At 46.8% G+C, this 67505-nt stretch overlaps 1 long non-coding RNA gene and 1 pseudogene across 2 annotated transcripts; both read right to left on the reverse strand.

The window, feature by feature from the left end:
- Window positions 1-17859: 17859 nt before the first annotated feature.
- Window positions 17860-23686, reverse strand: LOC148220392 (uncharacterized). Its single transcript, XR_015798982.1, has 2 exons — window positions 23457-23686; window positions 17860-19039 (listed from the first exon to the last, which is right to left on the reverse strand). It is a non-coding gene; the product is annotated as an uncharacterized LOC148220392 (long non-coding RNA).
- A 4838-nt stretch (window positions 23687-28524) lies between these two features.
- On the reverse strand, window positions 28525-51481 carry LOC148220393 (uncharacterized; annotated as a pseudogene). The gene is made up of 2 exons (XR_015798858.1): window positions 51423-51481; window positions 28525-30136 (listed from the first exon to the last, which is right to left on the reverse strand). The product of XR_015798858.1 is annotated as an uncharacterized LOC148220393 (transcript).
- Between the last annotated feature and the right edge of the window lie 16024 nt (window positions 51482-67505).

Raw genomic sequence — 67505 nt, forward strand, 5'->3', positions numbered from 1 at the left:
GCCCCACCATCTGTCATGGATTGATCCAGACTACACTGGAGAAGGGTGGAGCTCCAGAACATCTGCAGTACATCGATGACATCATTGTGTGGGGGGACACGTCAATGGAGGTATTTCAGAAAGGAGAAAAGATCATTGAGATTCTGGCGGGAGCCGGCTTCGCCATTCAAAAGAGCAAAGTCAAAGGGCCTGCCCAAGAGATCCAGTTCCTGGGAGTAAAGTGGCAAGATGGACAGCACCAGATTCCCAGTGAGGTCATCAATAAGATCACTGCAATGTCTCCACCAACCAGCAAGAAGGAAACACAAGCCTTCGTAGGTGCCATAGGCTTTTGGAGAATGCACATTCCTGAGTACAGCCAGATTGTGAGCCTTCTTTACCTGGTCACCCGCAAGAAGAACGATTTCCACTGGGGCCCTGAGCAGCAGCAAACCTTTGCCCAGATTAAGCAGGAGATCGCTCATGCAGTAGCCCTTGGCCCAGTCAGAACCAGACCAGATGTGAAGAATGTGCTCTACTCTGCAGCCAGGAACCATGGTCTGTCCTGGAGCCTGTGGCAGAAGGTGCCTGGTGAGACGCGAGGCCAACCATTGGGATTCTGGATTTGAAGCTACAGAGGGTCCGAGGACAACTATACTCCAACGGAGAGGGAGATCTTGGATGCCTATGAAGGGGTTCAAGCTGCCTCAGAGGTGGTTGGCACGGAAACACAACTCCTCCTGGCACCTCGACTGCCAGTGCTGGGGTGGATGTTTAAAGGAAACGTTCCCTCAACCCACCATGCCACTGACGCCACATGGAGCAAATGGATTGCCATCATCACACAACGCGCCCGTATTGGAAACCCGAATCGCCCTGGGATTTTGGAGATAATTACCAACTGGCCGGAAGGGGAAGACTTTGGTCTTGCTGACGAAGAGGAACAGGAACAAGTGACCTGGGCCAAAGAAGCCCCACTGTATAACCAACTGCCAGCAGATGAAACATGCTATGCTCTTTTCACTGATGGTTCCTGCCGCATCGTGGGGATGAACCGGAAGTGGAAAGCAGCTGTATGGAGCCCCACACGACAGGTCGCACAAGCTACCAAAGGAGAAGGTGGATTGAGTTAACTTGCTGAACTCAAAGCTGTTCAGCTGGCCCTGGACATTGCTGAAAGAGAGAAGTGGCCAAAACTCTACCTTTACACTGATTCATGGATGGTAGCCAATGCTCTGTGGGGTTGGCTGGAAAGGTGGAAAAAGCCTGACTGGCAACGTAGGGGAAAACCAGTCTGGGCTTCCGATGAATGGAAAGACATTGTCACCCGGGTAGAGAAGCTGCCTGTGAAAGTCCGTCACGTAGATGCCCATGTCCCCAAGAGTCGGGCTAATGAGGAACACCGACACAGTGAGCAGGTAGATCAGGCTGCAAAGATGGAGGTGTCGAAGATAGATTTAGATTGGCAGCACAAGAGAGAGTTGTTCCTGGCTCGATGGGCCCATGATGCCTCAGGTCAATAGGGCAGAGATGCCACCTATAAGTGGGCACGAGACCGAGGGATGGATCTAACCATGGACAGTATTTCTCAAGTTATCCATGACTGTGAGACGTGCGCTGCCATCAAGCAGGCTGTGTTGGTTTGAAAGTAAAACCAGTTCGAGACTCCAAGTCAGTAATACAATTTAATAGGAGAAAAGAGAAAAAGTAAAATACATGCAACAATCTAAAAGAAACAACCACCGACAAAGTCAGAAATACAACCCGACACCCTGTCAGTCAGGGTGTTGGTAGCAGTCCGTATAAATGGTGGCTGCAGTCCTCCTGGATGACAGATGTGGTTCAGTTGAAGCAGTGCTCCTGTAGAAGGTCCAGTTTTCCTCCAAAGATCCAGCGATGACATGGAAAAGGTCCGACTTCCCTCTGGGATCCAGTAGAAAGGTCTGCCTTCGCGTTCCAAACCCCAGTATTTTATCTAGGTAGGAAAGGCTTGGCTCCTGCCCCTGCCTAGGGCATCTCCCAATGGCATGATGTAATCTTATCAGTCACACAATAGGACTTAATGGCCCATTAATGGAATATATCTCCTGGCGGAAAGATGGGTTGTGAAAAGATAACGTTGATCATCCCCCCCTGATTTTATCAGATGGCACATCAGCAGAGGATATCTCCCACAGAGATAAGGAACACCACCCCTCCTACATTTTAACAGATGGTGATAGAATACACATTTTTACATTGCACCCCAGGACACAGGCCAAGCGGGTGATGCCCCTCTGGTATGGGGGGCGATGGGCTAAATGTAAGTATGGAGAGGCCTGGCAGATTGACTACATCACCCTGCCTCAAACCCGCCAGGGCAAGCCCTATGTACTGACCATGGTGGAAGCCACCACTGGATGGTTAGAGACCTACCCTGTGCCTCATGCCACTGCTCGGAACACCATCTTGGGCCTGGAAAAACAAGTTCTTTGGAGGCATGGTACCCCTGAGAGGATTGAGTCAGACAATGGGACTCATTTCAAGAACAGCCTTATAAACACCTGGGCTAGAGAACATGGCGTTGAGTGGGTGTACCATATCCCCTACCACGCACCAGCTGCAGGGAAAGTTGAACGATGCAATGGCCTGCTTAAAACCACCTTGAAGGCACCGGGTGGGGGAACTTTCAAGAGCTGGGAGATTAATCTACCAAAGGCCACATGGTTAGTGAACACCCGAGGTTCCACTAACCAAGCAGGCCCTGCCCAATCTGAGCCCTTGGGAATATCAGATGGAGATAAGGTTCCAGTTGTACCCATGAGAGGTATGCTAGGAAAAACTGTTTGGGTGAATCCTGCCTCCAGCAAAGACAATCCCATCCGTGGAGTTGCATTCACTCAATGACCGGGCTGCACCAGGTGGGTGATTCAAAAGAGTGGAGAGACCCGATGCATACCCCAAGGAGACCTTGTTTTAGGGTGAAATACCTATAGTACTGTGCCTAGGTCTCTAACTGCATGTATGTATATATAATGAAACGGTTTAATTTGATATAGCATATTAGTATGGGAGAAATTCAGGGGTGGATAATGTTGGGGGTTGAATGCTTCCCTTTTCTTTCTGTGGAATTTCTCCCATTGTTATGCTAAGTGGCTACACCTTAAGGTAATGTTCTCTCTAAGGGAGGTGGGTGGGTGGATGGAGGGGGGGGGGGGGGAAACTGGAAAAAGGAAAGGGGGGAAGGGGGTCGGGAGCAGGCTGGAACTCTCTCTCGTTTGGCTCGTGGAGGGAGAGGACGCCCCATGCTCGGATCTGGCATCTCCCCTGCCATCCCAGCGCTGAGATTCATGTTCCCTGCCGTTGGGCATTGCTCTGCTGCTCTCCCACGGCATCCTACTACCTCCGGACACTCTGCTGAGCACCACGACCGACATCGTGAGGGGTAGTCGCTTCCCCATCCCTCTCACCCCTGGGCCGCTGCCACCATCACCCAGCCCTCTTCAACTGCGCGGGACCTGCCCTGCCCACAGCACCGGTAACTGAGCGCAGGGAGACGGCCTGCGGCCAAAAGGGACTGGAACTGAGCTATACTGTTCTGCTCTGTTGTCAATTTTTATAGCTGTTGTTGTTTCCTGCCTTGTTAGATATCAGTAAAGAACTGTTATCCTTATCCCCACATCTCCTGCCTGAAGGCCTCTGATTTGAAACTAAAATAATTAAAAGGGAGGGGGTTGCATTCTGCATCTCAGGAAGGGGGCTTGTAAGGGTCGGTCCGAAGTTCCCCTCGATTTTGCCTCCCGACCGTCGCAAGGAAACCTCGAGGACCCCCACCCAGGCTGATTCCAAACAATGGTTTACTGGCCAGGCCAGGTGAATGCTCATGATTGTGTGCTGGTGTATTGTGTTCACTGGACTGTGCTGTCATGGCACCAACCAGAGGTTGTCTTGTATCAAGTGAGGACTGCTTGACCGTACCTGTCTCCTGCAGCACCACACAATGGTCCATAAATCTTCCCACCTCTTGGCCAGAGGCCACTCGCTTTGGAGAAGGACTATAAAAGAGCGACCCTCTGGAAAAGACCCTTTGAGATCTCTCCACTGATGAAGACCCCCTGGAGAAGACCCCTGAGATCTCCCCACGGACAAAGACTCGTCTATCAGATGACCCGTGAGGACGCCCATCTCGTCTGTTGGTAGCTATTTTCCCATCCCTTCCTTTCCTTCCCCTTTCCCTATACTTTGTTTCCTATACCTCTCCCCTTTACCGTAACTGAGTTGTTGGCATTTGATGAAATGCATTGCTGTTGTTGAATAAACTGGTTTTCTGCTGTTGAATAAACTGATTTTGTCCCCTGCATTTTGCCTGTTTGCACCTTTAAGATCAAAAGAACCATCACGACCCCCGCTCTGCATTAATAGCGGATCATGACATTAAATTGGCGTCACGGACAGGATTTTCTGGCAGACAGAAGGGATGCAAGGTTGTCTGTAGTCTGTATCAGGGGAAGGAAGTCTTACTCCAGCCACACCTAGCTGGCCACCTTGAAAGGGTGAGCCTGTCTAGAAAGCAAGGGGGGTTTTTCCGATTTCCCGCAGACTGCAGACACCTTGGTGTGGAGCATCCCCAGACTCACTTGAGGGTTCTGTCGTCAGAATTTCACAAAAGATGTACTGGTGCAAAAGGCGGGACACTGTTGTTGTTGTTGTTGTTGTTGTTTTTTATGATATTTGACTACTTGGTGTAGTGAAGAGACAACCTGGTGTTTCGTAACTAAGAAGTGCCTCCCAATAGTTTGGTCTCTTCACCCGCACAGGGAAGCGAAGGGGGGCACACACCGGAAGCTGTTTCGTTGTGTGTGGTAACTTAAGCAATAGACCTCCCCGTTGTGGTTTTTACTTATCCCTTCACAAAATGACTGAGAATTCCACCGTAACAGATAAAGCTGCATTTTATGCCCTATTAGTTAAGTATAGAGCCAGGCCGTCCCAAGGTGGGGAGGAATGGGTGAGCAATAATTGGTTCAATCTGGAGAATGTGATTGATAGAATATGTTCTTTGCAACATGAGTCAAAGTTTAAACTGGGCAAAAATAAAACCATACTCTGCTCAGTTTTGGGAGCTTGTCTTACTGCAGCCATAGAAACTCGCTCCAAGCGAGTGAGTGAAGAAAGCACAGTTATAGATTCTTTACAAAATCTTGTTCAAATTTTGCAAAAACAATTAGATCAAGAAAGGAATGAGAACCATTTGTTGCTAGATGAAAATAATTTGTTAAAAGCTGCCTTAAGAGAAGAATGGGACAAAAATTCAACGCAGGGTGTAACACCAAAAGAAACAAAGGCATAAGAGCAAAACCCATATTTCCTTTAAACTATTACAAAATTAAATTCTACATTACTTCTGTTTCCCCCTCTTTTTTTTCAAAACAAACAACCCAAAGTTCACAATCTTCTAACACAAGACATGAGGTGCAAGTAGAAATCTTTGATAGTTCATGTCTGTGTGCCCGCTTATTCACTCTGGCGTGGTCAGCACTTTTTTGCACTTAATAAGGTTTCACATTCTTTGCTGGAATCCACTTGGGTCCTCTATGAATACAAGCAAACTCTTCGCTCCAAATTATTAGAAGAGATGGACCTTCAACAATATATGTAGTAAAACTAGAAACTTATAATCAGGGATAATTTAGGTACAACAATCAACAATATTTTAAATTATAGACATTAATTTATAAAATTAGATAATCAAAATCCTTAAAACACTATGTCATCATCCCAGAGTCTGCAAGCAGCTGATGAGCCTTGATTCAATGAGGAATTAGATAATCATCTCCCGATAATGAACACCGAATTCACCCCAAAATCAGCTTCAGCTGTCATATTAAGAGGGACAAATTGCCAAGTCAAAACGACTGGAGTATTATTTTGATGCAGAAAACTTCTGGGTTTACACAGTTTCTCTTCCAGGTAGAATTAAGGCCTGGCCACTACGGAAATTCTAATTGGAAGAGAACTCCCTAACTTTTTTTTTTTTAAGCAAGACTCTTAAGAACAAGGGTTACAATGAAACATTTTAGGATGAAAGAGAAACCAAATCCTTTCAGCAGCTCAGCTTGTTATCTCCCAAAGTTTTCCCTCAGGATAGAGATGCTTCGAACAGGACAGGCTGCTCGAATACTTTTCTAATAACACCTGGAGAAAACCATAAGACTAGCACTTTAGAAAAGACTTTCAATGAGGCTCACGTAATTTTCTTGGAACTCTGAAAAAAACTTGAAACTATGAGATAACACAGGGTCAGGTCATAGGAGACCTGCTGAAACAAGAGAGAGAATTAATAAAAATGAAAACAAAGGAAAACATAAAATGCATCTTTTTTACAACAATGCAAAAAACACCTTTAACTTAACATACAAAAACTGAGAAGGGAGCTGAATCTGATGTCATGCTCATGTCCCCTCGCTCCGTTTACCCCCAGCAATGTGGTTAGAAGCAGTTCTTGCCGTCCCCCCACCCCCCTCTCCCCCTTCTCTCTGCAGCACTGGATTCGTGCATGGATGCCGCGGGGGGGGGGGGGGGGGGGGGGGGCGGCGCGGGGGGCGATGGAGCCGCTGGGAGTGAGGCGGAGCGGCGGGGGCCGGGCGCGACCGACCCGCTGCGGTTGCTGGGTGCCGCTGTCCCTCGGCAATGGGCACGGAGGAGGGCGCGGAGGAGGGCACGGGCCGGGCGGGCGGGACGAGGAGACGGAGAGAGAGAGCGGAGCAGCGGCGCTCCCCCCTCCCCCGGCGCGGCCCGGGCTGGTGACATCGCGCTGCTGCGCCCGTGTCTGCTCCGGATCGGCTGGATTCACGCGGCCGCCCTGTAATTGCTTAAGATTTGTTAAAAGTTTTTCCAATCGCGATCCCGCGGTGCAATCCGCGGTCTGGGGTGAGAAAACCAACCTGGCTGAGCGTGACTGAGAGAAAGACTCAATAACTAAATCAAAATCTTTTTCTTTAATTGCCCAGTCTACTGAAAAATACTGTGGTGTTTTTGACAGAGAATATTTTGACTTTAAAAGAAAGGAACTTCTCTCCCCATTTGAATCTGCCAGCTTTGATGTTGATATCTCAGATTTCCCCAAAACAGGACAATCATCTCCTCTCATATTTTCAACAGCCTGCTGCTCAGTTTGTTCCCTCCTGCCCTCAACTGCATCGTCCTGACCTCCCTCCCCCCAGTTCCCCCTCCTCTTTCCCAACGCGGTCTCATGCAGGGGATGGGGGGTAGGAATTTCTCGAGCAGACACAGAAGCTGCGGCGAGGCTGCAGCGTGGAGCAGGGACAGGCGGGACTGTCCCTGAGGGTGGGCCGGAGACCCGACGAGGAGCGGGGACCGGCGCTGTGGCTGCAGAGCGCGGGGGCTGGTGACGGGGCCCCTGTACTCGCAAAACAAGGCTCGAGCAGCATCAATGACGGTGCTGCCGGCCGGTCCCCGGAGCCGTTCTCCCTGCCTACAGGGGACGACGGTGGTGGGGTCCCCGTGGTTCGTGCTTGAAAAAAACCGCGACATCTGTAATTTGCAATAAATTGTGACATCAATCGAGAAGCCAGCGAAGAACTCTCTGTCTTTTTAGAATTAGTAAATGGCTCACTTAAAGATTCTGCGACTAACCTCCAGGAGGGTAGTAACAAAGGTGCTTCTTCATCTTCCCGAACAGTATCATCTAAAAGCTTAAGTCCTATCTGATCCCATAGAAAAGAGCTTAAAGCAGAATCGGGATCTATATTTGGAAAATTCTTCTGAACATATATTAAAAGGCCTCTTAACTCATCATCTGAAACATTAAAGTCATTTTTCCTTAATAAAGATTTTAAGTAATCAAAGATATATTTCTGCTCTTCATATATATTTTTCCCATCTCTACAGATTTCCCCAAAGCTTAACTCATCTCAGTATAAAATATATTCCTGCTCTTTTGGCATATTATTTCCCAAGCTCTAACTCTCACTACCCTTCACCCCAAAGCTCACCTCAATATAAGACAGGCGATGAGAAGGTCCAGACCCAGCCCCCTTCGTCCACCTCTTATGGGTGCTTGCTCCTCTCAGCAATTGGTGGGGTGTCCAACCTTCTTCTTGCCACACTCAAATGAGGGTTCCGGGGAGGCCCGACAGTAGCTAAAAAGCCTTGAAAAACGAAGCGAAAGCACGGCACCAAACACGGGGCACCAAATGTGAGGTTTCAGGGGACCTCCGGGTGCCTCCTGTGCACCCACACTGTCGGGCTACTTCTTTTGTGTAAAAAGCAAAGCGGCTAATAATTGCTATGAAGTTATTTATTGCAGAAGCACATCAGTCTCAAAAGCAAATACAAAGCAATGGCTAAAGCAATGGCTAAAGCAATGGCAAAGCTGCAGTGGCAAAATGCAATGGCAAAATGCACATGGCATAAAGCCATGGCATAGAGCCCCAGCTCTCCCTGATGCATGTTCTTTTATAGAAACTTTCCAACTAGCTAAGACACAAACTCGGACCACTACTCTTTAACCTATTAGAATTCTGGTTTCTTAGCACGCCAGGCTATGTATAGACTACGTACATGGCCTGTCTTGTTCTAAATGAAAAATGTAAGCAATATTCTTAACTCTAACTCTATTATGTCTAAAGCTAAGTTCTTGGAGCCACTAAGGAAACACTAGCATGTTTTCTAACTTTCACTAGAACATGTACTACTTCTTAGGCATCTAAGACCTTTTGCTCACTAAAAGCACTTTAAACTTATTCCATTTACTTATTTTCTTTCTCTTATGTTACAACCTAAGTCTACACTTCTACCTTATATGTAAGAGGCCTAATATACTTCAATCCATCTAAAGGTTTCAACTCAATCCCTGCATTCTGATCTCTCCCTGGAGGATTCAGAGAAACTCCTGACTTACTGACTCCAACAGCCTGTTCCTTCCGATAATAGTCTTTGCTACTGGAAGAATTGAGGGAAACACTACCTGTGCACCTGATCTTTCAACCAATAGTCCCAAGGTTCTGAAATCCCCTTTGATTGCACTCAGACTTCTCTTTGTTATCCCATTATTGCTGACTTGAAGAACCAATAATGGATAATAATCAGGCCTTACTAGACTGGAGACTTCCAATAATGTCTCATACCCAAGCCCCTGAGAGACAGCAGACTTCTTTGTGGGTTTGTTCTGGTCTGCATATCGGGCCCTCCACTCCTCTTAGAAGGGAGTCACCTAAGACAACTACCCTTCTTTTCCTGTTAACAGAGGTCATGATGTGAGGGTCCAAGACCTGACAGGTCATCCTTGAGTCTCCCCGGGTACCTTCTGCCAGAGGCTTCAGGATGGACCATTCTCTCTGGTTGTGGTATAGAGCACGTTCCTCACATCCTGTCCTGTCCTGAGTGGCCCAAGGGCTACTGCCTGGGCAATCTCATGCTTTATCTGCTCAAAGGCTTGCTGTTGTTCAGGGTCCCACTTTAATTTGTTCTTTTTTCATGCCATGAAGTAGAGAGGATGAACAATCTGGATATATTCTGGGATGTGCATTCTCCAAAAGCCCATTGTGCCTAGGAAAGCCTGGGTTTCCTTCTTGCTGGTTGATGAGGACATAGCAGGTCTCTTATTAATCACCTCTGTTGGAATTTGTCTATGTCCATTTTGCCACTTCATCCCTAGGAACGTAACTTCCTGGGCAGGCCCCTTGACTTCATTTGATGGCAAAACCTATTTGCAAGAGAATCTGTATTATTTTCTCTCTTTTCTCAAAAACATTCCCTGCCATGTTCCTTCATACAATGATGTCATAGATTTACTGCAGATATTCTGGAGCATCACCCTTTTCTAGTGCAGTCTGGATCAGTTCATGGCAAATGGTGAGACTGCTTCCACCCCTGGGACAGTTGTTTCCAAGTATACTGCAAGCCCTGCCAGGTAAAAGCAAACTGTGGCCTGCACTCTGTTGCTAGAAGAATGGAGAAAAACATGTTAGCAATATCAATAGTGGCATCACTGCTGCCTTGGACTCCAGTTCATACTGAAGTTACAGCATGTGCGGCACAGCAGCAGTCAGTGATGGTGTAACTTCATTTAGGCCACAATAGTCCACTGTCAGTCTCTATTCCCCATCAGACTTACACACAGGCCATATGGGGCTATTAAAGACTCACTGGGTCTTACTGACCACCCTCTGGCTCTCCAGTTCATGGATCATCTTATGTATGAGAATCACAGAGCCTCAGTTTGTGTGGTATTGCCGACGATGTACTGTGGTGGTGGCTATCAGTACCTGCTGTTTTTCTACCCTCAGGAGTCCTCCTGCCGAGGGGTGTTATAAGAGACCAGGCAAGGTGTTCAACTGTCTAATGCTCTGTCATGGTTTGACACTGGCCAAATGCCAGGCACCCACGAAAGTCGCTCACTCACTCTCCCCTGCCACAGCTTGGAAGAAGATAGAAAAAAAATGCAACAAAGGGTTCATGAGTTGAGATAAGGACCGGGACAAAACACTCCAAGGGCAAAACAGGCTCAGTTTAAAGGCACAAAGTGAATTTATAACTAACAGAGTCAGAGGAGGATAATGAGAAGTAAAATAAGCCCTTAAAACACCTTTTTTCCCCCAACCCCTCCCTCCTTCCCATTGAAAGCACAGGGGACAGGGCATGGGGTTTTTGGTTAGTTCACAACCTGAGGTTTTCTTCCACTGCACAGGGAGAGGAGTCCTTCCCGTGAGACTGTGGGGTCCCTCTGATGCCTTGGAGTGGCTACCTAGAACAGAGGCTAGACAGAGTTAAGAGAATAAAGTAGGTATTTATTAAAGGCCTTCAATAGATATACCGTGGGCAGTGCAAAAGTCTCACAGAAACTGTCACAGTGCAAGCTGGCTTGTACTGGGCAGTTAATCTGACCACTGATTGGAGAAGCAGCCTGGCTTAAAAGGCAAGTCCCCAAAGAACAGAGATAGGACAGAATTGGAGACAGACAAAGATTTAATCCAATGAGTTCCAGCCCTGGCTGCAGAGAGCTATTGGTCAGAGGGCTGGGCAGCCTGACCTGTGAACCAATCACAGACGCTTGCCCGGGAACATTGAAAGAGGTATATAAAGCGAGGTCAGAACTGAATAAAGGCTTTTGTCACATGGATTATAGAGTGTAGCATCTTCTGTCTCAGATTCTGCTCCATCGCACCTAACAAGAAACTACACCCAAGATGGACAAGAGTCACGAGTTTCTTAGACAGATATAAGTTTTGTCTATTTGCATATCAGAGGTTTATTGTCCAATTATAGCTTCAGGTAATGAAGTCATATTCCCTCGGTTTGCTTCCCCCCAAATTCACTTTTGTTTATACTTTTCAGGGCCTGAGGCAGAGGGTGCCCCTGGTTTTCAGGCCTGGAAGGATTGTTTTGTCTGACCAAAATGAGAAGAGAGCTTACTGACACTCTATATGGAGTTCAGAGTTATACACTAATGCCGTACAGGATCTGAAAAAAATATAAAAGCTAAAACTTAAGGCATCATTTACCCCCTCAATAGGGGAATGATCCATACTAGGGGATCATTACATATTCTGCTTTCTGCATATCAGGGATTCACATGGATATAGTTTACCACTGTGCTCTGATCTTTCCCACAAAAGGGAAGGAATCTCAGTCATGTTCAATGGGGTGCCTTGAAGTCTATCGCAGGCCTATGTTAGCTAAACAGAGATGTTTGACTTGACAGACACACAAGGCTAAGCAACAATTAATATATGTATTTTTCTATACTCCACCTGCAAGTCAGTTGACAGTGTTTGCAATCCTTGCTAAACTTTTTTTTTTTTTTTTTCCCAGAAAGCACCTATTTTTCTATGGAAACCTTTGTGTAATATAACGTCTATAGGCTCTTTTCAATATCCCTCAGCACCAGACAAGACCTATGGGAACTGAGCCAAGTGTATGTTTAGAATATGCTTTACCATAGTAAACAGTCTTACTCTAGAGTATTTGATACTACTGCTTTTAAAAGTGTTACCTGATTAGGTGTCCTGGTTTAAGAGACAGGTGTCTGCCAAGGAAGACGGGAACCTTCCTGAATGGAAAGAGATGGCTCCTCCCTCCAAATTATAACTTTGAAATTACAGGGCTTTCAGGCAAAGATGTGGGAAAAGGAATAACAGTTCTTTACTAGTATATATGGAGAAACAAGCAACAATAATAGCAACAAGAAAACCCCCCCAGAAAACCCAATAACAGAATTCTCCTGCTTGTCAAGTACTTTCTCTTTTGGTGTAGTTACGACCACAACTGGCAGGGGGTGCTCTTGGGTCCTGGTGAGGCAGAGGGGCTGTGGTGATTCCCCCACAGCTGCAGATGGTGCTGTTGTTTCATGCTGATTCAGAGGGTGACCAAAACAGACTTTGAGCCTCCCCAGGGGGTAATGGAAGCCCCAGGAAGAGAGACAATGTGGAGAGGGGATATTTTGGTTTTCCCCTGTGTAGTAGTTTTGATTTGCTAATTTGAGATTTCCCGGCCAATGCACCAATTTATGTGGTGGTTTTAGTGCTGGCCAAATTGCCAGTGCACCCACTAGAATTATTTACTCATTTCCTGCTGAGAGATAGGGTTAGGAGGAAGATAAAGCAGGCTCAAACTTTGAAGGGTATAAAGAAAAACTTTATTAGCAGAAACTAAAAGAAAAAAATCAGAACCAGAAGAAAATCTTTAGAACACTTCTCCCCCTACACCTTCTTTTCTTTCACACTGACAACATACAGAAACAAATCAGTCAGTCTACCATCTCTAAAATAGTTTTTCTTTAATTTACTTAGGGAGAGGAGTGTCTCTCACCAGTCTATGGGGACTTGTCCACAAGAAAACAGTTCTCTCTTGGAGTCAATGTCACAGTGAATCAGCTGCCTGGGAGAATGGAAATCTGATCACTGTGTAAAAGTCACCCCCCTCGACTTACAGCTTTCCCCACAACTGTTTTCGAGGGCCATGTCAACTTATGGGGTACACTTTTAAGGAATAACTGTTCAAAAAAAAAAGGTTCTCTCTATCTATCTCTGAGATCATCTCTGGGAACAGAGATCTTCCTCTTCTGGGGGCAAAGGGTCTTCATCACTCTTCTCTCTGTTCCAGATTCTCATGGGATCACAGGTACTTAAACATCTGTTTGTTCAGTATTAATGCCTTTGCTCATATCTACAGTTTGAACACTTAAATCTCCCCATACTTCTCAATGATTTACAGGGAAAAAGAGTCTGATGTATCAATCATATCTTCTCCATAGCCTTACAAGAGGATTTCAGCCCAAGAGTGAGGCATCTCCATCAATCTGTCCCATCTGGGACCTTCTACTTCACTGACCTTGATGCCTTCATGTTGTTTCTGTGTGTCTTCACTCTGTCACTTTTCTTTCACTTGAGAGAGAACTGAAGGTCTGCAAGTCTCATCTGTGCACTGAAAGAGTTAATATTTTTGCCCGAGGCCTGCAGAGGGTCATGTGATCCCTGCTGGGTAGCTGCCGGAGCTGTTTATGGTGGAGAATTTTTCGGCGGCCGTGCTGGGGGAAAGGTCAGGATCGTAGCAGCCAGGCTAGAGCACAGCGGCAGCATCTGTGGGTCATGGCTCCCCCTCCCCCTGCCTGGCAGTTTTTGGTGAAACTCAGCAGAGGTAGCATTTCAGCTGAGCCGAGGGCCAGTCTGGCTGCATTGGAGGGAGGGGGAAGCAGCCAGGATCTCAGCGGCCGAAGGCCTCCCTTCCCCCTGCCTAGCAACTGCTGGAGCCCGGCCTGGCCCTGCCGAGACTAGAGGTGGGACAGGCTGTTACTTGTACTGAGGCCGGAAGGAAAAGAGAGTTTCTCAGGGTTTTTTAATCTTAAAATGTGAATCTCACAGAGACATGTTAATCTATTCTTGGCTTATTACTATGCCTATTTTCAAAGTCAGCTAGCAATTGATTTTGCTAGGCATAAAGGAAGTTGTTAGTAGCTTCTCTGAGAACACCACTTCTTTGGTTGGGCTCATTCCCTTTTCACCAAAACTCAATTAATACAAAACCAGTACAATAATAGACATAATCAGCTGTCCTGGGGTGACTGTATGGTCTGGTACCCCATCGTCTGCTTTTTTGCCCAGATATAAGTCCTTTGCCTTTAAGCAAGCTCGAAGAGGGGCAGGGGGGAGCAGTGGAAATGCCTTTTGCCTCTTCTTTTTAAAACAGAGATAAGGCTTTCAGTTCTCTCCCATTTCTCGACTCTGCAGAGAGAGAGACGGGGAGATTTCCTTTGCTTTTTTCGCTGGTTTTCCTCGTTAGCTGAGGCAAGAAAAGTTTTCCTGGGACTTTGGCTTCTTCTGGAACTGTTCAGCTTTTCTCCGGTCAGAAAACACCAGACCAAACAGGTGTGATAATTGATAAAAGGTTTGTGTTAATCATAAAAGTATTGGGGTTTGTATAAACCAGAATACTAAGGTCTGAAGTTGTAATAATTGATAAAAGATTCGGGTTAATCACAAAAGCATTAGGGTTTGTATAATATTAAGCTCTGAAGTGAAGCATGGACACTAGATAAATGAAATTATATGATAAAATAATTCTGTTTAAAATCACCTTATTATATTATGTTATATTATGTTATGTTTCCAAATAAGTTGTATTGGCTACCAGCTTGCAAAATCAGACTTCCCAATAGCCCTTCCTGCCTTTGTCTGATCAATACTGCTTATCTCAAGGATCAGACTTCCAGAACTTCTCTGGTTTTTATCTACAAGGACCAGATGGTTATCTGTGAGACTGACTATCACCCAGAGACTTTGTGAATTTGAATACGGATGTTTATTCAACCACCACTGCTTACCTGGCAAAATTATGACAGCAAAAATCAAAAATTATTGATTACAACGAGAAACCACAGTATAAGAAGAGGCTGAAAACCAAGGTTGGATGGAGCGTGGAGTGGGCAGTGACCCCTCATGTTCCCCAGAGCGCTGCTTGCTCTGTCTGTATCGAATAAATCAATCTAAATTTTGCTGAATATCGAGACTTTTGTCTCTCATTTATAACAATTTGGTGCCGAAACCCGGGACGTCCTTGGAGCCCTGAGAGGCACTGCGATTTCGGGGAGGCGCCCCACTACTGTGGCCCCAGTTCTCCAGTGATTCTCAGGACTCAACAACGTACCTCACAATATAGACTGAGCAAGGAAAAAGCTCCCCGGAAGACTGCGGCAATATCACCTGTAATTCTCGTGCACGAAGACCCAGACAGGAGCAACGGACTGTGACTATCTGTCTGGTTTGGTGGGGATGACTGTGTGTTTGTCTGAATGAGACGTGGCCTTTGCTGCGAAGCGAGAGCGGAGTCCTTCTATCCGCGTTTCCAGCATCCTGCGAGGGACCTGGCCGGTGACCGGACGAAGCGAGAGAGCACAAAGGGAGAGGCTGCTTTTCTTGTCCTAGCACAGGTAGAGGCGGGTTCCAGTCCATCCTGACCCAAGGAGAGGCAGGGGTTCGGGCGGAACACATCGGGGAGTACAAACACCTCAAGACAGTCCCTTGAGGTAAAAATGTGACAAAGAGGGAGTAAGATTCTGAGTCCCAGGGACCCACAAAGAAGTTCAAGTTCATTTGGTCCACAAAGAGACCAGGAAAATAAAGACAAGACAAGTAGGTTGCCAGAAATACCACCAGGCAGCCCATTGGGAGTAATATTAAGACATTGAGACACAGGGGCGGTTTACAGAGGAAAAAGCAAAGAAAAATTGATTCAATATTGCATGGTGGAATGGACCAGAGAAATGATCCATAAAGATAACCTATACTGGCCCATGTTCGGATCATTTGAGGGTTGGATTTGTCGAGTATTAAACACATATGTGGCTTGTAAAAAAATATTTAACAGAGCCCTGTGGGCAAAACAGTCCAAGCCATCCTCGATATATACTTTAAAGGAAAAAGAGGATGAGGATAAAAAAAGGTTACCTGGGAACCCCTTGATAATCTCTCACCTCCGTATAATACAGAAAATACAGGAGACCCCCCCAAGCACCCACTTCTCCTCCTGGTACTCCCATAGCTCTAAGAACTTGCTCCAGTCAAAGAAATACCAGGAGAGATAGTATCACCAGAGAGGAGGGAGATAACCACACAAAGGCTCGCCTTTACCCCCTGAGGGAAGTCCCATTAGCAGGACAACAGGCTGGATTAATTGGATTTGTAAATATTCCCTTGAACACAGGGGAGGTGAGGAACTTTAAAAAAGAAATGGAAAAAATATTAGAAAATCCCATAGGGGTATCGGAGAGACTAAATCAATTCCTCTGACCAAGTATGTGTACTTAGATGGAATTACAATCTATATTAAGTATCCTATTCACCACGGAAGAACAGGAAATGATCAGACAGGCTGGAATGAGGGTATGGGACCGGGAGCATCAGATTGGACCTAGGGGAGACCAGAAATGGCCATTAAATAATCCTAACTGGGATAATCAAAAAGATGTCCATCGCCAGAATATGATGGACTTAAGATGGATACTCGTTAAAGGTATCCGAGAATCAGTTCCTAAAGGACAAAATATTAATAAAGCCTTTAGTGAACAACAAAAAAGAGACGAATCCCCAACTGACTGGTTGGAGTGCCTGAGGAAAGATCTCCAAATGTACTCCGGGATAGACCCTGACACACAAGTGGGTCAGGCACTCCTCAAAACCCAATTTGTTGCTCGATCATGGGGAGATATTAGAAAGAAATTAGAAAAGTTAAATGATTGACAAGATCGGGGGTTACAAGAATTACTAAGAGAAGCCCAAAACGTTTATGAAAGAGGGATGAAGGGAAGCAGAAAGCAAAAGCTAAAATCTTTATAGCTACAGTTTGTGAAACACAGAAAGAAACCCAGCAGAAAGGGGGAGGGAAACCATGAAAACCTCCACCGAAACAAGAAAATGAAGCAGGAAATAATTCACCAAGGCGAACCTGCTTTTACTGTAACAAGAAAGGTCATATAAAGAAAAATTGTAAAGAACGGATACGGGATGAAAAAATGTTCCAGGATGATGAATAAGGGTGTCAGGGGCTGTATGTACTGGGGACCATACCATCCAAAGAGCCCTTGACAAAATTAAGAATCAGTCCCCAGGGAGAGGAGGTGGAATTTTTAGTACATACAGGAGCTGAAAAATCCACAATTAAACACCTACCAAAAGGGTGTAAACCTAGTTGAGAAACAGCACTCGTGGTTGGAGCAAAAGGTGAACCATTTCGGGTCCCTGTTATTAAAAATGTGCAAATTGAGACCCAAAGCAAAATTGGATTATACGATCTGCTGTTACTGCCAGAGGCAGAAAATAATTTATTGGGGAGGGATTTAATAATAGCATTGGATTTGAAAATTGAAGTATCCCAAGGGCAACTTAAAATTTATGCCTTAACCCAAAAGGATGAGGAACAAATATTTCCTGAGGTGTGGCATACCCCTGGGGAAATAGGGAAGTTAAAAATCACAGACCCCGATTTGCCTATCCGAGTTCAAGATCAAATATCATTCGAAGGGAGACGGGGCCTTAAGCCTGTCATAGAAAACCTTTTGCAACAAGGGGCTTTAAAACCATGTATGTCCCCACATAATACTCCTATTCTGCCTGTCAAAAAGACAGATGGGAATTACAGATTGGTACGGGATTTGAGGGCTATAAATCAACGAACTCTTACCAAATTTCCCGTAGTAGGAAACCCTTACACCCTCTTAAGCCAGCTGTCCCCTGACTACACTTGGTATACTATAATAGATCTAAAAGATGCCTTCTGGGCATGCCCATTAGAGGAAAGTAGTAGAGATTACTTTGCCTTTGAATGGGAAGATCCTGATAAGGGCAGTGTGTTGGTTTGAAAGTAAAACCAGTTCGAGACTCCAAGTCAGTAATACAATTTAATAGGAGAAAAGAGAAAAAGTAAAATACATGCAACAATCTAAAAGAAACAACCACCGACAAAGTCAGAAATACAACCTGACACCCTGTCAGTCAGGGTGTTGGTAGCAGTCCGTATAAATGGTGGCTGCAGTCCTCCTGGATGACAGATGTGGTTCAGTTGAAGCAGTGCTCCTGTAGAAGGTCCAGTTTTCCTCCAAAGATCCAGCGATGACGTGGAAAAGGTCCGACTTCCCTCCAGGATCCAGTGGAAAGGACTGCCTTTGTGTCCCAAACCCCAGTTTTTTTATCTAGGTAGGAAAGGCTTGGCTCCTCCCCCTGGCTGGAGCATCTCCCAATGGGATGATGTAATCTTATCAGTCACACAATAGGACTTAATGGCCCATTAACAGAATATATCTTCTGGAGGAAGGATGGGTTGTGAAAAGATAACGATGATCATCCCCCGATCTTATCAGATGGCACATCAGCATGTTGTCCGATGCCCCAAACAGAACACAAACTAACAGAGTTAGTTTATGCGGTGCTTTATTCAGGGCCCGGGGAACCTGCGGACTAGTGTCCAAAGTCAGGATCCCACAGTTCCCTTTTTCGTCAGGTTTTTATACCTTTTTACAAAGTAGTCTATGTGCAGAGGTACACATTTTTCAAGACAATACAGATACATAAATCTTGTAGGTATTATTCCTAAAAGTTATAAATTCTGCATGCTTGTCTTATTCAAAACTATAGGCTACCCCCCTTTAATCGCCCTTGCATGTTTTCCCATCACCAGAACCCTTTATTTATTATTATACTTTAGCCTTATCTTGAAAGTTTCTAAATGTTCTATATGCTCTACTAAATTCTTTAATTATCTTTAATTATTGTTTTCACAGTCCCCAGCTCATTCCCAGGGCTGGTTCCCAGGGCCTGTCCGAGAACTGCAGTTTTCTAAGCCTTAGCATGACTACTACTATATCTACATTAGTCCTTTTTCTCATTATTTCGGTATCAACTCCCCCCTTTTGAGCATTCTTCAGATTTTCTGCAAGGATGCTCAATTCTTCAAGTTATGGTTTCTTAGTAGGATGGTGAGTCTTCTTTTCGAGTTGGCAGGATTACTTCTTTCCGGGTCAGTGCTCTCATAACACGTCGAGTATGAGTTCCTTCTCTGGCAATCATTCCTAAAAGACATCTATACATAATCATGCATACTACAATAATCAATACAATCATTATTACATATTGTACAATTGATGATATCCAACCAGAGACTTGGATTCCTAGGGAGCTAAACAGTGCTCCTACCCAGTTATGTTCAGCTTCCTCCTGGACTTCATGCACTTTTGTTTCAATTTGTTCTAATTGACTTATGTCTTTTTCTACTTCTTCTGTGACATTTGGGATATGTACGCAGCAATGGTCAACCTTTCCTTGGAGGTACCCACAGACTCCATGTTCTTTTAATAAAAGCAAATCTAATGCCATTCTATTTTGAATTGTCATTCTTGTCGTTGCCTGCAACTGTAAGTTTAGATCCCTAAATCCTTTCTTTGTAACTGCGGCTAGCCTCTCAGTTTGTCCTACTAATTTGTACAGCATCTCCCGGTTTCTATATGTAGAAATTGGTGCAAACAAGGATTCCAATACCCATCCAAATTTAACTCCTGATGAGGGTTCATGCCATTCATCTTCATCTCCCAATCCTAGTTCTTCTGCCACTTCATTTGTTTCTCTCTTTGTTCGTGACTGCATCTCTTTCTGCGTTAATTTAGACTGTTTCCAAAAAGGGCAAAGTGTAGGGTCTCCTAAAGTAATCTGTGTGACCGGGCCATTAATAGGCATATGAGTAGTCCACTGTCCGTGCCCCATTACCCACACTGAATGCCCTGGACTCCTGATGGTAGTCGCCTGACAATCTTTCCATGCCCCTTTTATTTCACCTGTTATTGTATGATTATACCTTTGACATTCACAGCCCCATTTTAATAGTATCCGTACTGGCACTAAACCAATTTGGGATTCAGGGGTATCACAGGTGATGATTTTGCTACAATTCCAGCTAGGTGTGAGGGTCACTCGATCCCGTCTTACTGTTTCAGTTCCTAACACTCCTAGATGTTCTTGCTCTCTCTGGCCTGACCATTCGACACACCAATGTACTGGTCCTATGTAACTGTAAGGTTCTAACAAACTAGGACCCCAAATCGTTTTCCAATGTTCCCATTCTTCCTTCCCTTCTTGACATACTATCTCATAAGAAAATTCTGTGACTGGTTTTTGTCTTTTTTGTCTTATGTCATAAGTACACCATCCTACATTCTTGAACCGTCCAATTCTTGTAAAAACTGGATTTAGTAATTTTAGGCACTCACTCTTTTGTCCTGGTGTTGACCATTTCCCTCGAACTGTATAGGTTTCCTCTATCATCTTAGTATGATTCCGTACTTCTTTATTACATCTTTTTGTCCCATTTATAGTTACTGGAGGCATTTCCCCAACGGGAATGATGCCCCATGGTATTGGATCTCCCGCCGCTTTAGGTAAAGGTAAACATGCAGTGATGGACGTAGTATTTTGTACTTGTCCAAAATCTCTAACTAATCCCACTATTAAATTTTCTTGTCCCAATTCTTGTTATGTTTTTCCAGCTTCTGTCACCTGCCATGTTCTCCCATTCTCTTTTAGAATACCTACATTTATGTTCCCATAATCAAAACTTTCTCTAATCCGCACAATGCATGAGAATTGTCCTACCTGATCAGCTTGCATATGAGATATTGTCAATGTGGTGTTACCTCTTTGCTGTTCCATATCCCAAAGTGTCACAATTCCTTCTGTAAATACCTCGTCTGTGGTGATTTGTCTCCAGGCTGCATGTACTTCTTTTAATCCAGTTCTCTGGTTGTCAGAAAACAAACAGGTTAAATTTACTCCCACACCCTCAGGCACCATTACATCTGGCTCCGGAACTGTAATTTTAACAAACGCTTCTCCCACCTGCATTATACAGACTAATGTTAAAAGAACTAAGGCCTTGCCCTGAACACCAGCTTTGTTGCTGACAGAGGCTGTACTTCCCATCTTGACGGGACCTTCTTGATTCGAGTGTAGTGAATCCAGTTTTCGATCCCTTGGACTTTCACTGCCGTGTAGGTAGTCATGATCACCTGGTGAGGACCGTCCCATACTTCTTTCAAGGGTTCCGTATTCCAGTTTTTCACATATACTTGATCTCCTGGCTGTATGTCATGGACAGGATTCTCCAAGGGCAGAGGCCAGTTCCACTGCAATGCTCCTCGCAGCGCTGTAAGGACTTTATTTAAAGACAAAATGTAACTGAACAATACTTGATCTCCTACTAAGTGAGGGTCCCCTTTGTAGGTTGTAGCATGATATGGTTTGCCATACAAAATTTCGTATGGACTTACTCCTATCCTTTCTCTGGGTTTAATCCTGATTCTTAGCAAGGCTAGAGGTAGTGCCTGAGGCCACTGTATCTTCGCTTCTTGACAAATTTTCTTAATCTGCCCTTTTAATGTCTGATTCATCCGTTCCACTTGGCCACTAGATTGTGGTCTCCAGGGCGTATGGAGATTCCAAACTATCCCTAACACTCTGGCTACCTCTTGGACTACTCTAGCTACAAAGTGAGGTCCTCTATCTGAGGACATTCCTAATGGGATTCCAAATCTAGGGATGATTTCCCGTAGTAAAGTTTTAATTACTTCCTTTGCTTGGTTAGTCCTGCATGGGAAGGCTTCTGGCCACCCTGAAAAGGTACACACATACACCAGTAAATAACGGTACCCTTGTGCTTTTGGTAGCTCTGAGAAATCTATTTGCCAATAGTCTCCTGGTTGCGGCCCCACTTGTAACTTTCCTAGTTGTATTTGCCTTCGTGTCACTGGGTTATTTTTAATACAGACTGGACACATGGCGTTAATCCGTTTTGCCATTGTTAACATCTGATTGGAAATCATCTCACGTTTTAAAAAATTGTACCAATGCGTCTGCTCCCCAATGGCACTTGTTATGTTCGATTTCTAAAATTGTTTTCATTACTTTTGTCAGCAGTACAACCTGACCTTCAGCTGTGACATACCATCCTTTTTCGTTCTTCTGGGCCTGAACAAATTGAGCAAGCTTCTCATCTTCATGTGTATACCATGGTTTCTGCTCAAGAAAAGAAGTGGCAGGGTTAATTCGCACTGGCAATAAAGCTAATTGTGTCCATACCTCTCGAGCAACCTGTTTGGCAACTCTGTCAGCCAGCTGGTTTCCTTGGAACGCTTTTCCCTCTTCCTTTTGATGTCCTTTTACATGCATCACTGCTACTGCCTGAGGTTTATGCACTGCTTCCAATAGTGCTAATATTTGTTCTTTGTGCTTAATTTCTGATCCTTGAGAATTCAACAGTCCTCTTTCTTTCCACAGTGCTCCATGTACAATACTCCAAAGGCATATTTTGAATCAGTCCAAATGTTTACTCTTTTCCCCTGACTCAATTCTAAGGCTCTTACCAGAGCTTGTATCTCGGCTTTCTGGGCTGAAGTTCCCGGGGTTAAAGCTCGAGCTTCTATTATTTGTGTCAGTCACTACTGCGTATCCCGCATACCTGGTTCCGTTTCCCACAAAGCTGGATCCATCTGTAAACAGTTCCCATTCCGGATTTTCCAAAGGCTCATCTTTCAGGTCCTTCCGGCTGGCATACACCTGTTCAATGATTTCTACGCAATCATGTGTCAATTCGCCTCCTTCTTCCTGGCTGCTGCTCCTAAGAAATTCTGCTGGATTGAGATGATTGGTTATTTTTAATTCAATGTCATCCTGTTCTCGGAGGAGTGCCTGATATTGTAACATGCGACTCGACGAGAGCCAATGCCCCCCTTTTTGTTCCAAAACTGCAATGACCATATGGGGAACAAATACTTCCATCCTTTTTCCCAAAGTCAATTTTCTGGCTTCTCGAATTAGGAGCACTGTTGCTGCCACAGCCCTAAGACAACTGGGCCATCCGGCACTTACAGAGTCTAGCTGCTTTGAGAAGTACGCCACCGGGCGCTTCCATGAGCCCAATTTTTGGGTGAGAACCCCTATTGCCAGTCTCTGTCTCTCATTTACGTATAGTTGAAAAGGTTTTGTGAGATCTGGCAATCCTAGTGCTGGGGCTTCCTTTAAAGCTTGTTTCAGACTCTGAAATGCCTTTTCTTGTGTTTGTCCCCACTGAAACACAGGGCTTTTGGCTGCTTCATACAAGGGTTTTGCTTTCAGTCCAAATTCCGGAATCCACAAGCGGCACCACCCTATCATGCCCAAAAAGGATCTTAACTCTTGCGGATTTCGTGGTGTGGGTATGGTGCAAATTGCTTGTACTCGATTGATTCCTAACTTTCGCACCCCTTGTGAAATTTTGCAGCCTAAGTAAATCACTTGGGTTCTTACCAGCTGAGCTTTTTCTCTCGATACTCGGTATCCAGCTTGTCCCAGCATATTAAGTAATTCAATGGTGAGTCTAAGGCAAACATCCTTTTCTGCGGAGGCTATAAAGATATCATCAACATATTGTAGGAGAACATATAAAAAAGGTGATTCTTTTACCTGAGTCATCTTCCATTCTTCTAACTCTCGAGCCAATTGATTTCCAAAGATAGTTGGTGAGTTTTTGAATCCTTGTGGTAGACGCGTCCAGGTGAGCTGCTTCTTGCGTCCCGTCTCTGGGTTCTCCCACTCAAAGGCAAAGTATTTCCTACTTTCAAGTGCCAAGGGGATACAGAAAAATGCATCTTTCAAATCAATCACTGTAAACCACTTAAACCTTTCCGACACAGCTGTCAACAATGTATACGGATTAGCTACTACTGGGTGTATATCTTTAGTGATATTATTAATTGCTCTTAAATCTTGAACTAATCTATACTTACCATTTGGCTTTCTAACTGGGAATATCGGAGTATTGAATTCTGACTCACATTCCTGTAAAATTCCTAAGCTAAGAAATTGTTCAATCATAGGTGCTATTCCTATTCGTGCTTCCAATTTCAAAGGATATTGTTTTACCCTTACTGGGGAGGCTCCTTCTTTTAGTTCTATTACAACCGGTTGTGCCGCTTTTGATTTTCCAGGTACTCCTGTTTCCCATACCCATGGTACTACAGCTTGCTCTATTTCTTGTGGTATTTCTACTGCTTCTACTTCTTTCACTACAAACAGCTTAGCAATATTCTCCTCGGGAAATTCCAATCTTACTCTACCTTTTTCAAATATTATCTTTGCTTCTAACATTGACAATAAATCCCTCCCAAATAGTGATTCTGGGCTATTTGGCATATATAAAAATCGATGGTCAAATTCCTTCCCCCCAAATTTTATATCTAATGGCCGCAAAAATGTTCGTTCCTCAACTTGTCCCGTAACTCCCACTACTTGAATAGTAGAATCACTCAAAGGTCCTATCTTAGTGTTGACAGCTGAGAATGATGCCCCAGTATCTACTCTAAATTCTAACGGTTCCCCATCTACTTCCATTATTACCTTTAAATCCTGGTCTAGTCAGCTCTGATTCTGGTAATTCCCCATCATAAAGGCCTGGGCGACACCTTGTGGATTTCCCGGGAAAGCACCTGTATTATTCATCAGTCCCTGATTTCCATCCCCACTGGCTATAATTCCTCCCCCAAAACCCATTCCTTGGTTGAGAGGACACTCATTTTTCCAATGTCCTCTATTTTTACATAGAGCACATTGATCTATCCCCAGCTGCATTCTTCCTCTTCCCATATTCAATTGTCCCATGAGTCCTCCCGCCCCCATTGGCATTTCCCCCTTTGCTATTCCTCTTCCCCTTCCTCGTCCATGTCCACGGCTCCCTCCTCTCATATTATTTCCAGCCACTTGCTGTAACACCGCTAACATAGTAGCCTGTTGTTTCCTGGCCGTTTCTTTTTCCGTTATTATATACCTTCCACGCAACTTCCAATAGTTTATCTAAATTCCGAGTATCTTCTCCCTCCAATTTTTGTAATTTCTTTCTAATATCTTCCTGGGACTGCCCCATAAAAATTAATGCTAGCTGTAATTTTCCCGATTCTCCCTCAACTTCTAAATTAGTGTATCTACGAGCTGTCTCCTTAAGCCGCTCTAAAAAGGTTGATGGAGACTCATTCTTTTCCTGTCTGACCGAATATAACTTAGACCAATTCAAAGTTTTTGGTATTCCATTCCGTATTCCTTCTGTTAACAAATCCTGATAAGCTTTAAGTCTCCGAGACCCGCCCGTCGAGTTGGGATCCCACTCCGGATCTTCCCTAGGCACTAAGTCATTTACTGTACCATCCGCAAGCCGCAACCTAATCATTTCCCGTGCTTTCTCTGTCATGGCTTTAAACACCATTTCCTTTTCAGTAGAATCCATTATTGTGTCTAACAGAACTTGTAAATCATTCCAATCTGGGTTCTGAGTCTTAATTACCATTTTTACCACCCGCGCAGTTCGTTCAGGATCCTCCCGATACGCCCCCGCTGATTGTTTCCAAATTAGCAAATCATTCGGAGAAAAGGGAACTTTCACTATGACCCGTTCCCCCTGCGGCCCAACTGCTTCACGAAGCGGAACCATTAAATGAGCACCTCCTCCCTTTTTCTTCCTTTCTACCTCCCACCCCCCTCTCCAAGTTCTTTCGCATAAGGGGGTTCGTGGTATATCTGTGGTTCCTATTTTTGTTTCTTGATCCTCCCTTTCTACCTCTAGCATACTTTCTCCACGTTCTTCCATCGGAGGGGCACTAGGGGCTATCAGCAAAGAAACATCCTCTTCAGGTTCCGAAAACTTAACTGAGCATTCCTTCTCTTTCTGCCACCCCTTACATCCTTCACAATTCAGGTTTAATGTTTTCAAAACCATGATCCCACACTCCTTTTGCCACTCTGGTTTATCTTTCAAATAATAAAAGAGGTCTAGATACGGTATTTCATCCCATTTTTCATTACTTTGCAGGAAATGCATCAAAGGTGTAATAATGTCAGGATTCAGTGTACCGTTCCTAGGCCATTGCATACCATCGGGTTCATATAAAGGCCATACATGATTACAGAAATCAATCAATTTCCTTTTACTTAATTCTTGACCAAAGTTCCCCGCATTCCAGTGTTGTACTAAACAGCCCAAAGGTGAATCGTCCGTGATTTCCATCCCGGAACTTGCTAGAGTTTTAAACGTTTTTAAAGGCATCATTACACTCTTTTTTTTTTTTTTTTTTTTTTTTTTTTACAATACACACCACACACCACACACAACACTCACACCCTTTCCAATACACACCACACACAACACTCACACCCTTTCCACAAACCTTGCCTTTCTCGTCTCTGCGAGTGGCAAGTGCTGAACCTGCACAGTCACTGCTGCGTCTGACGGTCAGCGCCTAGGCTTTTCCACAACCTTAAAGACGTCTGTGACCCCCGTGCGGAAACGCCGTTCCGACTTAATCGGCAGGCCCCCCTTTCCCTCAATAAAAGGAATAAAGCACCTTCGGGCTTACCTCCTGGTCGTCCGTCAGGCGCGGGGTCGGGCACGGGTTGATGTCCTCCCCAGAAATCACCTGGTGCCGGCGTGGAGTGGATCAGCCCACGAACCGCCCCTTGCCGCCTCCGGAGTCCCATCTGGGTCGCCAGAAAACTGTTGCCCGATGCCCCAAACAGAACACAAACTAACAGAGTGTCAGTTTATGCGGTGCTTTATTCAGGGCCCGGGGAACCTGCGGACTAGCGTCCAAAGTCAGGATCCCACAGTTCCCTTTTTCGTCAGGTTTTTATACCTTTTTACAAAGTAGTCTACGTGCAGAGGTACACATTCTTCAAGACAATACAGATACATAAATCTTGTAGGTATTATTCCTAAAAGTTATAAATTCTGCATGCTTGTCTTATTCAAAACTATAGGCTACCCCCCTTTAATCCCCCTTGCATGTTTTCCCATCACCAGAACCCTTTATTTATTATTATACTTTAGCCTTATCTTGAAAGTTTCTAAATGTTCTATATGCTCTATTAAATTCTTTAATTATCTTTAATTATTGTTTTCACAGTCCCCAGCTCATTCCCAGGGCTGGTTCCCAGGGCCTGTCCGAGAACTGCAGTTTTCTAAGCCTTAGCATGACTACTACTATATCTACATTAGTCCTTTTTCTCATTATTTCGGTATCAAGCAGAGGATATCTCCCACAGAGATAAGGATCACCACCCCTCCCACATTTCAACAGATGGTGATAGAATACACATTTTTGCATTGTACCCCAGGACAGCAGAAAACAACAATTGCGTTTGACAGTATTGCCTCAGGGCTTTACAGATTCCCACAATCTCTTTGGGAGGGCCCTAGAAGAATTGATGCAGTCTTTTGAGCCACCAGAAGGGGTGAAATTGTTACAATATGTAGATGATCTATTAATAGCAGGAAAAGATGAGAAATCTACTAGAAATGAGACTATAAAACTTTTAAACGTTTTGGGACAACAGGGTTTGAAGGTATCCAAAGCTAAATTACAGTTCATGTAACCAGAAGTAAAATATTTAGGACATTGGCTAAGTAAAGGGAAAAAGAAATTGGATCCTGATAGAGTCTCTGGAATACTAAGCCTGGGACCTCCAAAAATCAAAAAAAGAAGTGAGGAAAATTTTGGGACTGCTGGGATACTGTCGTCAATGGATAGAGGGATTTAGTGAGAAAGTGAAATTTCTATATGAAAAACTTACCACTAATCGCCTAAAATGGACAGAGGAGGATGATAAAAGTTTTGAAAAGGTCAAACATGCTTTAATTCAAGGCCCTGTACTCAGTCTCCCAGACTTGGAGAGACCATTTCAGTTATTTGTAAATACCTCTGATCAAACAGCATATGGGGTACTCACCCAGGAATGGGCAGGCAGTCGAAAGCCAGTGGGATATTATTCTAAACTGCTCGACCCTGTCAGATGGGGTTGGCCCACATGCCTCCAGGCCCTAGTGGCCACAGCACTTTTAATTGAAGAACCCTGAAATGTCACCTTTGGGACGAACCTAGTGGTACACACCCCCCATAATGTAAGGGGAATTCTGAATCAAAAAGCTGAGAAATGGTAAACCGATGCCCGAATATTAAAATATGAAGCTATTCAAATCACTTCCCCAGACATAAAGCTAAAAGCAACAACTGCTCAAAGTCCTGCACAATATCTATATGGAGAACCAGGAGAAAATTTAGAACATGATTGTGTGGACGTTATAGAGGTACAAACAAAAATTAGACTTGACCAGGGGGAAGTTGAACTTAAGGATGAAGTAAAATTGTTTATAAACGGGTCTTCCAAAGTGGTAGAAGGAAAAGGAAAATTGGGATATGCGATAGTAGGAGGAGAAGAATTAAAATTAGTAGAATTCAGACACTTAAACGTAACATGGTCTGCTCAGATGTTTGAACTATTCGCTCTTTATAGGGCATTATCTCGTTTAAAGGGTTAAAAAGGGACCATATATACAGATTCTTGTCACTGGTTGGGTTTTCGGGTCCCTTTGGGATCACTGAGACTGCTTCTGCAGCCCTCAGTGACAGAGCAAATTCCCGAGCCTTGCCCAGATAGAATTTCGGCTTGCAGTGAGCTCTCAGACCAGCAGGGAAAAGAAACCAGCATATACAGAGAGGCACAAATCCATAGTTTATTCTATGAAGGCATCCAATCTTACATATTCAACGGTTAGGGTTTTACAGTTTGCACCAATTACCAAGGGAATTCTACATTCTAACCAATCCCCGAGGGATTTTACATTCAAAGATGGCCTATGGATACTAAAAGAGAATGAACCACTAATATTGAAGATAGATAAGAGGGTCTTCCAAGGGGGAGGAAGCTAGATTCCTTTTGTATTCGTCATTTCACAAGCCATTTCTTATCTCTAAGCTATTGTTTTCCAAGGAGCTTGTTCTGAGGATGCAGGGAAACTTTCTTCTGTGTTTTCTGCCCCCCAACAACTCCTCTCTCTGTATTTACCAAAAAGGCACTTTTAGCAACTTTCTTAAAACATTGAACAAAGCATGCAACCATAAATAATACAATAAGAACTACAATTAAAATCAATAAAAGTCCCTTGACCAGAGATGTGGCCCACCCCATCAGTCCCCATTGTCCAAAAAGGTTGTTGAGCCAGTCTGGGGTGGTTTCTACTTTCAAATCCTTCACGAGGTCCTTCAGCTTCTGGATGTTTGCTTGGATGGATGTTGAACGTGAGGAGAGATTGAAGCAGCACATTCCCTCAAAGTCTTCACAGCCATGTCTGTGGGCGAGCAGCAGGATGTCGATTGCAGCTCGGTTTTGCAGGGATGCGTGTCTCGTGGTTTCTTCATCCTTTAAAAGATCTATCAAAGCAGCAGATGTGACATTGGTTTGCTTACTGAGCCAACACCCCAAATAAGTAATTTCACCAAGGGCCTTTGCTGCAGTCACCCACGGAAAGAACAGGGAGACAGCAGCTATTGTGGGTTTGTTCCAATTGTGCAATTTATGGTCACAACTCTCATCAAATTCAGGATAAGATCTTTTTTCGAATTTTGATTCACTCTCCTTTTTCCAATTATGTAATAAGGTAATGTTGGGGGTGAGGGTAGAAAACTTGCCATGGCTACAGAGTCCCCCTGAAGGCGAGAGGGGATTCCAGCCCAAACCCGATCACCACAGATAATAAACATTCCACGGGGTAACGTTTTGGGGTGGATGGAGGATTCAGAGAGAGCATGAGTGGTGTAATTGCACCAATCTGGATAATTGTAGGCTTTGTTGATGGGTGATATGTCTTTGCTGTATGTGTTTCAAATTTGACTCAATCCAGGCCAATTTTGCTTTGGACTTTTGTAGTAAAATTTGACACAGTATGTTACTTTGGAGGACCCCAGCAAATCTAATTCTTGGGGTTCCTCAGGGGCATTTGGCAGTATTTTTGTCCAATGGTCCCAAGTGTCAACCGGATTTGGTCTCTTACCAGTGGTGTGGAGAAGGTCTGAGTTCTGGACCGGACATTCGTCTGCTACAAAGGGAATTCCTACTAAACATTTGGAAAGTGGGTTATCAAGGTTGCCCATAGACAGGCACATGTTATCTTGTTTCCATGTCTTTGCTAAAGTCACCCAGACATTGTGTTTTGGTTGTGGACTGATCCAGCTGAAGGCATGTGGCACGGTGAAGAGGATCCAGGCAGCAGTGAGGACAGCATCAACGGAGATAATTTTCATCTTTGGACAAGGATGGGCCTTCTGATAGGGAATATAAGTAAAATCTGTTATTTTTATGATGGGGGAGAGAGAGTTAGGGTTTTCTCCTTCATATCCTTCCTTTGTCCCTCCCCCCCTCCCTTTTTTTTTTTCTCTAAGGATAGGGAAATGAATACAGGATTAGAGGTTACAGGAAAATCATTGGGGGGAGGGAACTAATACTAGGGTGTTTCAGTAGAGGTAGTAACATTTAACGAAAGGTCACTTTGTGGCCAGACTATGTCTGGCTTATGATTTGCCTGATGCAGCAGAGTGCTGCTTAGTTTTTTGTTTTGTCTGCTGTCTTGTGACAGCACGATCTTTTCTTTGATGTGAAGGTGTTCGGCGGCGTCTTCTTCTCCAAGCAGCACAGGTTTGGTTTTGAGGAAGTCTTGTATTTGACTCTGGGGAGCTTTTGTTGTTGTCTGCTGGAGTAGGTTTTGCCGTGCCTAGGTATGGTTTTATGTTTTTTCCTGGGAACCATCTTGGTCCAGATGGCAGGGAGACGCAAGTGTACCCCCTTCCCCAGGTAATTAATTGGAAAGGTCAGAAACCTGATGTGTTTCTGGGTCTTTCACCAACACTGGTGATTTCTCAGTGAGCTTTGCTTGGGTTGGGTTTGCAAAGTGTCGGAGTATTGGGGGGTCAGGTTCTGACTCAGTTCCATTTAGGAAATTGATGACGTAGAGAGCTTTGCAGAGTCTTTCCACTGGAGATAAAATTTCTGTGTCTCTCCGCTGCGGGTGAAGGACTCTTTTGATGTTCTGATGAGTTCTCTCTACGATGGACTGTCCTGTGGAATTTCCCGGAATGGTCTGAATGTGTTCAATTCCCCATTCACTGAGGAACTCTTGAAATTTGTGAGAGATGTAGGCGGGTCCATTGTCAGTTTTGATTTTTTTTGGAACTCCCAGAGTGGCAAATGCTAGGAGAAAATGCTTGATAATGTGAGTGGCTGTTTCTCCTACATGAGCCGATGCAAAAACTGCTCCATAGAACGTGTCAACGGACACGTGCACATACTTAGACTTTCCAAAAGGTGGGAAATGGATGACATCAGACTGACAAAGCTGGCAGCTGTTCAGGCCTCTGGGATTGACTCCTGTACCCATAGAGGGCACTTGGTAGTTTTGACAGTTTGGGCATGTTGCCACAATGTCTTTTGCTTGGCCTTTTGGAATTTTAAACATTCTCATGAGGGCAAGTACATTTTGGTGGAAAAATGAATGTGACAGCTTTGCTTGAGCAAAAATGTTGGGGATATTGCAGTCTCGACTGGCATGGCCAGTGCGTCCGCTTTCCTGTTTCCCTCCGTAATAAAACCAGGGAGGTCGGTGTGTGACCTAACATGCATAATGTGGTAGGGTAATTTTCTGTGGGAAATGAGGGTTATTAATGAAGAAATCAATTGGTATAATTTTGGATTGGAGATTTCTTTGAGGAAAGTATGTTCTGCTCTCATAGCTATACCAGCTACATAAACAGAATCTGTGACTAAGTTAAAGGGTTTGTCTTTGAATCCCTCCACAATTTGGACATCAGATTCCCATTTGTCAGTTTTGGGGTTTTTCCAAGTTATGACAGACTTGTGAGAGCAACCTGAGCCATCTGTAAAAACAGCTAGAGCTTTGAGATGTCATCTACTTTGAACAAGTCATGGGACCAGATTGAAGGTTGCATTTTGATTAAAAGTTTGTGTTGTGCTATGTGAATAGAAATTTGGCCTGTGTAGCTATCTAGAGCAAATTGAAGGTTTTCATTGGTTTGGAGTAGATTTTCCAAATCTCCCATGGTCAGGGGCAGGTAAATGCATGCGAACTCACACCCTGAAAGAGAGCGGAAGCGGGTTCTGGCCTTGTTTATCAAATGTGCCATGATTTCCTGAAACGTGGTAATTGTCTTTGTGGGCTGATTGCTTGTGAAAATCCATTCAAGGATCAACAAGGGGTCTGTGAGTTGAGGGTCCCATTGAAAAATCAGTCCATAGAAGAGAGGGGCCTTTCCTAAAATGACAAATTGGAAAGGCAGATTTGGCTCAAATCTATGTGCTTGACGTGAAGACAGGGCTTCCTGAACTTTGATGATGGATTGTCGGGCTTCTGGGGTGAGTGTGCGTGGGGAGTTCAGGTCCTCGTTGCCACGGAGGAGGTTGAACAGAGGGGCGAGGTTTTCTGTTGTGAGTCCCAGTAGGGGGCGGATCCAGTTGATGGATCCACACAGGCTGTGTAGGTCTCTTAAAGTCTTTGGGTCATATCAGATGGAGAGCTGCTGGGGTACAATGGTCCTTTCTTGGATTAAAAGTCCTAGATATTTCCAGGGGCTGGTGTATTGTACTTTGTCTTCACGGATTTAAAATCCTGCTTTTTCTATGGTTTGAATGGTTGTTTTGACAGCTTTTTCTAAGTCGGTCTTTTCTGATGCACAAACTAGGATGTCGTCCATGTAGTGATGAATGATTGCTTCTGGAAATTGTTCTCGAACAGGAGCAAGGATGTGTGTTGGAGAGTTTTTGAGTCCTTGAGCAAGGAAGAGCCAGTGGTATCTTTTGAGAGGAGTTTCTCTGTTGAGAGAGGGGAACTGTGGTGCATCTTGGGGATGCAATGGGATGCTGAAAAAACAATATTTGATGTCAATGACCACAAGTGTCCAGTCTCGAGGCAGCATCGATGGGAAGGGCAGGCCAGTCTGGAGAGGGCCCATGTCTTCAATGATGTCGTTGTTTTACGAAGGTCTTGGAGAAGACTCCACCTGTCTGTTCCAGGCTTTTTCAGGATGAAAATTGGAGAATTCCACAGACTGTTAGATTCAACAATGTGGCCTTTTGCCAGCTGTTCTTTAACGAGGGCTTGCAATGCACGCAGTTTGACCTTTGATAGGGGCAACTGTGCCTGCCATTGGGGGTCATCACTCTTCCAGGTGAGACGAGGAGTGGGTGGGACAGTGCATGCTTCAATGGCCCCCATCAAAAATCCCGACTTTGAACTCAGAGAGAAGCCCCCCATTGGGTTAGGGCATCTCTGCCCCATAGGGTGATTGGGGCTCTTACCACGAATGGTCAGATGGTTACCAGTTTTCCTTCAGGCCCTTCGATGACGATGTTGTGTCTGCTTCTCATGGAAATGGCAACTCCCACAATTCCAGCCAGCATGCCTGCTACAGGTTGAAGTTCCCAGTGTGGTGGCCATTCCGAGTGGGCAATGATGGTGACATCAGCACCAGTGTCTATCATTCCTGGTTTCTGAATTTTTTCCCTGTAGCAGAAAAGGCTGCACTCAAGGATGGGTTTGTTTGGACCCATAATTTGTGCCCACATTACTGTAGGGTTGAGAGGGATCCGTTCCATGTGATTTTTTGGAAGCAGGAAGGCTTGTGCTATAGGTGTTTTCTGTGGAAGAAAAAAGGGAATGTCTGTGGAACACAACTGGACAAATATTTCTTTTCCAGGTGCTACAGTTTGTATTTCAGGTAAAACAGAAATTTGTGGTGGACCATGGAAACTATCACCAAGGATTAAAATGTCCCAAGGACCATCCTGTGGTCCATACTTTTCTGTAGGGATATGATAAAATTTTTAATCTGTAATAAAGGCAAAACAGTCACCAATTGTCGGAGGGTTGCCATCGAAATCTCACCAAATGTTGGGTCTGCCTGATGTGGTCTGGAATTTTCAAGGACGATGGTGTTTTTTGTTTGTCACTTGTTATCATTGGGGCTGGGTTGAAGGCAGCTTTTGGTTTGTTGTCTGTGCCCGGAGCTGAAACCGGGCTGCGTTGGAAGTTTTTTGGCTGCTGTTTTTGGTTTTGGTGCCTTTGGGGTTTGTGGTAGTTGTTGTGGGGGTTTTGGGTGGGTGGTTTGTTTGGGCAGTTTTTTATAAAATGTCCAAGTTCCCCACAGTAGAAACAGCGAGCATTGTCTTTGGAGACCATCACTGCAAAGGCTCCAGAGACTCCATCAGCAATGCCCTTGGCAACTGCTTTGGCCACTGCGTTTTCAGTGGACATGTGGCGTGTGCAGCTTTCCACCATCTGCTCGATGGTGGGATCGGTGTCTATAGGTAAAGCTCTTAAAATGGTTTTGCATTGTTGATTTGCATTGCTGAAAGCAAGTTTTCTTAAAAGTTCCTTTTGCGCTTCTGTGCTCTCAGTTTGTTTTTCAAGACCATCCTTGAGCCTTTCTGCAAATTTTATAAAAGTCTCATCTATTCCTTTCTAGCTATTGGAGAAATGCAAGCTAGGAATAGAGTTGTTAGGGGTAAGGAGGAATGAAGTTTTTGCTGCATTAGCAATGTCCTGCAGTGTTTCTTCAGGAATAGAGTTTGCTTGTTCTGAGGGTTTAGAAGATTGGTTTTCACCAGCGAGTTGTTCAACAGTAAAATTCTGTCGATTGGGATCTTTTGAATACTTATCAGATAGTATTTTTAATCGTTTGTTCCAATGCCTTTCCCATAACATAAATTCAGCCTGTGACAGAAGGCAAGTAGCTAGATTTTTGAGATCATGGGGAACCATGAAAAAAGCAGCAAAAAAGGCGTCTAAGAAATTTCTAAAAATGTGTGCTGATCTGACGTGTTCTTTTGCAATTTTTGCCAATTCTGTTACTTGTTTCATGTCAATTGATTGCCATTCTGCTCTGTTTGAGGATCCTCCTCTGTGGCCTCATATATAAATGACAGGAAAGGCAGAGATTCTTTGGGCTAATTGCCAATTTCCATCTTGGGTTGCTTTCAATGGGTACTCTCATCTGTACTACTGGAACTTTATCTCGTATTCCCAAGGGCTCAGATTGGGAAGGGCCTGCTCGGTTAGTGGAACCTCAGGTGTTCACTAACCATGTGGCCTTTGGTAGATTAATCTTTCAGTTCTCCAAAGCTCCCCCACCCAGTTCCTTGAAGGTAGTTTTAAGCAGCCCATTGCACCGTTCAACTTTCCCTGTAGCTGTTGCATGGTAGGGGATATGGTACACCCACTCAGTGCCGTGTTCTCTAGCCCAGGTGTTTATAAGGCTGTTTTTGAAATGAGTCCCGTTGTGTGACTCAATTTTTTCAGGGGTACCATGCTTTTAAAGAACGTGTTTTTCAAGGTTTAAGATGGTGTTTCGAGCAGTGGCATGAGGCACAGGGTAGGTCTCCAACCATCCAATGACGGCTTCCACCATGGTGAGTACATAGCGCTTGCCCTGGCGGGTTTGAGGCAGTGTGATGTAGTCAATCTGCCAGGCCTCTCCAAACTTATATTTGGACCATTGCCCCTTATACCAGAGGGGCTTCACCCGCTTCGCCTGTTTGATGGCAGCGCACGTCTCACAGTCATGGATAACTTGAGAAATACTGTCCATGGTTATATCCACCCCATGGTCTCGTGCCCACTTATAGGTGGTGTCTTTGCCCTGATGACTTGAGGCATTATGGGCCCATTGAGCTAGGAACAACTTTTTTTTGTGTTGCCAATATAAATTTATCTTTGACACTTTTATCTGTGCAGCCTGATCTACTTGCTTGTTGTGTCGGTGTTCCTCATTAGCCCGACTCTCGGGGACATGGGCATTGATGTGACAGATTTTTACAGGCAACTTTTCTACCTGGGTGGTAATGTTTTTTCACTCATTAGCAGCTTAGATTGTTTTTTTTCTATGTTGCTAGTTAGCTTTTTTTCACCTTTCCAGCCAACTCTACAGAGCATTGGCTACCATCCATGAGTCAGTGTAAAGGTAGAGCTTTGGCCACTTCTCTCTTTCAGCAATGTCCAGGGCCAGCTGAACAGCTTTGAGTTCAGCAAGTTGACTCGATCCACCTTCTCCTTCGGTAGTGTCTTGGGGTGACTGTATGATGCTTATATCCCTAAATCGTCTGTTCTGTTGGTGTTGAATATTAAATTCTGCAACTTTTAGACTGGTTCCAGGAGTGAAAGGGCAGAGGGGGGAAGAAGAAGAAGTGCAAAGTTTGTTATCAGAGACTGCACTGGCTCCCCCGCATTCCTGCTCTCAGACTGTGTAGTCTGTGGTGGACAGCGAGAGAGAGAGCTCTCCTTTGCTCTTGGTTAGTTTTTTAGCTAACTGAAGCAGAGAAGCCCCCTGGATTATTTTTTTTGTTGTTGTTTTTTTGGGTTTTTTTTCTTTTTTTTTTCCCTCCTATTTTCCTGGAACTGTCTGAACCTGCTTTGGACTGAAAACCCAGAAAAACACCGGGAGCTCACACCTGTGGCCCACCGGGCCCGGCCTGGGCCGCGGCATCCCCAGCACAGAAGAGACTGAGAGCAGACTGAGTGAGCCGGGCAGCCACGGAAAGAACTCGTCTAAATCTGCCGTCTCTTCGGAACACCGAGAGGTTTTCCTGTTTGATATTGTTCATTGTTGTGTTGGGAGGTGTGTTGCCTGTTGAATAAACAGTTCTTTTTTTCCACTTCTCTCCAATTTTTTTTTTTTTCCTTTTTTTCCCGAGGGACCTCATTCAGAGGTTTCCTCCCAAATTTGCCCTAAACCAGGACAAATACATTTTGGCGCCCAACGTGGGGCTCGAGAAAGTGGAAAAAAACCTGTTCTGATTGCATTTTGATTATATTTACTCTGTATTGGGGTAAAGCAGTCAGTAACCATGTTATTTGAAGTCATGATGTCTGCTGTGTCTGTCGGGGTAGAGGCCTTTATGGGTCTCGGGTCCCTAGGCTTTTTTGAGGTTTTAATACCTTTCTGGTCTCTAGGCTTATTTTCTTATCCAGAGATAGCTCCAGTAGTGTCCCTAACATGCAGTTTTTTCAGTAGAGGAGCACGAATTAGAATAGCTATTGTGCTGGGCTCAGTGATAATGATTTATAGAAAGTTCATAAAGCTACTGGAGTTTGTTCTAGGTATCTATGGTTTATGGTTTCTTTGTCCTACCCTGCATCCCAGTTCTAATAGCATGTTTTGGGGGTTCATTAGTAATTGCACCCAGTTTGTTAGAAGAGGAGCAGGGGATGAGGCTTTTCAGCCTTTGCTTTCTTTTTTCTCCCTCTGTCCTGGTTTTGGGCAAATTTGGGGGAAAACCTCCAGAAGGAGCCCCCAGACAGCAAACCCCACGACTCCTCCCCCCCACCCCACCGGGTTCGGGAAGAATTTCCTCGGAGAAGAGTGGGAGAAAAAACCTGTTTATTTAACAAGCAAGACACTCCCCAGCACAGGGAAAAAAGACAACACCAGCTGACAAAAAAACTCTTTCACCGTTCTGAAGGGATGACAAGTTCAGTCTCTCTGGCGAGTGGTCGCTCAGTTATCAGTCTCTGGCGCTGGGGAATGACTGCTGCAGGTGACAGAGTGTAGACTCCCGGTGTTTCTTGGGGTTTCCCAGGTCCCCGTCCGGAACAGGTTCAGATGGTATCCAGGAGAGGGAGGGGACGGGGTGGAAGAGAAAACAGTCCAGGGAAAAAGTTGGACTGCCTAGCTGAACTAACTAATAAGGAAAAAGCAAGGGCAAAGCGAAGGAAAGAAAAAGAGGCAGAAGCGAGCAAGCAGGCAAGCAAGCAGGCAAGCAAGCAAGCAAGCAAACCGAGCTAAAACCTCTCCTAAACATAGACCATGGGGGAGGTGAGCCGGCTGATAACAAGACAAAACAAAGCTTCACTCTCAGAGTCAGTCCTGGAAGCACAGGACATAATACCAAACATAATCAGGACACACGATTGGAGATACAAACACCATAACATCACCCTAGGACACCCTCGAATCTGTTAAGTCAATTTTTGAGGATGTTCAGTTTCCCCTGAATGTCAAGGAAACTGCATTCCTGGTATTTAATCTAGTAAGCTTCCTCTACACAGCCTGCAGCCTCTCTAGAGTGAGGGCTGAGGTGTCCAGAGAAGCTGATGGGACCCCTGACCCAGGAGTAGGCCCAGGTGTGGAAAATTCTGAGTGGTGTGGGGAATGAGAGAGAATGGGCAGAACTCTGAAGAAATTTTCTGATCCCCCAGCTTGGGAATTTTCACATGAACAAATTCAGAACCCAGACGAGGTGGGGAAATACCTGGAAGAGAAGTGTCATGATGATTCTAATGAAAAAAGGATCATTGCAATAAGCTGAGCCCTAGCATATGCTTATCGCACACTGCTAGATACTGTAGGGCAGCAGAGAGAGGCAGGGGGGCATGGAGATAAACCAGCCAATACCCCAGTCACTCCGGTTGTAGCTAAACCAGATAGTAAACCTAAGCCACTGGCAGTTGCTGCAGGAAGAAAACACACCAGCAAACTGATTGGCCAGTGGACGATGATGATGAGGGGGAAAGACCCTCAAGGCAGGCTTCCGATACAAAATCAGAAGTCAGGGCAACTGGCACAGGATCAGAAGCCAATATTGAGTCCCTATCTCTGAAAGACCTTCGTGGCCTGAGAAAGGATTACACCCGACGACCTGATGAATCTATAATTAGTTGGCTGGTCCGTCTCTGGGATGCTGCAGGCGAGGCTACAATTCTGGATGGCACTGAAGCCAGGCATTTGGGATCCCTGTCACATGATCCAGCTATTGACCAAGGAATGATGAAGGGGGCTAATCCTCAGAGTCTCTGGGCATGGGTCCTGGAAAGTGTGGCACAAAGATACCTGTGTGCAGACGATCTCTATATGCAGCAAACCCAATGGAAGACCATAAAACAAGGGATTCAACGCTTAAGAGAAATGGCAGTGGCAGAGATTGTCTTTTCAGATGACCTAACAACTAGGAATCCAGACTTGGTACCATGTACACCTGTGATGTGGCGAAAACTTCTACGACTTGGGCCACAAGAATACTCTTCTGCTTTAGCAATAATGAAGGGGGATGACAGGGAGGAGACCATGCTTGATATGGCGAAAAAGCTCCGAGCATATGCAGATGCTGTGCATGGCCCAACACATGCCAGAATTGCAGCTGTGGAAACACGTCTGCAGAAATTAGAAGACAGGATGGAGGAGAATCATAAGAAACTCAGGAAGGAGATTAAAGAGGACATTCTCCAAATCTCGGCTATACGGATCAAAGGTTCTGGCCCCAAACGTAAACGCTCCCCAGATGGGGAGAGAAGACCCTTCTCACGAACTGAATTGTGGTCTTTCCTGCGTGATTCTGGAGAAAACATGAAGAAGTGGGATGGAAAATCTACTACTGCTCTGGTAAAACGGGTACTTTAATTGCAGGACAGCGAGATGCAGAGAGGGACTTCCACTAAAAGGGAAGCAGCTCCAGTCGCCTGTAGCCAAACTGCCAAGTACGATGATAATGATGATGATATGTCCGATCCCCTTGAAGGAACCTCCAAGACATATGCTCAAGGAAAGAAATAATAACCAGGCTTAGAGGGGCCCTGCCTCTAGCCAGGTAGAGGCTAGGGAAAACCGTGTTTTTTGGACTGTGTGGATTCGTTGGCCTGGCACATCTGAACCACAAAAATATAAGGCCTTGGTTGACACCGGTTCGCAGTGCACACTAATCCCATCAAGACATGTGGGGAAAGAATCTGTTTCTATTGCTGGTATAACAGGGGGATCACAGGATTTTACTTTGGTGGAAGCAGAGGTGAGCCTGACTAGAAATGAATGGAAGAAACACCCTATTGTGACTGGCCCAGGGGCCCCACGCATTTTGGGCATAGACTTCCTCCAAAATGGGTATTTCAAAGATCCAAAGGGACTCAGGTGGGCTTTTGGAATAGCTGCTGTAGAGGCAGAGGGCATTAAACGATTGAACACCTTGCCAGGACTATCCGAAAACCCATCTGCAGTAGGACTCCTGAAGGTGAAGAAGCAACAAGTGCCAATTGCCACCTCAACAGTGCACCGCCGGCAGTACCGGACAAATCGAGATGCCGTGATCCCCATCCACAAGATGATCCGTGAGCTGGAGAGCCAAGAGGTGGTCAGCAAAACCCACTCACCCTTCAACAGCCCCATCTGACCTGTGCGTAAATCTGAAGGAGAATGGAGATTGACCGTAGACTATCGTGCATTGAATGAGGTGACTCCACCACTGAGCGCTGCTGTGCCGGACATGCTGGAAATGCAGTACGAGCTGGAGTCCAAGGCAGCCAAGTGGTACGCCACTATCGATATCGCCAATGCATTTTTCTCCATTCCTCTGGCAGTAGAGTGCAGGCCTCAGTTTGCTTTCACATGGAGGGGTGTGCAATACACGTGGAACCGACTGCCCCAGGGGTGGAAACACAACCCCACCATTTGCCATGGGCTGATCCAGGCTGCATTAAAAAAGGGTGATGCTCCAGAACATCTGCAGTACATCGATGATATCATCGTGTGGGGGAACACAGCAGCAGAAGTATTTGAAAAAGGAAAGAAAATCATCCAGAGTCTCCTGAAAGCTGGTTTTGCCATCAAGAAAAGCAAAGTCAAAGAACCTGCCCGAGAGATCCAGTTCCTGGGAGTGAAGTGGCAAGATGGACGGCGCCAGATTCTCACTGAGATCATCAATAAGATCACTGCAATGTCTCCACCAACCAGCAAGAAGGAAACACAAGCTTTCCTAGGTGCCATAGGTTTTTGGAGAATGCACATTCCTGAGTACAGTCAGATTGTGAGCCCTCTTTACCTGGTCACCCGCAAGAAGAACGATTTCCACTGGGGCCCTGAGCAGCAGCAAGCCTTTACCCAGATCAAGCAGGAAATTGCTCATGCAGTAGCCCTTGGCCCAGTCAGGATGGGGCCAGATGTGAAGAACGTGCTCTACTCTGCAGCCGGGAACCATGGTCTGTCCTGGAGCCTGTGGCAGAAGGTGCCTGGTGAGACGCTAGGCCGACCACTGGGATTCTGGAGTCGAAGCTACAGAAGGTCCAAGGCCAACTACACTCCAACAGAGAAGGAGATCTTGGCCGCCTATGAAGGTGTCCAAGCTGCCTCAGAGGTGGTTAGCACAGAAACACAACTCCTCCTGGCACCCCGACTACCACTGCTGGGGTGGATGTTCAAAGCAAAGGTTCCTCCTACCCACCATGCCACTGACGCCACATGGAGTAAATGGATTGCCCTCATCACACAACGCGCCCGTATTAGAAACCTGAATCGCCCTGGGATTTTGGAGATAATTACCAACTGGCCGGAAAGTGAAAACTTCGGTCTTGCCGATGAAGAAGAACAGGAACAAGTGACCCGGGCCGAAGAAGCCCCACCGTATAACCAACTGCCAGCAGATGAAACATGCTAAGCTCTTTTCACTGATGATTCCTGCCGCATCGTGGGGATGAACCGGAAGTGGAAAGCAGCCGTATGGAGCCCCACACGACAGGTCGCACAAGCTACCGAAGGAGAAGGTGGATCAAGTCAACTTGCTGAACTCAAAGCTGTTCAGCTGGCCCTGGACATTGCTGAAAGAGAGAAGTGGCCAAAACTCTACCTTTACACTGATTCATGGATGGTAGCCAATGCTTTGTGCGGTTGGCTGGAAAGGTGGAAAAAGGCTGACTGGCAACGTAGGAGAAAACCAATTTGGGCTGCTGACGAGTGAAAAGACATTGCCACTCGGGTAGAAAGGCTACCTGTAAAAGTCCGTCATGCAGATGCCCATGTCCCCAAAAGTAGAGCTAATGAGAAGCAGCAAAACAACAAACAGATAGATCAGGCTGCACAGATAGAGGTGTCGAAGATAGATTTAGACTGGCAGCACAAAGGAGAGCTGTTCCTGGCTCGATGGGCCCATGATGCCTAAGGCCACCAGGGTAGAGATGCCACCTATAAGTGGGCACGAGACCGAGGGGTGGATCTAACCATGGACAGTATTTCTCAAGTTATCCATGACTGTGAGTCGTGCGCTGCCATCAAGCAAGCCAAGCGGGTGAAGCCCCTCTGGTATGGGGGGCGATGGTCCAAATATAAGTATGGAGAGGCCTGGCAGATTGACTACATCACACTGCCCCAGACACGCCAAGGTAAGCGCTATGTACTGACCATGGTGGAAGCCACCACTGGATAGTTAAAGACCTACCCTGTGCCTCATGCCACTGCTCGGAACACCATCTTAGGCCTTGAGAAACAAATTTTGTGGAGACATGGTACCCCTGAACGAATTGAGTCAGACAATAGGACTCATTTCAAGAATAACCTTATCAACACCTGGGCCAAAGAACACGGCATTGAGTGGGTGTACCATATCCCCTACCATGCACCAGCTGCAAGGAAGGTAAAGAGGTACAATGGACTGTTAAAAACCACTTTGAAAGCATTGGGTAGGGGATCTTTTAAGAATTGGGAGTAGCATTTAGCAAAGGCCACTTGGTTAGTTAACACCCGAGGTTCCACAAATCAAGCAGGCCCTGCCCAGTCTGAGTCCTTGCATACAGTAGATGGAGATAAAGTCCCAGTGGTGCATGCCAGGGGTTTGTTAGGGAAGAAAGTTTGGATCAATTCTGCCTCAAATACAGACAAACCCATTCATGGGATTGTTTTTGCTCAAGGACCAGGTTGCACATGGTGAATAATGCAGAAGGATGGGACAACACGATGTGTACCTCAGGGAGATCTAATTGTTGGGTGAGAACCATATGTAAATATTACTATTGAATATCACTGTCATTGTTTGTCTATAGCTGTATCTTGTATATGTATGTGTGTATGATAATGATGTATGTGTTTATAGAATTAGTGTGTGTATCAGATATGGTAGTAAGCTGACGATTTGGGGATAAGGGGTGGAATGTCTTGGGGTGACTGTATGATGCCTATATCCCCAAATCGTCTGTTCTGTTGGTGTTGAATATTAAATTCTGCAACTTTTAGACTGGTTCCAGGAGTGAAAGGGCAGAGGGGGGAAGAAGAAGAAGTGCAAAGTTTGTTATCAGAGACTGCACTGGCTCCCCCGCATTCCTGCTCTCAGACTGTGTAGTCTGTGGTGGACAGCGAGAGAGAGAGCTCTCCTTTGCTCTTGGTTAGTTTTTTAGCTAACTGAAGCAGAGAAGCCCCCTGGATTATTTTTTTTGTTGTTGTTTTTTTTGGGTTTTTTTTCTTTTTTTTTTCCCTCCTATTTTCCTGGAACTGTCTGAACCTGCTTTGGACTGAAAACCCAGAAAAACACCGGAAACTCACACCTGTGGCCCACCGGGCCCGGCCTGGGCCGCGGCATCCCCAGCACAGAAAAGACTGAGAGCAGACTGAGTAAGCCGGGCAGCCACGGAAAGAACTCGTCTAAATCTGCCGTCTCTTCGGAACAGCAAGAAGTTTTGCTGTTTAATACTGTTCATTGTTGTGTTAGGAGGTGTGTTGCCTGTTGAATAAACAGTTCTTTTTTTCCACTTCTCTCCAAATTTTTTTTTTCCTTTTTTTTCCCGAGGGACCTCATTCAGAGGTTTCCTCCCAAATTTGCCCTAAACCAGGACAGGTAGCTTGTGCGACCTGTCTTGTGGGGCTCCATACGGCTGCTTTCCACTTCCGGTTCATCCCCACAGTGCGGCAGGAACCATCAGTGAAAAGAGCTTAGCATGTTTCATCTCCTGGCAGTTGGTTATATGGTGGAGCTTGTTCGGCCCGGGTCACTTGTTTCTGTTGCTCTTCCTGGGCAAGACCTTCCGGCCAGTTGGTAATTATCTCCAAAATCCCAGGGCGATTCAGGTTTCCAATACGAGTGCATTGTGTGATGAGGGAAATCCACTTGCTCCATGTACCGTCAGTAGCATGGTGGGTTGAGGGAACCTTTCCTTTAAACATCCACCCCAGCACTGGTAGTCGGGGTGCCAGGAGGAGTTGTGTTTCCATGCCAGCTACCTCTGAGATGGCTTGAACTCCTTTATAGGCAGCTAAGATCTCCTTCTCTGTTGGAGCATACTTGGCCTTGGATCCTCTGTAACTTCGGCTCCAGAATCCCAGTGGTTGGCCTCACGTCTCACCAGACATTTTTTGCCAAAGGCTCCAGGACAGACCATGTGTGATAGGTTGACTTAGGAAGAAGAAACTCAGAAGAGGTTCTTCCTAAGGGAATTTCCTCTGTGGCGGTTGGGATACCTGCAACAGCCAATTAGAGAAAGTTAATTCGCTCTGTGCACACACATTTTGAAGGAGGTAATCCGGAACTGGGTCTCTTTGTCTTTCCGGTGGCTGAGCAGGTAACATCAACCCGAGCTTCCCCCTCCCCCATGTGGGGGGGGGGAGGCTCGGGAGGCCGCTTGGGCCCCATTTGCCAACGAGGGGGACCCGATGGCCGGGGGGAGAAAAAGTTGTGTGATAAGACCTTCACAGCTTCCTCCTCCACGGGCCTGCGGCTCCGGCGTGGGGGGAAGGCCGATTCTTGCTGCTGCCGGACGGGCCGAGCCTGCCCAGGTGGCCTGCAGCCCAGCCCCAGAAAGGCTGATTAACACCTCAGCTGCCCCCCCAGCACAGCCTGAGCCTGGCCCAACTCTTGTAGTTGTGTTAAACTTTAACTCTTTAGTGTTCAGATAAGGTTTGCAAAGCCTCCAGCCTTTCCTTTGAATATGAAAGGGAATAAGAAGATTTCTGAAGTCAGTGACGTAAGAGCTAAGTTTTTAAGATGAACAGAGAATGAGAAGATGCTGAAATGGCTGAAAATCTTTTTGTAAAATTGTAGGGATGAACTGATGTACTGAATATTCCTATAAACCATGGAAAGAGACATGGGGGGATGGAAATGTTCCATTTAATAGATGATTTTACTAAAGAGCACCTGTGTTGAGAATTTCTGCCCTGAGAAAAGAAAGGGATTTTGGTTTTCTGAAGATAAAGCCTGAGCAGAGAGAAAGAAGACAGAGAGAATCTTTGCTGTTGAACATTTCATTCTTAAAAGTAATACCCCATGAGACAGACATGGCCCACATCTACAGCTTTGGGACGGCTGTAGAGTTGGGAGGAGCGTCACGGTTGCAGGTTCCCGGGCGGATGCAAATCGTGAAAGATAAAACCACAAGAGAACTCTTTTTCCTTCTTGTGGGAAAAACCCCTACAGCTTCAACAAGAAGAGGCTTCTCTCTCCAAAAGTGAACTGAGAAAGACTAAATTGGGGACTGACCGAAGTATTTGTTATATGTTTGTTTTGTTGTTATGAAGCTTGGGAGAGGGAGGGAAGGAGTGATCTGAAAAATCTTATTCTGAATTTTTTTTCCCTTTCTTTTTGTTTGTGAAGTTAATAAATTTTCTTTTATACTCTCTCAAGTTTTAGGCCTGCCTTGCTCTTTTGCTCCTGGTTCTGTCTCACAACAGGAAAAATAAGTTTATTTAAATTGGGAAATCAAAATTAAACCAAGACACCATGTTTCCTGGCTGCAGAGTAAAGCATGTTCCTTACTTCTGGTCCCTTTCTGACTGGGCCAAGGACCACCGCATGAACAATTTCTTGCTTGATTTGGGCAAAGGCTTGCTGCTGCTCAGGGCTCCAATGGAAATCGTTCTTCTTGTGGGTGACCAGGTAAAGAGGGCTCACAATCTGACTGTACTCAGGAATGTGCATTTTCCAAAAGCCTATGGCACCTAGGAAAGCTTGTGCTTCGTTCTTGCTGGTTGGTGGAGACGTTGCAGCGATCTTATTGATGACCTCACTGGGAATCTGGCGCCATCCATCTTGCCACTTTACTCCCAGGAACTGGATCTCTTGGGCAGGCCCTTTGACTTTGCTCTTTTTAATGGTGAAGCCAGCTCCCAGCAGAATCTGAATGATTTTTTCTCCTTTCTGAAATACCTCCATTTCCGTGTCCCCCCACACAATGATGTCATCAATGTACTGCAGATGTTCTGGAGCTCCACCCTTCTCCAGTGTAGTCTGGATCACTCCATGAGAGATGGTGGGACTCTGTTTCCACCCCTGGGTCAGTTGGTTCCAGGTGAACTGCACAGCCCTCCAGGTGAAAGCAAACTGAGGCCTGCACTCTGCTGCCAGAAGAATGGAGAAAAATGCATTGGTGATGTCAATGGTGGCGTATCACTTTGCTGCCTTAGACTTTAGCTTGTACTGCAGTTTCAGCATGTCCGGCACAGCAGCGCTCAGTAATGGAGTCACTTTATTTAATGCACGATAGTCCACGGTTAATCTCCATTCCTCTTCAGATTTACACACAGGCCAAATGGGGCTGTGGAAGGGTGAGTGAGCCTTACTGACCATCTTTTGGCTCTCCAGCTCACTGATCATCTTATGGATGGGGATCACGGCATCTCGATTCGTCTGGGGCTGCCGGCATTGCACTGTCGAGGTGGCAATTGGCACCTGTTGCTCTTCCACCCTGAGGAGTCCCACTGCAGATGGGTTTTCTGATAGCCCAGGCAGGGTGTTCAACTGCTTAATGCCCTCTGCAGCCACAGCAGCTATTCCAAAAGCCCACCTGAGTCCCTTTGGGTCTTTGTAATAGCCGTTCCCGAGGAAGTCTATGCCTAGAATACATGGTGCCTCTGGGCCAGCCACAATTGGATGTTTCTGCCACTCTTTCCCAGTCAGGCTCACCTCAGCCTCCAGTAAAGTAAATTCCTGAGATCCCCCCGTAACCCCGGCAATTGAAACAGGTTCTTCCCCGACATGTCCCAATGGTATTAATGTACATTGCAAACCAGTATCAACCAATGCTCTGTGTTCCTGGGGCTCTGATGTGCCAGGCCATCGGATCCACACTGTCCAAAAGACCTGTATTTACCGTGCCTCTCCCTGGCTAGAGGCAGGGCCCCTCTAGCCCTGGTTATTATTTCTCTCCTGGGCATACATACTGGAGGTTCCTTCAAGGGGATCTGACAGATCATCTTCCCTTCTGTAATAGCCTGCACCTTGGTCATGGGAGGCTGAGACTACTTTCATTTTAGTGGAGGTCCTTTGGTTAGTGTTTCTTTCTCTGAGTTGACGCAACTGTGCTGCCAGAACAGAAGTGGGTTTCCCATCCCACCTTCTCATGTCTTCACCATGGTCACACAGAAAGAACCACAGGTCAGGACGTGGGGTGTACTCGCTCTCCCTAGCTGGGGAGCATTGGGCTTTAATTTTGGCGTCCATGATTCGCACTGGTGCTGCACTGATCTTCCTCACCTCTTCCCTTATCTCCTTCATCTCCTCCTTAAATTCTTTTTTTAGTTCCTTAACTACAGCAGAGACATGAGCCTGCACTGCTCCAGCCATCATACTCTCAAAATTTCTGAGCCTGTTGGCAACAGAACCCACTGTCACTTGGTTGGTATCAGCATTAATCATTGCAATAAAGGGGGTATATTGAGATGGGCCCAGGTTTGCCAGTTTCCTCAACATCTGCCCTGTGCACCTGACCTTGTCAGGGTCATTGTCATGCTGTCCATCCCTCCCAAGGAGCACCTCCAGTACTGCCACTTCTCTCAGCTGTTGGATCCCTTCCTCAAGGGTATTCCAACGCGTTCTCTGGTGGTGTTCCTGCATTCTTTCCCTGTGGACAAATCTCTCTCTCACACTCATTAAAAGTCACTCCCAGAGGGAAAGGAGACCTGTCTCCCTTACAAATACTTGGTCCACACCTGAGTCCTGGGTCAAGGCTCCCAAATTCCTTGCCTCAGTACCATCCAGTTGCACACCTGTACCCATAAGGTCCCAGACCCACAGTAACCAGGTTGTAAAAGGCTCACGGCCTCGTCATACAATGTCTTTTCGCAGGTTACGGAGACTCTCGTATGACAGGGACTCGGTGATGATCTCAACTTCTGGCTCCCCTGCTGGTTGTGAGGGGCCCCCTTCCTGACCCTTATTATCTAGGTGCCTTGTTTTCATCTTAGACTTCCTAGTTTCCACAGGGGCAACTGCTGCTGGTTGTTAGTGCCCTTGCAGTTCAGCTGGAACCTGGACAGATGTAACGTCTGTGTGTCCCACTGCTGCACCATCAGAGTCTCCCTCTTTAAGGCAGGGGGAGGGTTTCTCACCAGCTGGGGAAAGGTACTCCTTCAGCATCTGGTTCATCTCACATATCTCCTTTGCTAGAACCCCACCCACTCCGGGTGGTTCCTTTCTGAGGTGGGCTGTGGGGCAGGGTCAGGCTCTGGGGTAACATCCCTAGTCTCTGGGACAGGATCAGGATCTGGGGCAGCATCACAATTTCCTGGGGTAGGTATCAGGGTTGTTATCCAAGTCAATCTCCCCTTATCTCTGAATGTTAGATAGAACAGGTTTAACAGGGATATCAGCAACACCAGTCACAGTATAATGTCATTGGCATTTAGAGCGGATTTGAACCCCTTGAACACTGGTGGGGTGGACTTCAAAAACTGTGTGATGGGTTGGGAGAAAATTTCACTTCCTATCACTTCCTCACAGTAAGTACCATTATTGAAGTAGCCACAGAAACACAAAGAGTGCGATAGCTCTGAATCCATGTGGCCATCTTCCAGAGAAAATTAAAAATCCATGAATTCTTCAACTGATCAACCCACAAAATGAACTGGATAATAACCACAGTAACGTTGGTTATGAGACTCATGTTTAAAAAAGGGCTTGCAAATGGGAGAGTGACCACATGGAGGCCAAACCAGGGTAAGCTGGACAGCATGGTGTCACCTACCACAAACTTGGGTAACTTAAGAACTGTTATTTCCTTTTCTACCCCTCTCAATGCCCTCAGGCAATGCCCCACGTTGGGTGCCAAAATCTGTCTCGGTTTGAAAGACAGGTATTTTGCTAAGGAAAGTCAAGAAACCTTTTTTTCCTGAGATGGAGAGTGCAACCCCCTCCCTTCTAATTATTATAGTTTCAAATCAGAGGCTTTCAGGCAGAAGATATGGGGATAGAAATAACAGTTCTTTACTGATATCTAACAAGGCAAAATAGCAGAAACAACAACAGCTATAAAAATTGACAACAAAACAGAACAGTATAGCTCAGTTCCAGTCCCTTTCTGGCCACAGGCCCTCTCTCCCTGCGCTCAGTTATTGGTGCTGTAGGCAGGGCAAGTCCTACGCAGTTGAAGAGGGCTGGAGTGGTGGCGGCAGTGGCCCTGGATCCCCAAATTTCCCCCTTAAATCCCCAATTTTATTCCTTGAAACCCTCCCAAATTCCTCCACATTTCTCAGGTGAGCTCAGGTGACTCCCAGATGAGCTCAGGTAATTCCCAGATGACTTCTCTGTCCCCATCTCCAGCACCAAGGCCAACCTGGACCCCAAATTTTCCCTTTTAAATGTTCCAAAATTCCCTTAAACCCCCAAAGTTTTCCTTCAACTTTCTTTGAAATTGCCCCAAATTTCTCAGGTGAGCTCAGGTAACCCCTAGGTGAGCTCAGGTGACCCCGGGTAACTCTCAGGTGAGCCCCAGGTGACTTTTCCACCCATTTTTGGCACTGAGGTCATCCTGGACCCCCAAATTTCCTCCTTAAATCCCAAAATTTCCCTTTCAGTGCCAAAAATTGATGGAAAAGACCCCTGGGGCTCACTTGGGAGTCACCTGGAGTCACCTGAAAAATTTGGGGAGTCCAAGGGCAAATTTGAAGGGGAAACCCGGGGGGGTTTGAGTGTTTCAGCAGGAAATTTGGGGTCCAGGGTGCCCTTAGTGCTGGGGGAGGGGGCAGAGAGGTCACCTGGTAGTCACCTGAGCTCACCTAGGTTCACCTGAGCAACCTGAGGGTTTTTAGGGAGGAAATTTGGGGGATTTCAGGGGACTTGGGGGTGGGGGGTTGAGGAAGAAATTTGGGAAATTTGGGGGTCCAGGGTGGCCTTGGTGCTAAATAGGGGGTGGAAAAGTCACCTGGGGCTCACCTGAGCTCACCCGGGGGTTACCTGAGCTCACCTAAGAAATTTGGGGCGAAATTTGGGGATTTCGGGGCTGTTTAAGGCAAAATTTTGGGGGGTTCAAGAGGTCCAGGTGCTTTTGGGTGATCTTGGCGCTAAAGAGGGGACACTGAGCTCACCTGGGCTCACCTGAGGAACTGGAATTGATTTCAGGGGAAAAAAATGACGATTTAAAAGAGAAAATTTCAGGATTTGGGAAAAAATTTGAGGGAGAGAAATTTGGGGATTTAGGGAGTCCAGAGTGTGGGGGAGGGGGCATTGATGTCACCTGAGCTCACCTGAGAAAATCTGAGCTCACCTGGGCTCACCTGAGGGTCAAGTGGAAAAATTCTGGGGAATTTTTGAGAAATTCGAGAGAAAATTTGGGGATTTCAAGGGATTTGGGAAAGAATTTGGGTCATTTTTGGGATCCCAAGTAAGTTTTGGTATCCCAGGTGTGCCAGGTGTGCCACCCTCACCTGGCCTGGCCCATGATGCCATCAGAAACCTTAACCAGGTGATCTTTGAGTGAATTTGGGGTGGATTTTGGTAGAATTTCATGGAACTTAGGTAAAATTTAATAGGAATTTTTGGGAATTCCGGGCTCCCGGGTGTGTGCAGGTGTGCCACCCTCACCTGGCGTGGCCCATGAAGCCGTGGTAGAGGAACCTCTGGCGCTTGGACAGGTGGCACCTGAGCACGTGTTTATACTTCTTGGGCATCTGCTTCTCCACGTCCACCTTGAGCCAGTGCAGCAGGAACAGTCGTAGCACCTGGAGGGGACACCTTCCACAAGTGGGGAACAGGTGTGCCCCAAGTGTGCCCCAGTGTGCCGAAAGGCAACCAGGGTTCTAGGTGGTGGTAGCTTGGGTCTGGGAGAAATCCTGCTCCGTTTGGAAGTACCAGTCATTACATTACTTAAAGCTACCTACTCACAGTGTCCACTCCACTGCTACACCCATTTTCTGGCCACCTTGAAATGACTGAGCAGTCTTACTGTTTCCAGCATTCCTCAGGGGTACATGACCACCGTCCCTACCCTTCTAAAGTTGAGCAACCTAATTTAAAAGTAGTACCAGCAATACCAGTTTACCTAAAAATCATTTGCTCCACCAACAAAATCCAAGCAAGCACCGGTAAGAAGTTTGAAGACTTTCACATATTTTTACAGTGGGATTTTTGTTTTGTGGTAGTGTGCTGCCTTCCTGAGGCTACTATGGGTGGAAGCTGCTCTCGCCGACAGCTGACCTCCAGATTCAGTGTGCGTTACGTCTCCTTCCCAGTACGGGCGGGAAAACGCCTCGGGGGAGCGCGGCGCTGGGCGGGAGCGGCCGGCACCGACCCGAGCGCACTCCCCACGCCCGACGGTCCGCGCCGCTGCGGCAAGGAGGGCACCCTCAGCAAAGGTGCCCACCCCTCATTGCAGTGGGAAGGCCGGCCTCGGCTCCCCTCTTTCACCACCGGCACCGGCCGTCTCGGCAGTCCCAGCAGCCCCTTGCTGCAGCTGCCTCTGGCCACACACCTGGCTGTGCACTGCCTGGCAGGCCCCGCCGCTCCACGGGGTCACACGGCACCCGCCGGGCTGCTGCCGGAGGCGGCCGTCGAGCGACAGGAAGCAGAAGCGCACGGCGCCGCGCCACTCACCGTCCAGCCCGGGAGCTCCTCTCTTTGCGCTACCACGAACTCGCCGGCCCGCCCCGCCTGCCCCATGGCCTGCCACGCAACGCGAGAGTTCCGCGAGACCCAGGCGGAGCCAGAGAGCTGCCCTGCCGGAAGAGCTGCGGGGGTGGCGGGCTTCTGGCGAGGCTGAGCGGGCGGTGGGCGCGGACGCCCGTGAGTGCACAGCCGGGGACGAGCGGCAGACGAGGTGGAGAGATGGAGAGATGGAGGCGGCAGCAGCTCACCTTTAAAAGGCTGATGGTTCCCCAGCCGCCCGCTCCGTACTCCCTCCGCTGCTGTCGAGAGGGGGCCCCGGCCCTACCCTCGCTGGTAGCGAGGTGGCTCCGCAGTCCCCGGGCAGCCCTGGGGAAGCAATGGAGTGCTGCGGGCAGTCCCGGGGCTGTGCAGCAGTACATACCACACGCGAGAGAGCCGTCAGGAACTGCATTACTCCTCTCCAAGGGCTGTGGGGAATCCCGCAGCAGGTCGCTGCTGTTAGAAAACATAATCCACGATGCCAGAGGTTTCTGCCCAAAAAGGAGACAGATATGTCCTGTAACTTTATTCCAATAAAGGAAGAGATCATGGGGCATTTCCCATGGGGTCTCTCAGATGGTTGGTGGATGCAGCCCCCATTTTATCTTAAGTTCTTGCAGCTTCACCCTCTTCCCCACTGGATGAGGTAATCAGAAGGAATAGACTTCCTGAATCACCTACTCTACACCCCACTCTAATATGAACTCTCACTTTTGTTATATAAAAGAAAGGAAAATAAACTCTTCCTAATTCTATTAAGTCTCTCTTCTCTTGGTCTAGGTTCAGGAATTTAACATGGCCTTGGATGAGCAACAGTCTCTGTTGATTAGTAATAGTTTCTAGAACTAAGAGTTTCTTCTGTTACTTCATTATCTATAGGTTCCTGGCCTTGTCTACTAGCAGATTGACATGGTCTGTTTGAAAAGACACATTCATGTTACTCCTTTCTCTCCTACACATTCTTGGTGATGAGATGGCTCCCACTGGCACTGCACCCCACAAATGACGCCTGCGCACACACACCCTCAGCCCTCCCAGACACACACATACCCCACACACCTCGGCACACAACCCTCCACACACACACAGGCTTTTCTCCACTGCCTTGTATTGATTTGCTCACCCATCCCCCACATGACTTCCTTACCCATTTGTCCAGATCCAGTCTTGCCTTTGCTTCTCTTTCGAGCATTTGCATTGCCCTTGAAATGTTCCCTTGCCTTGCATTACCTTGCTCCTCCCTCTCCCCCCTGGAATTCAATATCCCTTTTTAGTGACATTTTCTGGCCTTGCCCTGCCCTGTCTGCTCTTCCTATGACTCTCAAAACTCTCATGTATCCCTAGCATTTCAGGAACACATGAGCAAAAGCAAAGGGAAGGACGCATGCTGCTAGACTCATCTGTCTGGGCAGGTTTTTTCTGGCACCAATCCATGCATGTCTTGAAGTTTGGACGGCAATTCACATTTCACCCTTGGGCTCCAGGCCCAAAATGACATTTATTTTCCATATGAAGGAAAGCAGGTAGCCCATGTGTTTTAGGTGCAGATTAGAGATAGCCCACATGAGATCAAGGCTGGACAGAATATTCTGTTCTGGCCACTTTCAAATACCAGCAATCCTTCAATGTACCACTCACCTGCCATGCCTTGCCTTGCCTTTCTAACCCTCCCTAGCCTTGCATTCTCGTGTGTGCTTGTGCCTCACCCTTGTCCTGGCTACTGCTTTCCTCCAGGGCCTTGCCCTTCCTGTTTCTGCCTGGACTACCCATCATTTGGCTTACCTTCCTATCTCCAGCATTGCCTAGAACTTCAGGACCTTCACTCACCTACCACTCCATTTGCTTTCCCCTCACTGCTCTGACCTTGCCAACCACTCCCTTGACTTGCCTACAACTGCTTATACGTGGTTTGCATTGCCTTGCCTGCAAGGCAAAGAGTGGTAGGCAACGCAAAGCAAAGCAAAGGTAGGCTAGGAAAATCTGAAGGCAAGGTGAGAGGGATGTTGAATTTGTCTTTACAAATGAGTTGTGGATCAGCCTGTAGATAAGGCTAGCACTGAGAGATAAAAGAAACAATGGGATGGATTCCACTGATTGATGAATGGAAAGAGATATTTGCCTTTACAAACAAACTGTAGGGCTGCTGATAAATGAAATTGGATATCGAAAGATGAAAGAAGCAACGGGGGGAAAACTATGAATTCTATAAGAATTAAAAATTAAAAGGGAGGGTTATACATTAGAGGGGAGTTTCAGGTATCAGGCGTTCCGGGAAGTCTGTGCCTCTCAAGTACCTCAGCCAATGGGGAAAGAGAGAGGGAAATGCGGCCGGGAAAATAGGATAAAAAGGAGGCTGTGTCCTCCAAAAATTTGAGAGATCCCAGGGGAATGTCCCATGGCCTCTCCCTTTATTCGAATAAAGCAAAAAGGACTCCTCTGTCTCCTTTTTGGACATAAACCTCTGGTGTTTGTGAATTAATTTTCCTGACAATTTTGGGGGCTCATCCGGGATCTTTCCACCGTCCGGGGCGGTGGGCAGCGAGTGGAGCTGAAGGTGCCTCACCCAGTTTCGGTGATCAGCTCCCCTTGGTGCTGGCTGGCACCGGGCGATTGATTGGGTTCCCGAGACTGTCCAGGAGACAGACGAGTGGCGGACCAGGGGGGTCCGTGAAGAGTCCACAGGGAAGGACCACTGAAAATCTCACCGGTGAGTAAAACAGGATCTTCGGGGAGCAAACCTGGGAGGGCACCCATGGAGGGTAGCACAGGTAAACCTGAGAGGGCACCCATGGAGGGTAGCACAGGTAAAACGGGGCACCCAGAGAGGCTTGGAAAGGTGAAGCCGCGAAGGGGCCCCGGCAAAAGGGATGACGATCCCATAGTACCCCCGGAGAGTCCCTTGGGGTGAATGCCGAGGTCTTGGGAGAGATTGTATATTCACCCAGAAGTAACTATGGAAATGATGGTAAAATATTGTTATTTTGTGTGGCCAGAGTATAAGCTGGCAAGGGGACTTATATGGCTACTTATGGAACAGATAAAATTCATTTGTGTCGAATTTTGTGAAGGTATTTAGAGGAGAATTGGAAAGGATGGATTGAAAGGGAATGTGGATTAATATGGGTCAGACAAGAAACAAGAGAAATTTATGTGTTAAGAAAAAAGAGGAGGAAGAGGAAAGTGGTGAGGATTGGAATGTTTTTCAGCACCTTCCCCCGTCTTGTCCTCCAGTGTTGCTAGCTGACCCAGGGCCAGCTGCAGGTCGTCTGTATCCTCAACTTTCAGAGCAAGGGGATCAGGGAAATGTTATTCCTACAGCCTCACCTGAGAAGGATGATGGTGTGGGGGGAGGGGAGCAGCATGTTGTATCACCCCCCAGAACTAGAAGAGGAACTCAGTTTAGGGCATCGGAAGCCCCCCAAGAGACAGGGGTACACCAGATACCACTCCGTCAAGTTCCTTTGGGGAGTCAAGGGGGAGGATTTGGATTTGTAATTGTACCACTTACTACCCAGGATATAAGAGGGTTGTAAAAAGAATTACCCCCATATTTGGATGATCCCATAGGGGTGGGGGAAAAGATAGAGGAATATTTGGGAAATACAGATTATACATGGAAGGATTGGGATTTTCTATTGGGAATTTTGTTTGGGAAACGAATGATTTTGCAAGAAGCTCGGCAGCTGTGGGAGGATGAACACCCACAAGCAGCAGGGGGGGCTGGACCCAATGCACCTACGGTGGGTGATGCCATCCCCCAGGCAGACCCCCAGTGGGAGCCAAATAACCAGGCCAGTCTGGCTCACCATGATTACCGTGCTTATTTGATTAGGGCAATCAAGTCAGTGGCTCCCAGAACTAACAACATAGCTAAGGCTATGTCATTAGAACAGGAGAAACAGGAAAGCCCTCATTGGTTGGAGAGGATTAGGGATGTCTTGAGGAAGCACGGGGGGATGGATCCTGAAGGGCCAGCCTTCAACACATTGCTTAAGGTACAATTTGTTACTAAGGCCTGGCCTGATATAAGCAAAGGAGTACAAAAAGATGAAGAGTGGCAAAATAAGCCTCTAGAGGAATTGGTTAGAAAAACACAGCAGATATATGTAAGAAGGGATGAGGAAAAGGCAAAAGCTAAAGTAAGGATGATGGCAGAGTTTTTGCAGCCCCGGAGGAATAAACCACAGGGTCCAAGGGGTCCCCAGGGACAGAGGGGACGGGGTCGGTCACAAGGAAGTGGCAGAGGGATTCCCTCCTCGGCAGGGGACAGCCGACCCAAACAGCGGCTGGGGAAGAACCAGTGCACTATCTGCAGGGCAGAAGGGCATTGGAAAAACAAGTGTCTGCAGAAACAACTGGACCCTCAGGAGGAGGAAGTCCAGAGAATAATAGAAATGGATTGTTAGGGGTGTCAGGGGCTCCTATTATACCAAAGACCCACCACTCAAGAGCCCTTGATAACTTTTAAGGTGGGTCCGGATCGAGAGGAGGTGTGTTTTCTGGTAGACAGAGGGGCCTCTCCGTCCACCTTAAGTTTTATACCTAAGGGGGAGAAATTGTCAAAAAGATCCTTGGTTATTCAAGGAGTAAGCGGGAAGGATGAGGAAGTGCATTTTATTCAACCGCTGTTAATAGATGTGGGGGACAGATTTGAACTGCATGAATTCTTGTTTGTTCCTAATTGTGATTGTAATTTACTGGGAAAAAAATTTAATGGCTAGAATGGGAATGCAAATTAGTATTGTAAGAAGTGACACGGAGTCCGAAACTGTGATATCTTTGTGTAAAATGTCTGAAAAGGCTTATGCTAAAATAAATCCGGAAGTATGGGCAGCTCCAGGAAAATATGGGAAACTGGATATAGAGCCTCTCCAAATTACTTTGAAGCAACCAGGACAAGTGGTGTCTAAAAAGCAATACCCTCTTTCAAGGGAGGGAAAGAAGGGGTTACAGCCTGTTATTGAGTCCCTGCTAAAAGCAGGTCTTTTAGAGCCATGTATGTCTCCCTATAACACTCCTATCCTGCTGGTTAAGAAACCAGATGGAACCTACAGAATGGTGCAGGATTTAAGAATATGTCCTGGGGTACAATGCAAAAATGAGTATTCTATCACCATCTGTTAAAATGTGGGAGGGGTGGTGATCCTTATCTCTGTGGGAGATATCCTCTGCTGATGTGCCATCTGATAAGATCGGGGGGATGATCATCGTTATCTATTCACAACCCATCCTTCCTCCAGAAGATATATTCTGTTAATGGGCCATTAAGTCCTATTGTGTGACTGATAAGATTACATCATCCCATTGGGAGATGCCCCAACCAGGTGCAGGAGCCAAGCCTTTCCTACCTAGATGAAAAACTGGGGTTTGGGACCCGAGGGCAGACCTTTCTACTGGATCCCAGAGGAAAGTCGGACCTTTTCCATATCATCGCTGGATCTTCGGAGGAAAACTGCACTTTCTACAGGAGCACTGCTTCACAGAACCACATCCGTCATCCAGGAGGACTGCAGCCACCATTTATACAGACTGCTACCAACACCCTGACTGACAGGGTGTCAGGATGTATTTCTGACTGTGTTGGTGGTTGTTTCTTTTATATTATTGCACGTATTTTATTTTTTCTCTTTTCTCCTATTAAATTGTATTACTGACTTGGAGTCTCGCACTGGTTTTCCTTTCAAACCAACACAGAATAATAAATGATATTGTCAAACCAAGGCATCCCACAGTTCCAGATCCATACACAATCCTGAATCAAATCCCTTCTTCACATCAGTATTATTCTGTACTGGATTTGAAGGATGCTTTCTGGGGGTGTCCAATCACAGAAGATAGTAAACAGTATTTTGCTTTTGAGTGGGAACAAGAGAAAGGAGGGAAAATGATAAAACAACAATTGACATGGACAGTACTCCCTCAAGGATATACAGAGTCACCAGTTCTGTTTGGGCAAGCTTTGCAGAAAATATTAAGAGAGTTTACTCCACCCTCAGGAGTCAAGTTGTTGCAGTATGTAAATGATTTGCTCTTATCAGGGTGTTGGGGGTTGAATGCTTTGCTTTTCTTTCTGTGGAATTTCTCCCATTGTTATGCTAAGTAATTGTGGCTACACCTTAAAACGACAGATAATGTTCTCTCGTAGGGGGGTGGCTGGAGGGAGAGGGGGGGGGAACCGGAAAAGGAAAGGTGGGATAGGGGGGTCTGGAGCGGGGGACTGGCTCTCGCTTGGCTCCTGGAGTGGGAAGACAACCTGGGCTCTGCTCTGGCATCTTCCCCTGTCATCCCAGCGCTGAGATCCACGCTCCCTGCCTTTGGACATCGCTCCGCGGCTCTCCCAGCTCACCCTACTACCTCCGGACACTCTGCTGAGCACCACGACCGACACCGTGAGGGGGGAGTAACTTTCCCCATCCCCTCTCTCCCCTGGGCCGCGGCCGCCATCACCCAGCCCTCTTCAACTGCGCGGGACCTGCCCTGCCCCCACAGCACCGGTAACAGCACAGGGAGACGGCCTGCGGCCAGAAGGGACTGGAGTGGAGCTAGACTGTTTCTGTTGCCAATTTTTATAGCTGTTGTTGTTTTTTTCTGCTTTGTTAAATACCAGTAAAGAACTGTTATTCTCATCCCCATATCTCCTGCCTGAAGGTGTCTGAATTGGACCTAAAATAATTAAAAGGGAGGGGGATTGCACTCTGCATCGCAGAAAAGGGGCTCCTGCCTTTCCTTAGACCATACCTGTCTTTCAAACCGAGACAGATTTTGGCGCCCGGAACGTGGGGCATTGCCTGAGGGCATTGAGAGAGGGGTAGAAAAGGGGATAACAGTTCTTAAATTACCCAAGCTTGTGGTAGGTGACACCATGCTGTCCAGCTTACCCTGGATTGGCCTCCATGTGGTCACTGCTATATCTCTCCCATTTGCAAGCCTTTTTTTTAAACATGAGTTTCATAACCAAGGTTACTGTGGCTATTATCCAGTTTATTATGTGGGTTGATCAGTTGAGGAATTCATGGATTTTTAATTTTCTCTGGAAGATGGCCACATGGATTCAGAGCTATCACACTCTAAGTGTGTGTTTCTGGGGCTACTTCAATAATGGTACTTACTGTGAGGAAGTGGCAGCAGGTGAAATTTTTTCTCAACCCATCACAGGGTTTTTGAAGTTCACCCCACCAGTCTTCAAGGGGTTCCAATCCACTTTAAATGCTAATGACATTATATTGTGGCTAGTGTTGCTTATATCCCTGTTAAACCTGTTCTATCTAACATTCAGAGATAAGGGGAGATTGACTTGGATAACAACCCTGATACCTACCCGAGGAAATAGTGATGTTACCCCAGAGCCTGATCCTGTCCCAGAGACTAGGGAGGTTACCCCAGAGCCTGATCTTGTCCCAGAGACTAGGGAGGTTACCCCAGAGCCTGATCCTATCCCAGAGACTAGGGATATTACCCCAGAGTTTGACCCTGCTCCACAGCCCACCTCGGAAAGGAACCACCCAGAATGGGTGGGGGTGCTAGCAAAGGAGATACGTGAGATGGGCCAGATGCTGAAGGAGTACCTCTCCCCAGCTGGTGAGAAACCCTCCCCCTGCCTTAAAGAGGGAGACTCTGGTGGTGCAGCAGTGGGACCCACAGATGTTACATCTGTCCAGGTTCCAGCTGAACTGCAAGGGCACTCACAGCCAGCAGCAGTTGCCCCTGTGGAAACTAGGAAGTCTAAGATGAAAACAAGGCACCTAGATAATAAGGGTCAGGAAGGGGGCCCCTCACAACCAGCAGGGGAGCCAGAAGTTGAGATCATCACCGAGTCCCTGTCATACGAGAGTCTCCGTAACCTGCGAAAAGACATTGTACGGCGGGGCCGTGAGGCTTTTACAACCTGGTTACTGCGGGTCTGGGACCTTATGGGTACAGGTGTGCAACTGGATGGTACTGAGGCAAGGAATTTGGGAGCCTTGACCCAGGACTCAGGTGTGGACCAGGTATTTGTAAGGGAGACAGGTCTCCTTTCCCTCTGGGAGCGACTTTTAATGAGTGTAAGAGAGAGATTTGTCCACAGGGAAAGAATGCAGGAGTACCACCAGAGAACACGTTGGAATACCCTTGAGGAAGAGATCCAAAAGCTGAGAGAAGTGGCAGTACTGGAGGTGCTCTTTGGGAGGGATGGACAGCATGACAATGACCCTGACAAGGTCAGGTGCACAGGGCAGATGTTGTGGAATCTGGCAAACCTGGGCCCATCTCAATATACCCCCTTTATTGCAATGATTGATGCTGATACCAACCAAGTGACAGTGGGTTCTGTTGCCAACAGGCTCAGGAATTATCAGAGTATGATGGCTGGCCCAGTGCAGGCTCATGTCTCTGCTGTGGCTAAGGACCTCAGAGAGGAGTTTAAGGAGGAGATGAAGGAGATAAGGGAAGAGGTGAGGAAGATCAGTGCAGCACCAGTGAGAGTCATGGACCCCAAAAGTAGAGCCCAACGCCCCCCAGCTAGGGAGAGAGGGTACACCCCACGTGCTGACCTGTGGTTTTTTCTACGTGACCACGGGGAAGACATGAGAAGGTGGGATGGGAAACCCACTTCTGTCCTGGCAGCACGAGTGCGCCAAATCAGGGAGGGGAACACCAACAGAGGGAACTCCACTAAAGTGAGGGTAGCCTCAGCCTCCCATGGAGGTGCAGGGTATTACAGAAGGGAGGATGATCTGTCAGATCCCCTTGAAGGAACCTCCAGTATGTATGCCCAGGAGAGAAATAATAACCAGGGCTAGAGGGGCCCTGCCTCTAGCCAGGGAGAGGCACGGGAAAACCGGATCTTTTGGACAGTGTGGATCCGATGGCCTGGCACATCAGAGCCCCAGGAACACAGAGCATTGGTTGATACTGGTTTGCAATGTACATTAATACCATCAGGACATGTCGGAAAGGAACCTGTTTCAATTGCTGGGGTTACAGGGGGATCTCAGGAATTGACTCTGCTGGAGGCTGAGGTGAGCCTGACTGGGAAAGAGTGGCAGAAACATCCAATTGTGACTGGCCCAGAAGCACCATGTATCCTAGGCATAGACTTCCTCAGGAATGGCTATTACAAAGACCCAAAGGGACTCAGGTGGGCTTTTGGAATAGCTGCTGTGGCAGCAGAGGGCATTAAGCAGTTGAACACCCTGCCTGGGCTATCAGAAAACCCATCTGCAGTGGGACTCCTCAGGGTGAAAGAGCAACAGGTGCCAATTGCTACCTCAACAGTGCACCGCCGGCAGTACCGGACGAATCGAGATGCCGTGATCCCCATCCACAAGATGATCCGTGAGCTGGAGAGCCAAGGGGTGGTCAGCAAAACCCTCTCACCCTTCAACAGCCCCATCTGGCCTGTGCGTAAATCGGAAGGAGAATGGAGATTGACAGTGGACTATCGTGCACTGAATGAGGTGACTCCACCGCTGAGCGCTGCCGTGCCGGACATGCTGGAACTGCAGTACGAGCTGGAGTCCAAGGCAGCAAAGTGGTACGCCACCATTGACATCGCCAATGCATTCTTCTCCATTCCTCTGGCAGCAGAGTGCAGGCCTCAGTTCGCTTTCACCTGGAGGGGTGTGCAATACATGTGGAACCGACTGCCCCAGGGGTGGAAACACAGCCCCACCATCTGTCATGGGCTGATCCAGGCTACACTGGAGAAGGGTGGAGCTCCAGAACATCTGCAGTACATTGATGACATCATTGTGTGGGGGGATACGGCAATGGAAGTATTTCAGAAAGGAGAAAAGATCATTGAGATTCTGCTGGGAGCCGGCTTCGCCATTAAAAAGAGCAAAGTCAAAGGGCCTGCCCAAGAGATCCAGTTCCTGGGAGTAAAGTGGCAAGATGGACGGCGCCAGATCCCCAGTGAGGTCATCAATAAGATCACTGCAATGTCTCCACCAACCAGCAAGAAGGAAACACAAGCCTTCCTAGGTGCCATAGGCTTTTGGAGAATGCACATTCCTGAGTACAGCCAGATTGTGAGCCCTCTTTACCTGGTCACCCGCAAGAAGAACGATTTCCACTGGGGCCCTGAGCAGCAGCAAGCCTTTGCCCAGATCAAGCAGGAGATTGCTCATGCAGTAGCCCTTGGCCCAGTCAGGACGGGACCAGATGTGAAGAACGTGCTCTACTCTGCAGCCGGGAACCATGGTCTGTCCTGGAGCCTTTGGCAGAAGGTGCCTGGTGAGACGCGAGGCCGACCACTGGGGTTCTGGAGCCGAAGCTACAGAGGGTCCGAGGCCAACTACACTCCGACGGAGAGGGAGATCTTGGCCGCCTATGAAGGGGTCCAAGCAGCCTCAGAGGTGGTTGGCACAGAAACACAACTCCTCCTGGCACCCCGACTGCCAGTGCTGGGCTGGATGTTTAAAGGAAAGGTTCCCTCAACCCACCATGCCACTGACGCCACATGGAGTAAATGGATTGCCCTCATCACACAACGTGCCCGTATTGGAAACCCGAATCGCCCTGGGATTTTGGAGATAATTACCAACTGGCCGGAAGGGGAAGACTTTGGCCTTGCCGACGAAGAGGAACAGGAACAGGTGACCCGGGCCGAAGAAGCCCCACCATATAACCAACTGCCAGCAGATGAAACATGCTATGCTCTTTTCACTGATGGTTCCTGCCGCATCGTGGGGATGAACCGGAAGTGGAAAGCAGCCGTATGGAGCCCCACACGACAGGTTGCACAAGCTACCGAAGGAGAAGGTGGATCGAGTCAACTTGCTGAACTCAAAGCTGTTCAGCTGGCCCTGGACATTGCTGAAAGAGAGAAGTGGCCAAAACTCTACCTTTACACTGATTCATGGATGGTAGCCAATGCTCTGTGGGGATGGCTGGAAAGGTGGAAAAAGGCTAACTGGCAACGGAGGGGAAAACCAATCTGGGCTGCCAATGAATGGAAAGACATTGCCACCCGGGTAGAGAAGTTGCCTGTGAAAGTCCGTCACGTAGATGCCCATGTCCCCAAGAGTCGGGCTAATGAGGAACACCGACACAATGAGCAGGTAGATCAGGCTGCACAGATAGAGGTGTCGCAGATAGATTTAGACTGGCAGCACAAGGGAGAGGTGTTCCTGGCTCGATGGGCCCATGATGCCTCAGGTCATCAGGGCAGAGATGCCACATATAAGTGGGCACGAGACCGAGGGGTGGATCTAACCATGGACAGTATTTCTCAAGTTATCCATGACTGTGAGACATGCGCTGCCATCAAGCAAGCCAAGCGGGTGAAGCCCCTCTGGTATGGGGGGCGATGGTCCAAATATAAGTATGGAGAGGCCTGGCAGATTGACTACATCACACTGCCTCAAACCCGCCAGGGCAAGCGCTATGTACTGACCATGGTGGAAGCCACCACTGGATGGTTGGAGACCTACCCTGTGCCTCATGCCACTGCTCGGAACACCATCCTGGGCCTGGAAAAACAAGTTCTTTGGAGGCATGGTACCCCTGAGAGAATTGAGTCAGACAATGGGACTCATTTCAAGAACAGCCTTATAAACACCTGGGCTAGAGAACACGGCATTGAGTGGGTGTACCATATCCCCTACCACGCACCAGCTGCAGGGAAAGTTGAACGGTGCAATGGCCTGCTTAAAACCACCTTGAAGGCACTGGGTGGGGGAACTTTCAAGAACTGGGAGATTAATCTACCAAAGGCCACCTGGTTAGTGAACACCCGAGGTTCCACTAACCGAGCAGGCCCTGCCCAATCTGAGCCCTTGGGAATATTGAATGGAGATAAGGTTCCAGTGGTACACATGAGAGGTATGCTAGGAAAAACTGTTTGGGTGAATCCTGCCTCCAGCAAAGACAATCCCATCCATGGAGTTGTATTCGCTCAAGGACCAGGTTGCACCTGGTGGGTAATGCAAAAGAATGGAGAGACCAGATGCATACCCCAAGGGGACCTTGTTTTAGGGTGAAATACCTATAGTACTGTGCCTATGTCTCTAACTGCATGTATGTATATATAATGTAACAGTTTAATTTGATATAGCATATTAGTATGGGAGAAATTCAGGGGTGGATAATGTTGGGGGTTGAATGCTTTGCTTTTCTTTCTGTGGAATTTCTCCCATTGTTATGCTAAGTAATTGTGGCTACACCTTAAAACGACAGATAATGTTCTCTCGTAGGGGGGTGGCTGGAGGGAGGGGGGGGGGGAACCGGAAAAGGAAAGGTGGGATAGGGGGGTCTGGAGCGGGGGACTGGCTCTCGCTTGGCTCCTGGAGTGGGAAGACAACCTGGGCTCTGCTCTGGCATCTTCCCCTGTCATCCCAGCGCTGAGATCCACGCTCCCTGCCTTTGGACATCGCTCCGCGGCTCTCCCAGCTCACCCTACTACCTCCGGACACTCTGCTGAGCACCACGACCGACACCGTGAGGGGGGAGTAACTTTCCCCATCCTCTCTCTCCCCTGGGCCGCGGCCGCCATCAGCCAGCCCTCTTCAACTGCGCGGGACCTGCCCTGCCCCCACAGCACCGGTAACAGCACAGGGAGACGGCCTGCGGCCAGAAGGGACTGGAGTGGAGCTAGACTGTTTCTGTTGCCAATTTTTATAGCTGTTGTTGTTTTTTTTCTGCTTTGTTAAATACCAGTAAAGAACTGTTATTCTCATCCCCATATCTCCTGCCTGAAGGTGTCTGAATTGGACCTAAAATAATTAAAAGGGAGGGGGATTGCACTCTGCATCGCAGAAAAGGGGCTCCTGCCTTTCCTTAGACCATACCTGTCTTTCAAACCGAGACAACAGCTTACATAGATAGTAATAGAATTCATACTTTTGGTTCCATCTTAGATTGTAACCTAAGACAATAAGCAACTGAAGGAAAAGGTGGATCAAGCCAACTCACTGAACTCAAAGCTGCCCAGTTGGCCCTGGACACTGCTGAAAGAGAGAAGCTGCCAAAGCTCTACCTTTACACTGATTCATGGATGGTTGCCAGTACTTTGTGGGGGTGGCTGGAAAGGTGGAAAAAAAAGCCTACTGGCAGCATAGAGGAAGACCAGTCTGGGCTACTGAAGAATGGCAAAACGTGAAAGTCCGTCATGTGGATGCTGATGTGCCGAACAGTCGTGCTAATGAGCAGCACCAAACCAATGAGCAGGTAGATCAGGCTGCAAAAATAGAGGTGTCACACATAGATTTGGACTGGCAACGCAAGGGAGAGTTGTTCCTAGCTCGATGGGCCATCAGAGCAGAGATGCCATCTATAAGAGGTCATGAGACTGAGGGGTGGATCTAACCATGGACAGTATCTCCCAGGTTATCTGAAACAGGGGGAAATTAAAATTAAAATTAAAGCATTAAGGGTAAAAATACAGAAGGATGCTTTGACTAGAAGGGGGCTGACAAGATTTTATGAATACTTAACATTTGCTGTCTTTGCAAAGAACAGGAGAACAGAGCAAGGCTACAAGATAAGATAGAGGGCCAAGAATGTGCAAACAGACTGAATAAGGGGGGATTCCTCAGACACCTGAGCCAGTGAAAAATGGTATCAAGGTCTGGAAGGCGACCAAAGGCTAATACGCATGCGCAAAGAAGGCGAGGTGAAAAGTTCAACTGAGAGGAAGTCTGTTTACTGCATCCCAGAGACCCCCAGACGACCACCAGAGCAACCAACAAGGAGCAGTGCTCAGTTGCAAAGAGGCGTGGAGCTAATTTTAATGTGAAGTGGGGACAGGCGGGGTTAGGAAATGAATATATATTAGGTGCATTGTGCAATCCTAGTTTGTATAGAACAAAGAGGCACAGGTCACCAAAGGGGTGCATGTTTTTGGAGGATCTATCCCCCATGCACCTCAGTGCTGAATAAATTATTCTTACCTACTTTACAACTTTTACTAATTGTGGAGTTTTTCCGCACTTCAATCCATGACTGTGAGACGTGCGCTGCCATCAAGCAAGCCAAGTGGGTGAAGCCCCTCTGGTATGGGGGGGCGATGGTCCAAATATAAGTATGGGGAGGCCTGGCAGATTGACTAAATCACACTGCCTCAAACCTGCCAAGGCAAGCCCTATGTGCTCACAATGGTAGAAGCCACGACCGGATGGTTGGAGACCTACCCTGTGCCTCATGCCACTGCTCGGAACACCATCCTGGGCCTGGAAAAACAAGTCCTTTGGAGGCATGGCACACCTGAGAGAATTGAGTCAGACAACGGGACTCATTTCAAGAATAGCATTGTAAACACCTGGGCTAGAGAACATGGTATTGAGTGGGTTTATCATATTCCCTATAGTGCATCAACTGTCAGGAAATTTGAGCGATGCAACAGACTGCCTAAAACCACCTTGAAGGCACTGGGCGGGGAGACTTAAAAATTGGGAGCTGCATTTAGCAAAAGCTGTATGGTTAGTTAACACCCGAGGCTCCACCAACGGAGCAGCCCTCCCCAATCTGAACCCCTGAATACAACAGATGGGGATAAGGTTCTGATGATACATGTGAGAGGTATGCTAGAAAAAACTGTTTGGATTAATTCTTCTTCAAGCAAAGACAAATCCATCTGTGGGGTTGACACAATGCATAACTCAAGGGAACCTTGTTTTAGGGTGAACCATCTATCACACTGCGCCTGTATCTAGATCTACATGTATATATATATATAATTAGGGTAATGTATGTATATATATATAGTTTAAAAGTTTAAGTTTGATGTAACGTGTTGGTATGGGAAAAAAATCGGGGTGGATAATGCTGGATGTTAGTATTGGGGTTTTTTTTATTTTTATTTCTTTTCTTTTTCTCTCAGGGAATTTTCTCCCATCTGTTGGCTAAGAGATCATAACCGGTACTTGAGACAAAAGAAGCGGCCAAGGTTTGGGGAAGGGGTAGAGTTGGCTGCACTCTCCTAGCTGAGGAGCATTCTCTTGGGAAGGGCAGAGATATCCCGAGATTATGGACGAGTGGTGAGGGGTTGGGTTTGGCTCCTCTGTCTCTCTCGGGATCGTAGGGGAGACTGGCTGCGGTGGCTGTAGGAAGAATTTGCCACCTGTGCAGAGTCCCGTCTCCTACTATTTTCTCCTACCATGAGTGAGGGTCTGCTTGTGGGAGTGGCTATTAGACTGGGACCTTATTAACACTCTACCTCACTGGAAAGGATCCCCACCATCTACTCAGATGCCTCAGGGAAAAACCCATGACCTCGAGCCCCTGAGCCCCTCCGAGGGAGCCTCTCCCAGGTATGTTCAGGAGCCTTGCTGCTGCTGCCCAGCCTCACCGTTTTTTTTCTGCCACTGCTTCGAGGTTTTTCGTTACACTGTAACCCACCGTCCTGTGCCTGACGGGACACCCTTTGGCTCCTGCTATAGCTGCGGAATTTTCTGTTACACTTTGTTTGCTACCCTGAATATGCCCACCTCTGCTGTTCCAGCATCTGCTCCGAGATTCCTGCTACAGCTCATCTCGCTATCTGGAGGGGCACTGGGATCAGTTGCCCCTGCGAGTTTGTAAAGGAAGCCCCTTTCCTATCTCTTCTGCTGGTTGAGCCGCCATTAACTGTGTGGAGAAGGCAGTCGAGCTCACCCCACAGCGCTCCCTGCAGCTGCATCAGAATCATCATACCTGCCCTGCCCGGCTGGGAGCCTGCCAGTGCCCCTGACAGCTGTGACCATAACTACACCAAAGGGGAAAGTGCCTGACAGCCGAGATAAGACAGTTATTGGGTTTCTGGTTTTGTTTGTTGTTGCTGCCGTTGCTGTTGTTTGTTTGCCTTGTTATACATATACATACTAGTAAAGAAGTGTTATTACTTTTCCCATATCTTTGCTTGAAAGCACCTTAATTTCAAATTTATAATAATTTGGAGGGAAGGAGGTCACATTTTCTATTCCAAGGGAGGTTCTCGCCTTCCTTGGCAGACACTTGTCTTTCAAACCAAGGCAAGGAGGCTGCATCCTCCATAACCCCGCAGGTGTATGCCCCAGTGGACTCTCTCCCTTTTTTCAAACCAAGTTGCAGGACTCCTCTGTCTCCTTTATGGAC

The sequence above is a fragment of the Sturnus vulgaris genome, chromosome W (genome assembly GCF_052056855.1).
Source record: "Sturnus vulgaris isolate bStuVul1 chromosome W, bStuVul1.hap1, whole genome shotgun sequence".
Classification (NCBI taxonomy): Eukaryota; Metazoa; Chordata; class Aves; order Passeriformes; family Sturnidae; genus Sturnus; species Sturnus vulgaris.